The sequence below is a fragment of the Pelodiscus sinensis genome, chromosome 24 (genome assembly GCF_049634645.1).
Source record: "Pelodiscus sinensis isolate JC-2024 chromosome 24, ASM4963464v1, whole genome shotgun sequence".
NCBI classification, from domain to species: domain Eukaryota; kingdom Metazoa; phylum Chordata; order Testudines; family Trionychidae; genus Pelodiscus; species Pelodiscus sinensis.
In genome coordinates, this window is record NC_134734.1 from 12,893,745 (window position 1) to 12,954,692 (window position 60,948).

The 60,948-nt window shown below is 50.4% G+C and overlaps 4 protein-coding genes across 4 annotated transcripts; all 4 read right to left on the minus strand.

The window, feature by feature from the left end:
* Positions 1-13,743: 13,743 nt before the first annotated feature.
* LOC102445629 (serum amyloid P-component-like) lies at positions 13,744-17,456 on the minus strand. The gene is made up of 2 exons (XM_006115187.4): positions 17,299-17,456; positions 13,744-14,597 (listed from the first exon to the last, which is right to left on the minus strand). The coding sequence occupies exons 1-2, from the start codon at positions 17,360-17,362 to the stop codon at positions 13,984-13,986; spliced, it is 678 nt and encodes a 225-aa protein (XP_006115249.1). The 5' UTR covers positions 17,363-17,456; the 3' UTR covers positions 13,744-13,983.
* An 8,171-nt stretch (positions 17,457-25,627) lies between these two features.
* Positions 25,628-31,761, minus strand: LOC102456520 (serum amyloid P-component-like). The gene is made up of 2 exons (XM_025180786.2): positions 30,518-31,761; positions 25,628-27,164 (listed from the first exon to the last, which is right to left on the minus strand). Exons 1-2 carry the CDS (start codon positions 30,777-30,779, stop codon positions 26,551-26,553), a joined length of 876 nt encoding a protein of 291 aa, XP_025036571.2. The 5' UTR covers positions 30,780-31,761; the 3' UTR covers positions 25,628-26,550.
* Positions 31,762-37,590: 5,829 nt separating this feature from the next.
* Positions 37,591-41,842, minus strand: LOC102456767 (C-reactive protein-like). The gene is made up of 2 exons (XM_075907928.1): positions 41,682-41,842; positions 37,591-39,429 (listed from the first exon to the last, which is right to left on the minus strand). The coding sequence occupies exons 1-2, from the start codon at positions 41,743-41,745 to the stop codon at positions 38,804-38,806; spliced, it is 690 nt and encodes a 229-aa protein (XP_075764043.1). The 5' UTR covers positions 41,746-41,842; the 3' UTR covers positions 37,591-38,803.
* Positions 41,843-47,911: 6,069 nt separating this feature from the next.
* LOC102457008 (C-reactive protein-like) lies at positions 47,912-53,444 on the minus strand. Its single transcript, XM_006115237.3, has 2 exons — positions 53,286-53,444; positions 47,912-48,808 (listed from the first exon to the last, which is right to left on the minus strand). Exons 1-2 carry the CDS (start codon positions 53,347-53,349, stop codon positions 48,195-48,197), a joined length of 678 nt encoding a protein of 225 aa, XP_006115299.2. The 5' UTR covers positions 53,350-53,444; the 3' UTR covers positions 47,912-48,194.
* Between the last annotated feature and the right edge of the window lie 7,504 nt (positions 53,445-60,948).

Sequence of the window (60,948 nt, forward strand, 5' to 3'; positions counted from 1 at the left end):
CTTCTCTAACTGATCTCTCTCTTGCCACAGGGCTCAAATTGGTTTTGATTTGAGCTGTGTTTCCAGACCCACCTGGGAGCAATGCCAACAAGTGTTGTATCTTGTCTGGACACTTTGACTCTTGTGTGTCTGAATCAACACACACCCTACCTCATGGTGTGAATTTTCTAGCACGGTTGCCACGGGACTACGTAGGCCAAGGTCCCTGACCTGAGTTTCACTTTTTAGTTTTGTACAGGACCCAGAGCCATCCCACCCGGCTCTCAGGCGCCCAGCAGCTCCCCTCTCCCACAGCTGCAAATATTTGCTTTCAGCAGCGCTTATGTGACTAACCTGCACAGGCCATGCCGTGTTCTTTGCCCTGAAATGGGATTGGTCAGTAAGTTGGTCTGTCTGCTCCCAGACATTCCAGGGTGCTATAAACACAAAGCCAGAGTCAGGTCCGTATCCTAGAACGAGCAGCCCGCTGCAATCCCTGAGCTCAGCCACCCTGCGCCAGCAGCTGCTCCTCACCCTGGGTCCCTTAATGCACTTAAGGGCCTTATGGCTGGAGCCTTGGCTGGTCCATGAACGGATTGAGTTGTGCTGCATGAGCGGGGTCTTGGCGCCCTGGCCCAGTCATGGTGGTGTAGGATCTGGCTCAGAATGAGCCCCCCTGGGCTAGGGTCCCAGAGCCATTGCGCCAAAAGCTCCTGGAACATGTATTGGCCTTGCACATGTGCTCACCCTGGGAGGACGTGTTGGGGACGGGAGGTGGGTGAGAGTTTTCATGGTATGGGGGGCAGGGGCTCATGGGGCCTTCAAACATATAGTTGGGGGAGGTTGGAGGAAGAAACCTGCCCTCCACTCCTCCAATGAGGACACATGCAGAGGGGACTGGGAGAGACAGCTAGGCCTGGAGAAGGGGTTCTTCCAGCAGTGGCATGCAGTGTGGGGAGGCAGGCACTGCCATGTCTGATGGCATGCAGTGTGGGGAGGCAGGTATTGCCATGTCTGATGGCGTGCAGTGTGGGGAGGCAGGTATTGCCATGTCTGATGGCGTGCAGTGTGGGGAGGCAGGTATTGCCATGTCTGATGGCATGCAGTGTGGGGAGGCAGGTATTGCCATGTCTGATGGCGTGCAGTGTGGGGAGGCAGGCACTGCCATGTCTGATGGCGTGCAGTGTGGGGAGGCAGGTATTGCCATGTCTGATGGCGTGCAGTGCGGGGAGGCAGGTATTGCCATGTCTGATGGCGTGCAGTGTGAGGAGGAAAGTACTACCATGTTTAACAGTGTGCAGTGCTGGGAAGTGGTGTGATGGAAAACTCCCTTGTATTCACAGCTTACACACTATTGTACTAATCTTTACACAAACTATGCCTCTTGAGGTGCCATTTGAAATCTCAGAATTTGCTATGCAGCAAATTTGCTGATAAAATGTGTGTGGCAACATTGTGAGTGAAGTTGTAAGAGTCCCCTGTTTAGTGTTACATGTTCCAAACCCCACAGCCCTGCCCCAACAGGCCTGTCCTACACAAAGAAATTAGGGTATGTCTACACTACAAAGTTAGTTCGAACTAACGGACGTTAGTTCGAACTAACTTTAATAGGTGCTACACTAGCGCTCCGCTAGTTCGAATTTGAATCGAACTAGCGGAGCGCTTAGTTCGAACTAGGTAAACCTCATTTTACGAGGACTAACGCCTAGTTCGAACTAGCTAGTTCGAACTAAGGGCTGTGTAGCCCTTTAGTTCGAACTAGTGGGAGGCTAGCCCTCCCCAGGTTTCCCTGGTGGCCACTCTGGCCAACACCAGGGAAACTCTATGCCCCCCTCCCGGCCCCGGACCCCTTAAAGGGGCACGGGCTGGCTACGGTGCCCGTGCCAGGTGCAAGCCTGCCAGCACCCAGCTAGCAGACCCTGCACCTGGCACGGCACAGAGCCACCCACCCGATGCCCCCCAGCCCACCCCCTCTTGCCGGGACCAGGCTGGCGGCTCCCGGGAGCTTCCCCTGGACCGCAAGAGGCGGGCACCTTCCTGGGCTAGTGCGAACATCGTGGACCTCGTCCACGATCTCTGCACTAGGCACAGGAAAGTGGCCGTCTAGGGCAGGAGAGCTGCCAGCCTGGCCACCCAGGAGCAGGTGTGCATGAAAATCAAGGGGGTCCACTGAGACCCCCGACACTGAGCCCTGAGCTTAGAATGGCCGTCCTGGGTCAAACCAAAGGTCCATCTAGCCCAGTAGCCTGTCTGCCGACAGCGGCCAACCCTAGGGACCCTGGAGGGGATGGACCGAAGACAGTGACCAAGCTATTTGTCTCGTGCCATCCCTCTCCAGCCTTCCACAAACTTTGGGCAGGGACACCACTCCTACCCTCTGGCTAATAGGACTCCATGGACCCAACCTCCATCACTTGATCTCACTTCCCTTTAAACTCTGTTCTAGTTGTAGCCTTCCCAGCCTCCTGCAGCAAGGAGTTCCACAGGTTAACTATTTGCTTTGTCAAGAAGAACAACTTTCTCTTACTAGTTTCAAGCCTGCTACCCAGTCCTTTCCTTTGGTGTCCTCTAGTCCTTCTTTATGGGAACTCAGGAAGAACTTTTATGAATGCACCCTCTCCACCCAACCCCTGCTTTTAGAGACCTCTATCCTGTCCCCCCTCCGTCTCCTCTTTTCTAAGCTGAACAGTCCCAGTCTCTGTAGCCTTTCTTCATATGGGACCTGTTCCCAACCCCTGATCATGTTAGTTGCCCTCCCCTCTCCCAGCCTTTCTCTTCCCCTCTCCCACCTCCTTTTCCCAGTCTCCCCCAGTTTTTTTCAATAAAGACAGAGTCAATGTTGGAAGAAACGTTATCTTTATTTTGTACATCAATAAGAAGGGGGGCTAGGGAAGGGTAAGTGGAAGGAGGTGAGGGAGGAATGGGGTACGAGCCCCCGATGGGGAGGACTGGGCTGGCTCTGCGGGCTTCTGGGGGTGGAAGCTCTCCTGCAGCCCCCCAATTACTCCCTCTCCCCAGATGGCAGCCTGCGGCAAGTGCAGCCGGGCTGATGGCCGAGTGGTGTGATGTGCCCAGTGTGGGCACTCAGGGCACTCCAAGCCAGAACTTCTTTGCAAGCGGGGCACCCCTTAGAACTGTGTGTCCGGGGTGGGGGTCGGGACCCTTTAAGCGCAGCCCTCGGCTAGCCTGAGACAGCATCTCCATGCTCTAAGTCCTCCTTTTATGCCCTGCCGGCACTGCTTCCGGCCATCCTTAAGCCCTGTTCAGAGTCCACTCAATGTGGACTTGCTAGTTCGAACTAGCAAAACGCTAGTTCGAACTAGTTTTTAGTTCTAGATGCGTTAGTTCGAACTAGCTTAGTTCGAATTAACTAATTCGAACTAAGTTAGTTCGAACTAGCGCTGTAGTGTAGACGTACCCTTAGTGTTGGCCTTCAAGTGCATTTCAGCAGGAAACAAAGTCATCAAGGAAGAAGGGAAACAAACAGGGGAGGAAAAGTCAGCAGGGAACACCCTGCCACATAGATCCTTCCTCTCCTAGTGCCCAGCTCGAAATGTTTTAAAAGTTTCAGAAAAGGGCAACAAAAATTATTAAGGATTTGTAATGGGTGCCATATGAAGAGAGGTTAAAAAGACTGGGGCTTTTCGGCTTGGAAATGAGAAGACTAAGGAGGTATATGATAGAGGTCTGTAAAATCATGACAGATGTGGAGAAATTGAATAAGAAAAAGTTATTTACTTGTTCCCATAACATAAGAACTAGGAGTCACCACATGAAATTAATAGGTAGCAGGTTTAAAACAAACAAAAATATTTTTTTCTTCACACAGCAAACAGTCAACCTGTGGAACTCCTTGCCAGAGGATGTTGGAAAAACCAGGATGTAAATAGAGTTCAAAAAAGAGCTAGATAAATTCATGGAGGTTAGGTCCATCAGTATTTATTAGCGAGAGTAGGAATCCTCTGTTTGTCAGAGGATGGAAATGGGTGACAGGGGAGGGATCACTTGATGATTAACTGTTCTGTTCACTCCCTCTGGGGCAACTGGCATTGGTCACTGTTGGAAGACAGGATAGAGGAGGCCCCCAACTTGCAACGCGATTGGTTCTGGGGGAAGCGTCGCAAGTCGGGGATGTCATAACTTGAACCTGCTTTTATGATAGGCACCATGCACTGTCGTAAATGTGGGCCGAGGACATAAGTCCAGGGTTTCCGGCCCCTTCTGCTCTTACAAAAATTGTTGTAAGTGCAGGGGGTCAGAACGTGGGTGGTTGCAGTTCGGGGGCCTCCTGTATTGGGCTAGATGGACCTTTGGTCTGATCGAGTATGGCCATTCTTAAGTTCTTATGTTCTAAAAGAGAGGGACTGAAATTATAACAAGGAGGGACAAACACCCTAAGAGACATCCCCTCCCCTGGCAGCTTATCATTTTCACTGTACCTGGAATAACAAAGAAAGCATCAGTTGGACTCTGGGGGTATGTCTAGACTACAGGGTTTTGTCAACAGAAATTTTGTCAACAGATACTGTCGACAAAGCTTCTGTCGACAGAGCGTCTAGACTACATCCAGTTCTGTCGACAAAGCAAGCCACTTTGTCGACATAACAGTGTGGACACAAAGAACAGTGTAGATGCAATAATGCCTTCTATTGACAGAACTCTATCGACAAAAGGCGTTATTCCTCGTAGAATGAGGTTTACATACGTCGACAAAACTGCTGAGTTTTGTCGACGTTATGTTGACATAATTCAAAGGCAGTGTGGACGCAGGTACAGTTTTGTCGACAAAAGTCCACTTTTGTCGACAAAGCCCTGTAGTCTAGACACACCCTGGGGGAAGGGTCCTGAGAGATTCGGTCAGTAATGCTGCTGAAAACATGTGGGCTATGTCTACACTGACGGGTCGTTGCGCCAGAAGTATACAAATGAGGCTAAGCGTGGAATATCACCAAGCCTCATTTGCATACCTAATGAGCCGCCATTTTTGCAGAAGAGGCTCTTGCGCCAGAAGGAGCTGTCTACACTGCCCCTTCTTGCCCAAGAAAAACCCTCTTGCGCAATGCCGCTACACTGATTATTTTCAGGAATAATGGCATTGCGCAAAAGGGTTTTTCTTGCACAAGAAGGGGCAGTGTAGACGCTCATTCTGGCGCAAGAGCCTCTTCCACAAAAATGGCGGCTCATTAGGTATGCAAATGAGGCTCGGTGATATTCCACGCTTAGCCTCATTTGCATACTTCTGGCGCAAGATCGTGCCAGTGTAGACATAGCTGTGGTGAGAAACTTTGCTTGAATCCAAAATAGTTACGTTAGGTATTAGTAGAATCATAGACCTGTAGGGTTAGAAAAGGGACTACAGAGGTCATCCAGTCTAACCCCCTGCCAAGAGTTAGGCTTTGTTGTGTCTAAACCATACAGGAAAGACGGCTACTCAGGCTCCTTTTGAAACCCCCCAGGGAACAATCTTCTACAACCTCCCAATTCAGACCATTCCATTGTCCTACTGTTCTTACAGATAGGGAGATTTTCCTGAGATTTAATCTAAATCTCTATGTTGTGATTTGAGCCCACTGCTTTTTGTCCTGCCCTCTGTGAGAAGACAGAACAACTTTTCTCCATCTTTCTTATGGCAGCCTTTCAAATATTTGAAGACCACTATCATGTCTTGTTCTTATTTTTCTTGTAAGCACCTGACTTTTCTGACTTGTGACTTGTACTCACTTAAAATCTCTCTCTTTGTAGTCAATGATCTTCTAATCTAATAACTTCTGAACAATTTCAGATGTCCATTCATCTGAAGAAGTAGGTTGTACCTACAAAAGCTCATGATACCATCTACATTTTTTGTTAGTCTCTAAGGGTATGTCTACACTACCCCCCTAGTTCGAACTAGTGGGGTAATGTAGGCATACCGCACTTGCAAATGAAGCCCGGGATTTGAATTTCCCGGGCTTCATTTGCATAAGCAGGGAGCCGCCATTTTTAAAACCCCGCTGGTTCGAACCCCGTGCAGCGTGGCTACACGGGGTTCGAACTAGGTAGTTCGGACTAGGCTTCCTATTCCGAACTACCGGTACACCTCGTGGAACAAGGGAAGCCTAGTCCGAACTACCTAGTTCGAGCCCCGTGTAGCCGCGCTGCACGGGGTTCGAACCAGCGTGGTTTTAAAAATGGCGGCTCCCCGCTTATGCAAATGAAGCCCGGGAAATTCAAATCTCGGGCTTCATTTGCAAGTGCGGTATGCCTACATTACCCTCCTAGTTCGAACTAGGAGGGTAGTGTAGACATACCCTAAGGTGCTGTAAGACTGTTTGTTGTTCTCTAAGTTTTTCCAGTTACAGACTAACATGGCTACCCCCTGAAACATCTAACTAAGGGTATGTCTACACTAGCACCCTAGTTCGAACTAGGGTGGTTAATGTAGGCATTCGAAGTTGCAAATGAAGCCTGGGATTTAAATATCCCAGGCGCCATTTTAAAATCCCCCTTAGTCTGAACTGACTGCCCGCGGCTACACGTGGCAGTCAAAAGTTAACTTGAACTAAGCCCTTAGTTCGAGTTAACTGTTACACCTCACGGCAGGGCAGGGCTGGACAGAGGCATGGGTGAGCCGGACAGCTGCCCAGAGCGCCAACCGATGGGGGGCGCCTGATGGCAGCTGTAAGGGGCACGCGGCATCCCTTACAGCTACCATCAGGCGCCACGCGCCCGGCTCCCACTGTGCCGGCCCCGTAGCACCAGCCAGCAGCACCCTTCCCCCCACAGCCGTAGGGCCCTGCATGGCCCAGAGCGTGCACCAGCAGCGGTGACCGGGCCGGGCTGGGCAGCGCATGCACCATGCGGCCCAGGGACAGGCCCTGGGCTGCGTGCCAGTGGCCGTGGCCAGCCCGCGCATGTGCCGTGCGCCCCTAGGCGGTGCCGCACGCCCAGGCCCGGGACGCCAAAAGGGCTCAGGCCGGCCCTGGCTGCGGGCAGTCAGTTCGGACTAAGGGTGATTTAAAAATGTTGCCCTCACAGGAAGATGCAAATAAACATTTAAATCCTGGGCTTCATTTGCAACTTCGAATGCCTACATTAGCCTCCCTAGTTCAAACTAGGGCGTTAGTGTAGACATACCCTAATAGTGTCTAAGTAACTCCGTTTAAGAAAATAAGCTGGGTATATTATGTCCACAAAGGAATAATGGAGTTAATAAACTGGCATTGTCCAAGAGAAGACTAGGCAGAACAAGACATACATTTCTTGGGGGAAATACAGGACTGGGGGTGTGTTGGGGTTACCCTGCAGTATAACCAAGGCTGGTGAGAGCTGGCATGTAATTGGTGTGTGGCAGAGAGGTTGCATATTTCAGAGGTGACACAGTTGCTCATTAGTCTGGGTTGTACCTCTGTACATCACAGTGGTGCAGCAAGCGGGGTTTATGCAGGGCTAGTTATTTTAAAGGAGGTTTTCACCTGAAGTGCTGATATAGTGGTTTGAAGTGAGCCTCAAGTGTGGTGTTTGGGAGCAGTCAAAGAGCAGTTAGTTTGTTGTTTTCTGTTTGCTTATTTCTGGTAAGGGAAGTAGGAACAGTAAAGCATAAATATGGGCACCCGCGAAACAGCCACAAAGCTAGAATCAGCTGGATTAGAGAAGGAAGAAAGCGATAAAGAATGTGAATGCCAAAGAGATGAGACTCAAAGAGCAGAAAGCAGCCCACTGGTGAGCTGTGAAGCTCAAGAAAAAAGAAACAGTCGCTCTCCAATGAGCCCTAGAAGCAGAGAAGCAAAAAGAAGAGAGAAGCTGCTGCCCACAGATGAACCATGGAGCTGACTGAGAAAGAGGCCCTAAAAGAGGAAAAGGAGAGGGAGATGACTGAAAAATATGAACAGATCCCGGGTAAAGCTTTGCATGTCGTTAATGAAATGCTGACAGAGGAAGGGTTGAGATGGTCTGAATTTAAAACAGCTGTTCTGCAAAGATTTCCAATTATTTCTGAGGGAGCTAGGTTAACATCGAGACATCTCAAGAAAGGTGCTGGCATAAGTCAGAGCAAATATCCCACAGAACGTGTGAGAAAATGTCTGAAGGGGCGGAGGGTTATAACCAGTTGTTTGATCTCTTTGCTCAGAAGCGTTCCCTATGCCCTGACGAGTTGTGGAACATTTACGGGATAAAGTGCGAATCTTTGTGCCAGAAGTGGGGGCTTTGGGGTGATGCTTTGGGCCAGCCCAGGTGCCCAATGAGCCCAAGTGCTAGAAGGAGCCATACAAACACACTGTAAAGTGGGATCCAGCCTGGGAAAAAGGGGGTAGCTGGGAGTCCAGGCACACCCCTCCCCCGCTTCCCTCAGAGAATTGTTCCCCCCAGGAAGGAGGAGGGCCCAAGAAGGTGCTTCCAGGGTATCTTTACTGAGCACTTGATAACGATGCAGCTGCTCTTAACATAGGAGCCCCAGAGGTGTTAGGCCTGACCTGGGGGGAGGGGTAGAGATGGAATTGACTACTGTTGCTAAAGTACATAATGAGCGTATAGGGTGGAGAGACACTGAACCTACATCTCTTTACTCCAGGAAACGAGGGCCCCAAAACCTGACCTGTTAACTGATCAAGAAGTGGTGCTTCTGGCAGTGGGGATGGAAGAAGGGGCACTCTGGGTGGCGCTACTGAGAGTATCTCATTCAGGATGAATTGCTCAGAGACAGAGCTGCTGGTCCTCCACTGTAAGACACACGAAACTGGTCACAAAGGGCGCTTCTGTCTCGCCCCGCTGGCTAACAAAAGTCAGATGAGCAATTCCCTCAGACACGCCAGTTCCCCGGCTTCACCATCACTAGTGCACCTTACAGGGTATGGAAACCAGTCTCATCCAGTGAAAGGTTCTTCCGAGGAGCAGCCACATGCCTGGGCCATTTTATAACCCAAATCTGACCCCAAAAGCTAGGCTGTTGTCAATCGTTTAGTATCCAACATCTAAAGGGGTATTGTAAGGAAGAAAGGGTAGGTGGGTGAGTGAAGTTAACACTGGCGAAAGGACTCAGATACATACACCAGTTGCAAAGTTCTTGGTGCAGGCTTGTAGCTGGGCCCCTCTCCCATGAGCTGTGTGGTGGGGCTGGCTGGGAGCAGGGGTCTCATTCACCCTCCTGGTCGGTGGGTTCTGTGAACCCAGCACACACACGACTGAGGCCTTCTCAGGCAGCAAGCAGGGATCTGCAGGGACCCGCCCTCCTCTCTGGAAATGGCTGAAATCGGACCCTGCACTCTGGGAGATGAGCAGCAGGATGCAGCCTCGCCTCAAGCACCCCCACACCCTGCCTGTCCTGCCCAAACTGCTCCCGAAGCACCCACCAACCCCACCGCACCCTGTGCCCAAACCAGCCCCCATCCAAATCCCCCCAGTACCCCTTCATCCCCTGCCCAATTCATCTCCCAGGGTTTGCCCCATGCCCCAATCGCTCCCAGCTCTAAGCTGGGCTTTGGGGGGGAGGGGAGAGAGGGGCTGCTGAAGTGCTGCTCTGGCCTGGCTTGCCCAGCCCTGGGGCACTGATGGGGCAGGTCAGGACATGAGCCAGGCTGTGACGCTGGCACAGAACCCAGGCTCACTGCCCACTTGTGTCTCCCTGGCAGATCGGCATGACCAAGAGTCTGTGTTCCCCACGGTGACAGGAACTGCCCACCTCACCGGGTGTGTAAGATTTGGCTGTGGGCTGACCCGGGCCTACAGCCTCCTTTCCTAATTCTACCAAAACCAAGCCCAACAAAGTTCTTCCTCTTCAGCTCCAAGCCTGGGGAGTTCACGCTGTACCCAGGGGGAGAACACGTCACCTTCAAAGTCCCCCAAAAAGCAGGCACAAGGCCAGGGTGTGTGACGTCTGTGACAGGTGGGGGGAAGGGAAGGCTCCTCGGTCAGCGCCCAGGCTGTGCTTGTCCTGAGAAGGAGCACGACTCCCCTGCATGTGGGTTCGACCGAAATCGGTCGTTTGTTGGGGAAATCATGGCTGTGCACACGCGGGACACCCTGCCTCATCTCCTCCTTGACTGGAGAACCCTGAGCTAAGGGGCTAATGATTATATGGTTGTTAAACACGGCCTGTTCATTTCCAGTGTCCTGAGGACCCAATGATGCTCAGCTTGTGGGGCTGGAGAAGGGGTAGGGGCCCCAAGCAAATCTCCAGCTCCCACTGGGACTTTGGGAAACCCCCAGGCCAGATTTGTGAGGGTTCTCACCGGTGTTTCCCTTTAATTTTTTATGTCCATGTGTGGAATGAATTTTGTTATATGCATCAATGTGGAGAGAGGATGCGTGACACATCCTCTCCATATTAGTGCACAGAACAAAACTCATTCTGCACACGGACAATCTGTGGTGGGGAGGGGGATGAGGAATTTGGAGTGTAGGACGGGGCTCGAGGTTGGGAGGCTCTGGCTGGGAGGGCGGGATCTGGAGTGGAGCTAGGGATGAGGTGTTTGGGTGGCAGGAAGGGGCTCCAGGCTGGGCCAAGGGTTTTGGGGAGCAGAAGTGGGATCAGGGCAGGAGATTGGGGTGGGAGGCTGGAAACTGGGCAGGAGTTAGGGTGCAGCAGGGGGGTCAGGGTGTAGGCTCTTGGAAGCAGCTAGGGGAGTGGAGAGGGCTCAGAGCTGGGGCACGGAATTGGGGTGCAGGGCACTTACCTGGGCAGCTCCTGTTTGATGCGAGGGGGTGCAGAAATAGGTGTCTCTGTAGCTTGATTGGTGGGAGCAGCTTTGTACTGGCAAGAGGAGACCAGGCCGTCCCAGTCAGACATTGTCTCAGACATGTAGCCAATGATTTTGGTTGATTGCAGGGAGCCAACAGCCTCGGCAGTCCCCTGGGCAAGGTGAGAGTGGGCCAGCTCCCAGACAGGGTAAGGCTTGTGCAGCCAGCCTTCCATGCAGCCTGGAGCGCATTGCCCTTCCCCCACCCCTAAGAGCTGCATGGAGCATGCAAGGTGGTGCTCTGTAGGCAATTTAAAGGGCCCCGGACTCCAGCTGTCACCACAGGAGCACCGGCAGCGGCTGGGAGTCCTGGGCCCCTTTGAATCACCAAATCCCAGTGCAACTGCCTCCTTTGCCTCCACTGTTGGCAGGCCTGGTTGATTGTACATTTGTTGTGTGACATTATAATTAACTAGCATGCTATGTCATATACAGTCAGGCTGTGTCTACTTGCCAGCTGTCTACACTGGCCGCTTGAATTTCCGGAAAAGCACCGACGATCTCATGTAAAATCATCAGTGCTTTTCCGGAAAAACTATGCTGCTCCCGTTCGGGCAAAAGTCTTTTTCCGAAAGACTTTTGCCCGAAAGGGCCAGTGTAGACAGCATACTTCTGTTTTCCACAAAAAAGCCCCGATCGCGAAAATGGCAATCGGGGCTTTTTTGCGGAAAAGCGCGTCTAGATTGGCCACAGACGCTTTTCCACAAAAAGTGCTTTTCCGGAAAAGCATCCTGCCAATCTAGACACGCTTTTCCGAAAATGCTTTTAACGGAAAACTTTTCCGTTAAAAGCATTTCCGGAAAATCATGCCAGTGTAGACGTAGCCTCATTGTATGTGGAATAGGGTTATATTGTAGGATGATACCAGGATAAGACAGATCGATATTTAGAGGGAGCCATGTATTAGCTTAGCTCTTTTAGGTCTTGGAGATCAGATATGCTGGCATAAGTAAGTGACTGAAGAAAACCTAGTGCCTAAGATTAAAGGGAAAGAGGGAGCTAGTAGCTATATGGCAAAAAATTACCCAGAAGATTGATCTGAACTCGTAAAAATTCTGTAGAGACACATCTGTCTTCCACATGTGTCTTAACCACAGGATACAAGCAGTGTGTGTCAGTGATAATGAAAATAAAGAAAACCAAAAACTTGTAAAAGTCAGGGCCCCTTATGTGTCTAGGGGACATCAGGCCAATAAGGAAAAGAGGATGGTCACTTTCATGGGAAAGAGGAGAATGTCGGTACAGACAGACTCCCATTATACAAAGCGGGTGCCCAGGGAAACTGAGCTTCCTATGGCAGATTCCAGCAGGAACCATTCTCGTCCTGATGCTCAATCCATGAGAGAAACATCAGACTCGCACACTCCTTAGGCCGTGAGTCTGTGGTTCGACGTGGGGCATGGATCTACCTAGGAGCTGTGGGTGCTGGGACTTTTGTATCTTTGTTGGTAACTTTAATACAATTGATACAAGACAATGGAGCTTGTTCTTGTGATGGTCAATGTGACTTGCCTGTGGCTCCATGTGTCCCTATGGGCTCTGGAGCTAAGGCAAGAAGAGGGAACTTTGTTGAGCTTGAGACTGTAATAGCCAAAGCCAATCCCGTGACGATGTCCTACACTAGTTTGCTTCAAATAAAGGCAAAGGCTACAGAGCAGTGTGTGGAAGGGAAGGCGATGGACCTGTGCCTTGATTGTAGCCAGACTGCAGCAGGGTATCCAGAGCCAACTGTTTCCCTTCCATCAAGATCCCTTCCCTGAACCATAATTACCAATGATGGCTCAAGGATTCTAGGTGTGACTGCCTCCAAAATAGGAATTTGGAGGCCAAGGGACTTTACATGAGGCTTAGGGATTTTATGGAGAAAAAGGGACTTTTCCTGGCACAGGTTCGGCGTGGCACCCTGTTCTTCCACACTGTACCCTGGAGCCCCAATATTCATCCTTGTCACAGAGTTATGGTCTATTTCATACAAATCCTGCCCTGTAAAATAGCATATGAAAGGTGCTAAAACCCATCAGTCAGTCCAAGTATGAGTGTGTGTGTTTGAAGTTATGACTGTGTGCGGTGTGGTTGTTACTGAAAGACCTTCTTAGCTTGAAGCAAAATGCAGGACAATGTAGCACTTTAAAGACTAACAAGATGGTTTATTAGATGATGAGCTTTCGTGGGCCAGACCCACTTCCTCAGATCAAATAGTGATCTGGCCCACGAAAGCTCATCATCTAATAAACCACCTTGTTAGTCTTTAAAGTGCTACATTGTCCTGCATTTTGCTTCAACTACCCCAGACTAACACGGCTACATTTCTATCACTCTTCTTAGCTTGAGAATCTCTACTGCTAAGGGGTGATCCACTCCCAGAAGTGTCAGGTGACCATTAATGAGCAGGGGAAATGGAAACAAGGGTTTGATCATGTTGTAAGAGAGGCACCCACAACGGGGGATCACTTCTACAAATGAGCTTTGATTGAAGTGCCTGGGAAATCTGAGCTCCGGTTCAAATGTGGGTGTGTGCTCTCTCTGCATTGAGGGAAGGACAGAAGGGATAATGAACTTACACTGGTCAGGTTTCTGAGCACGATAAGACAGCACAGACCTCAGGTGCCAGGCTGGGGGCTCGAGAGATTTACTCGAGCCTTTCTCTGTGTGATTTTTGAGAGGCTCAGGGAGCATTCATGTGATCTAGCTGTGTCTGGAGCATCGCCTGCTGTCACACTGATAACAGTGCCTGTAGAGGGTTGCTGCTTGTGCATTGTGAGAGACAACTCGGGGTGAAGAGATAAGGAGGCACAGCAGTACCCTAGTTCCAAGCTGTACCCCCTGGGTCCTGTCTCTGTGGAATGGGGGCCATGTCATTCCAGTGAGTGTGTTTGATATTGAACGGGATCCTCTTGGATGTTTCTCCCAAGGAAGAGCTGACTCCTTTGCAGGTGAGGAGCCTAGAACTCTCAGAGCCCATGGACTGAATAGGACATAAGCCGGGTTCGCTTTCTGAGACTGCACCTACTGGGCTAGGCTGGGCTGGGATTCTCACTATGCCTCAGACTGCAGAGCAGCAAATCAGTTCATTTATTGGGATACAAAATCAGGCCAGTCTTTGGACAGAGGGAAATACCCAAATGACACACGCACCGGGGGAGGAGTCACAACAGTAGAGGTTAATGCCAGTTTTGCTCAGAAGCCACAGGCCAATGTGCATCACTATTCTCTGTCGTGCACCCCTAGAGTTTAGAGCCAGATGGTGAAGCCCTGGTTCCCAAGGCCAGGCTCCATTTCAATAGGGCCCTTATTTCAGCAGGGGTTTCACTACCACATAGCCCTTAATCTCATACTGCAAAGCGCCCCAACTCAGGAGGGAAGGAGGCAAACGCAAATCACCGCTGGCAGCCCGCATGGCTTCTGTCACAGTGGCCAGGTCCCACATATACACATCAGTAAGTTCCCCTACAAATGACTGCTTGGCATCAAACCCACCCCCAACCGAGTCCTGGTCCTGCCCCAGGACAATCAGACCCTGGTTGCTGATGGAGTAGCCTTTCTGCAGCCCCTTCCTAGGTAAGGGATTCCAGTTCACCCAGAGCTCGGCAATACCTGTGGCAGATTCCCAGCCGACACAGACGTGCTCCCAGCCTCTGCTTGTGCCTGTGTTTTCTGGGAATGTGAAGAACACCTTTTCCCCCCCAACAAATAGTGCGATCAATCCCGGTTTCTCTTTGAAGAGGAGGATCTCGTTGCCCTTGTCCCTGGCCTCATAGGAGAAGAGGCTGTAGGGCCGGGTCAGGTCCGTGAAGTATCTGAGACACATGGTGAAGTTCTGAAGGGGACCGTTGTGATTCATCTCCAGGACAACGTGGGCATCAGCAGATTCCTTGGGAAAAACAAACACCTGCCCTTGGAGATCTGTGCGGGGACATGAAAAGCAACGGCTGAGATCTCATCATGCTGACAGCTTCTCATTAATGCAACTTTCTAATGTTCCCCAGCAGCTAGTACTCCAGCCCTGGGCCTCCTCCTGCTTCCCAACCCCAGCACTGTACACAGCTCTGTCAGACAGGATTCCCAAATTCTAATTGCAGAAACTGAAACTCCCTTGCCCTGCCCCTCCCTCAGCTCTTCCCCAGGTACCCTCCCCTTCTCCAAGGCCCATCCCCATGCACTCCATCCTCCCCAACAGACACCATTGCTCACTTACCCCCACCCTCACTCATTTTCACCAGGCCGAAGCAGGGGGTTGGGATGCAGAAGGGCAGGAAGGCTCTTACTGCATGTGCGGGCTCTGGTGCGGGGCTGGGCGTGAGGGCTATGGGGTACAGAAGGGAGCTCCAGGCTGGGACTGAAGGTTCAGAGCATAGAATGTGGCTTTTGGGTGGGGTTTGGGGCATAGGAGGGGGTACAGACTCTGTACCGGGGATGTCGGCTCAGGGATATTAGAAATGAGGGGTTCAGGGTCCAGAAAGGAGCTCGGGGATTGTGGTGAGGGAGAGGATGTGATCTCTAGGAGGCAGTTTGTGTACAGGACGGATGGTCAAGGATGGAGCCGAGGGGTTCCGAATGTGGGAGGGTTGTAGGCTATAAGAGGTGCTAGGTGAGGGAGGGGGCTCAGGGCTGGGGCAGGCAGCTGAGGGGTAGGAGGCGGTTGGGGGTGCAATCTCCAAGAAGTGGTAGCTTCTCCTTCCAGCCTATAGGCAGAGGTGCAGCCCGGTGGCTCCATGTGCTGCCCTGGCCTGCAGGCCCCACCTCTGTCAGACCCACTGGCTGTGGGTCCCGGCCAATGGTAGCACAGGAGCTGGCCTTCGGGGAAGAGGGGAGGATGTGCCTGCAGGTGGGGGGGCACAGGGAACCACCTGGCTGTGCCTCTGCGTATAAGCCGGACATGCTGGCTCCTTCCCTGCTGCAGACACCACACTTAACGGGCCGGTCGGTGGTGTTAGCCACAGCCACCAGGGTCCTTGTTTACCCAGCTGTCCTAGATGAATACTGGACACCTGGCAGTTCGGGGAATCTTTGGGTGCAGCTCTTGCTGTGTCAGGCCTGGGCCTACACTTATCTCTGCCGAAACTGCTCTGTCCTAGGCCGCCGCACCAGCTAGAATTATCAGGGTGTAGCCAGGTCTCCCCTACCTCATCCTCATAGGCCCCTGGGTCAAAGGCCAGGCCTGCCACATCCCAGTGTTGCTTCTCCCCAAAGCCCTGCTCCCCTCAGTCTTTCCCCTGGCCACTGCATCTCACGGGCAGCCTCCGGGGGGAGGGGCGTGTTTATAAGAAACACATTCATGTAGGGAGGAGGGCAACAGAGGGAGATGACGTTAAAGGGTCATGCTGGAGCCTCCATTGCCGGCCCAAGAGTGGAAGTTTTCTCAAGACTCTAGTCTCGATATTAGTGCGAGGCAGGTCTCTGGCTTGTGCAAATCGGGGTGATCCAATTCTGGAATCTACGGACCTGGCCTGCCTCACGTCCTGCACCCCAGTGGCAGAGGGAGAAGTGTGGAAAAGGCGTGGAGAGGCCAGACACGCCAGAGGACACACACAGAGTCTGGGGAACATCATCCAACCCCCCCCCCCCCAGATGTCAACCTCCACATGTCAGCAACCATGAATTGCAGCCCCGAAATCAAGCGCGTATAGTGGAAGTGTTCCCCTGCATTTTTGCTCTGCCTGCCCCACCACCCTTATTTCTCACAGTTAATTTTATCTCCCTCTTCCAATTGTACTTGGCCCCTGCAGCTCCCATCAGGTTTGCCTGTCCCCTGCCCAGCAATTAATGCTGTCTCCAATTCCGCCCTCTGAGTATGGCCCCCAGCCCAACTTTTGCTCCTCCTGGGTCTCTTCAGCTCTCTCGCCAGACATGAATGTGGCTGCAAAAGCATCCGCTCCCCTGGCAGGATCACACCCCTCTAGTCCTTCCCATGAGGGTGCTGCTGTGGCCAAAGCAGAGGTACCATCCCATTCCCCAATAGCTCCCAGGAGGGAAGGGACTAGACTTGCACTGCGCAGCTGGTGTCTGCCCCTTCCTTCCGAGCTCCCCCCGCTCACCCCCCGTGAAGATGGCTCTCGGTTGTTATGTGGGGAGAGCTATTCCTGAAGAATCTGTGATTGGTTCTTCTGCCACAGGAGGTGGGCAAATGGGACAGGCAGCCAATCAGAGGAATCTGATTTCCTAGAGCATCTTGTGTGATGGGCTGACGGGTCTGGGTCTGACCAATCCCGTCTGTGAGAACATGGCGGGAGCTGGCGGCGCTGCGCAGAGGAGCCAGGTTTGGTGACCCAGACGTGCTGCAGACCTGGGGCTCCCCAGCCAGAGGGAGCTCAGACAGAGCTCCCTCAGACCCCCACTGCACAAAGCCCCACCAATGCTTCCCACCAGGCTCTGAACAGGGCGCTGCTGCCACCCCTAGGAACAGCCAGTGCACCGCACCCTGAAGCCTGACACAGGAGACTCAGAACAGGGCTGTAGCCACAGCTGGGTGTTTCTGACAGGTTCCACTGTCCTTGGTAATATGAGGCAGCAGGATTTATTTACCCCCCCCTGGAGGCCACGCTCAGCTGGGTCGTTCTCTGCCCAGCCAGGCCTTGTCCCCTGGTGCAGCCGGCGCTGCCCCTACCTGTCTGGGCGACGGCTCCTGAGAGGCCAGTGAAGACGAGGAGCCACAGTTGCGGCTTCACCATGTTTTTCACTGGCAGAGTGACCAGAAAACAGAGAAGGCAGGTGGGAGGCTTCTCTGCCTGGAACCTGTGTCCAGGCAATGCCAGGATGCAGGCACGGGGACCTGATTTATCCCTGAGGGGAGGTGGGAGGAGAAATGTGCTCAGCCAATCCCATCCCAGGGGTGGAGTCTGGAATTCCCCTTTGGATCCAGAGCTCATCATGTCACCATCCTGCAGACATTGTTTCTTCCTGTGCAGGGTAGATAACTGTGTACCCAGCACTGCCCATTGACAGAAAAACTCCCTGTCACAAGTTGGATCAAAGGGGTCCCCTTAGGGCTGTCACCCCAGTGTGCCGATCATGCCCCTTGCCAGTACCTTCTGGTTGCCCCACAACCCTGTTCTGCTGGGCCAGATGCTTTGGTCTTCCCCAGACAAGGCGCATGGGTGGGATAACAACTCCCCAGCTAAATAACAAACACCAAACCAGCTCAGCTCTGGAAGGGTTCAGCTACAGAGACTTGCCAGAATCCAAGAGTACAACCCTCAAAAGGGACCTAAGTCCTTCTTCTTTAGAATAAATATTTTACACAGAGAAAGCTCATAAGTTCACTCTCTTTATCAATGAAAGAGGGAGATGCACAGTGGTTGTTCCCTCTCAGGTAACAATTATTTACACTGGATTTGATAAAAACAAGTGTTTTCATTAAACATAAAAAGTGGGATTTAAGAGAGGTGCAAACAGATCAAAGTAAGTTACTAAAGCCATGTCTCTACTAATGTGGAAGTTTGTAGTAAGGTACACAACTCCAGGGCTGTGTCTAGACTGCACCCCTTTTGCAGAAAAGGGATTCAGATTAGACAAAGCGCAAATGCAAATGAAGAGGGGATTTAAATCTTCCCCGCTTCATTTGCATGAACATGGCTGCCGCTTTTTTCTGGCTCAGGGCTTTGCCAGCAAAAAGCTCCAGTCTAGACGGGGATCTTTCGGAAAATAAAGCCTTTTCCAAAAGATCCCTTATTCCTCTTAAAATCAGGAATAAGGGATCTTTTGGAAAAGGCTTTATTTTCCGAAAGATCCCCGTCTAGACTGGCGCTTTTTGCAGGCAAAGCCCCGAGCCGGAAAAAAGCGGCAGCCATGTTCATGCAAATGAAGCGGGGAAGATTTAAATCCCCGCTTCATTTGCAATTGCGCTTTGTCTAATCTGCATCCCTTTTCCGCAAAAGGGGTGCAGTCTAGACACAGCCCAGGTGTGTTCATTGTGTAGCAGGAGTCAAAGTGCCTTGATTCGAACTTTGGCGCCATCTCTACAGTGAGAGTCTAATGGGAGTAAATTCTCCCATTCAATTCCTTACTTCTCGCAATGTGAGGAGTACCATTGTCAACAGGCGCACCCACAGTGTTCATTGTCGCTGGCCTTTACTACGCCCACTAAATCACACGCAGAAAGATCGACAGCAGCATCGATCATCCAGGAAGTGAAGATGTGGCCTGAGGCAAAGGAAACAAATCTGAAGATGGTGGTGATGGCTTCCCATTCCTTAAACAGAATTTCCCCAGGGGAAGAACCCTTTGCTTTCTCTCCCCCTCTCTAGGGGAAAATATCAGATTCAAGATGGATTCCAGCAGCAGCAGGTGGTATGATCACATGTCTTTGTAGGACCAACCACAGTTTGGGCTTATAGGACAATAAAAAGCCATTCACAGATCGTTGCCTTGAGCAGGGGCCATTAAACCCTGAAGTCTGGCAAATGGCTCTCGCTCCAAATAAGCAGGTTTGCACTTCATATTTCTAGCTTCAGGTATAAGAAGGACACATGCTCCCAAATAGAATATACACACTGATGGATGCTCGGGTTCTTGACTGATAAGTTACTTGACCTATTTTGCATGTTAATATTCAAAACCATATTTCCATTCAAAGAGGGGTGCATAGTGACCCACTCCCCATTCATACAGGTACTCCTGATCTTCAGCCTGCACCATCCCATCTATCAAGTCACCTCCTGGACACTGACCTATTTTCAGTGTGATTTTTTATTCTTCTGCAAAGCAATCTGGCTGTCTATGGCTTCATCAAACACCGATGGAGACCAGTAGAAACTCCTGTCTTGATTTCCAGAGCTCTAACTGGGCCTCTCAATACAAATATCTAGTTCTTAGCAATGTTATTGTAGCCACGGTAGTGCAAGGATATGAGATAGATAAAGAGGATAATAGGTAATAGGTTGTACCTGACCAGTTTCTGTTGGAGACAAGGTCAGCCTTTGGTACTTCCTGTGAACTCATGAGCTCCGGGAAAGGTAGTTTAAGCGTTATGGCTAAATACATAGTGGGGCAGCTTATTGGGCATGAGGAGTTAATGTTTTGTAGGAAACCATTCAAGATGAACAGGGCAGATACCCCCTCTGCAGATGGTAGGGAAAGGGGGAGGGGCTTTAGTGGAGGCAGGTTACTGGAATTAACCTTAAATCCAGTGTCTTCATTAAGTCCATGATTTTTGGTGTGTTCTCCTCCAAGCACCACCCTCCTGCAGCTCCTATTGGCTGTGATTCCCGGCCAATGGCAGCTCTGGGGACAGAGCTTCCCTGTGCTCATGGTGCCACAGCTCCCGCCAGAAGGGCCAGGGAAGGAATGGCAGTGCTCGGAGCCACTTCCCCATCACCCTACCAGGAAGGGCTGGCTTGGAATAGCCTAAAGCTCCTTTCTTAATCAAGCTCTACTCCTAGGATCAGAGGTGTTTCTCTCTCCTCTGGAAGAGGAAACTCCCTGCTGGGACCAGAAGAACATTGAAGATTTGCCGTAACCATGCCAACAGCCAATAAGTGGAGCCAGGAGTGGGAAAAAGATGGCAGCACCACTCCCAGTCTCTGGGAGGAACTCCGAAGGACAGTGCCTCCCATCACAGTCACTGGGACCCATAACCACACTGCTGTGTAAATGTGCCATAGGAATAAGAAGGAGCAACATCCAAAAGTTTTTGTCCATAGACTTAGGGCTGAAAAAACCCAAAGTTTGAGATTTCCAAGGTCAGGCTTAGCTAAGTGATTGCCAAAGCTGTGGATTAGCAGATCTGTATCAAGGGGGACCAGAACCCATTTCTGATTGGACCCGAGAATGGGATGCTGATGGCTGGCCACACCCCTTTGGTCATTTCTTTGAGGAGCCCTTTTCCAGACCTCACCTCTGCCTTGTGTAAGCCATTTGCCTCTAGACTTTAGGGAGCTTTTTCCCTACACCCAGGCCAGGGGTGAACAATTTAGGAATCAGGGAGACAACAGCAAGGGCCCAGAGAGGACATTAGACCATGGCCACCAGACTGCTGGGGCCTCAGCAACCACTAGGCTGACAGTCCAAGAATGTTCTAATAAGAATATAACAGTAGGGATCTATTATCGACCACCTGGCCAGGATAGTAATAGTGACTATGAAATGCTAAAGGAGATTAGGATATGTCTACACTGGCATTCGAACTTGCAAATGAAGCCTGGGGTTTATATATCCCGGGCTTTATTTGCATGTTCCCGGGCGCCGCCATTTTTAAATGCCCCATAGTTCAAACTACCTGCCCGCGGCTACACATGGCATGGACTAGGTAGTTCAAAATAAAGCTCCTAATTTGAACTACCGTTACTCTTCATTGCACGAGGAGGAATGGTAGTTCGCATTAGGAGCTTTAATGCGAACTACCTAGTCCGTGCTGCATGTAGCCGCGGGTAGGTAGTTTGAACTACGGGGCATTTAAAAATGGCGGCGCCTGGGAACATGCAAATAAAGCCCGGGATATTTAAATCCCGAGCTTCATTTGCAAGTTTGAATGCCTACATTAACCACCCTAGTTCGAACTAGGGTGGTAGTGTAGACATACCCTTAGAGAGGCTATCAAAATAAAGAACTCAATAACAGTGGAGGATTTCAACTATCCCCATATTGAGTGGGTACATGTCACCTCAGGACGAGATGCAGAGACAAAATTTCTTGATACCTTAAACTACTGCTTCTTGGAGCAGCTGGTACAGGAACCCACAAGGGGAGAGGAAATTCTCGATTTAGTCCTGAGTGGCGAGCAGGATCTGGTCCAAGCGGTAACTATAACAGGACTGCTTGCAAATAGTGACCATAATATAATAACATTTAACATTCCTGTGGGGGGAAGAACATCTCAGCAGCCCAACACTGTGGCATTTAATTTCAAAAAGGGGAACTATGCAAAAATGAGGAGGTTAGTTAAACAGAAATTAAAAGGTACAGTGACTAAAGTAAAATCCCTGCAAGCTGCATGGACACTTTTCAAAGACACCGTAATAGAGGCCCAACTTAAATGTATATCCCAAATTAAAAAACATAGCCGAAGAACTAAAAGAGAGCCACCATGGCTTAACAACTGTGTAAAAGAAGCAGTGAGAGAAAAAAAGGCATCTTTTAAAAAGTGGAAGTCAAATCCTAGTGAGGTAAATAGAAAGGAGCATAAACACTGCCAAATTAAGTGTAAAAATGTAATAAGAAAAGCCAAAAAGGAGTTTGAAGAACAGCTAGCCAAAAACTAAAAAGGCAATAAAAAAATGTTTTTTAAGTACATCAAAAGCAGGAAGCCTGCTAAACAACCAGTGGGGCCCCTGAACGGTCGAGATACAAGAGGAGCACTTAAAGATGATAAAGTAATTGCAGAGAAACTAAATGAATTTTTTGCTTCAGTCTTCACAGTTGAGGATATTAGGGAGATTCTCAAACATGACCCCTCCTTTGTAGGTGAAAAATCTGAGGACTTGTCACAGACTGAAGTGTCATTAGAGGAGGTTTTGGAATTAATTGATAAAGTTAACAGTAATAATTCACTGGGACCAGATGGCATTCACCTAAAAGTTCTGAAAGAACTCAGATGTAAAATTGTGGAACTATTAACTATGGTTTGTAACCTATCCTTTAAATCAGCTTCTGTACCCAGCGACTGGAAGATATCTAATGTTACAACATTTTAAAAGGGCTCTAGAGGCAATCCCGGCAATTACAGACCAGTAAGTCTAACATTAGCACTGAGCAAATTAGTTGAAACAATAGTAAAGAATAAAATTGTCAGACACATAGAAGAACATAATTTGCTGGGCAAAAGTCAACATGGTTTCTGTAAAGGGAAATCATGTCTTACTAATCTATGAGGGTATGTCTGCACTACCACCCTAGTTCGAACGAGGAGTAACAGTAGTTCGGAATAGGAAGCCTAATCCGAACTACCTACTCTATGCCGCGTGTAGCCGTGGGCACGGAGTCCGAACTAGCGGGGATTTAAAAATGGCGGCACCCGGCAAGATACAAATGAAGCCCAGGAAATTCAAATCCTGGGCTTCATTTGCAACTTCGGTTGCCTACATTAACCACCCTCGTTCGAACTAGGGTGGTAGTGTAGACATACCCACAGAGTTCTTTAAAGGAGTCAGCAAACATGTGGACAAGGGGGATCCAGTAGATATAGTGTACTTAGATTTCCAGAAAGCCTTTGACAAGGTCCCTCACCAAAGGCTTTTAAGTAAATTAAATTGTCATGGGATAAGAGGGAAGATCCTTTCATGGACTGAGAACTGGTTAAAAGACAGGAAACAAAGGATAGGAATAAATGGTAAATTTTCAGAATGGAGAGGGGTAACTAGTAGTGTTCCCCAAGGGTCAGTCCTAGGACTAATCCTATTCAACTTATTCATAAATGATCTAGAGAAAGGGGTAAACAGTGAGGTGACAAAGTTTGCAGATGATAATAAACTGCTCAAGGTAGTTAAGACCAAAGCAGACTGTGAAGAACTTCAAAAAGATCTCACAAAACTAAGTGAGATCTCAAAAGCAAAATGGCAAATGAAACTGAATGTGGATAAATGTAAAGTAATGCACATTGGAAAAAATAATCCCAACTATACATATAGTATGATGTGGGCTAATTTAGCTACAACTAATCAGGAAAGAAATCTTGGAGTCATCATGGATAGTTCTCTGAAGACGTCCACGCAGTGTGCAGTGGCAGTCAGAAAAGCAAACAGGATGTTAGGATTTATTTAAAAAGGGATAGAGAATAAGATGGAGAATATCTTATTGCCCTTATATAAATCCATGGTACGCCCACATCTTGAATACTGCATACAGATCTGGTCTCCTCATCTCAAAAATGATATACTGGCATTAGAAAAGGTTCAGAGAAGGGCAACTAAAATGATTAAGGGTTTGGAACGGGTCCCATATGAGGAGAGATTAAAGAGACTGGAACTTTTCAGCTTGGAAAAGAGGAGACTAAGGGGGGATATGATAAGAGGTATAGAAAATCATGAGTGGTGTGGAGAAAGTGAATAAGGAAAAGTGATTTACTTGTTCCCATAATATAAGAACTAGGGGCCACCAAATAAAACTAATAGGCAGCAGGTTTAAAACAAATAAAAGGAAGTTCTTCACGTAGCGCATAGTCAATCTGTGGAACTCCTTGCCTGAGGAGGTTGTGAGGCTAGGACTATACCAGGGTTTAAAGGAGAACTAGATAAATTCATGGAGGTTAAGTCCATTAATGGCTATTAGCCAGGATGGGTAAGGAATGGTGTCCCTAGCCTCTGTTTGTCCGAGGCTGGAGATGGAGGGCAGGAGAGAGATCACTTGATCATTACCTGTTCAATTCACTCCCTCTGGGACACTTGGCATTGGCCACTGTTGGCAGACAGGGTACTGGGCTGGATGGACCTTTGGTCTGACCTAGTATGGCCATTCTTATGTTCTTATGTTCTAATGCTGCTGCCCCCTTCCCTGATGTCTCATTTCTGACAATCTCTGGTTGTGTCTGTCGGCCTCTTCTGCTTATCCAATCAGTGCCAACCTCAATCAGCTTTGCAGCTGGTCCCGTCTGTTGCTCACAGGCTGGAGCTAGGAGTGGGGGGAGGGCTCAGGGCTGAGGTAGGATATTGGGTGTGAGCAATCTTACCTGGAGCAGCTCCTGTTTGGTGTGGGGGGAGGGAACAGGAAGCTCTGCAGCTTGACTGGTAGGATGGTCACTTTCATGAGCAAGTGCAGAATGTTGGTACAGACAGACTCCCATTGTACAAAGCGGGTGCCAAGGCTAACTGGGCTTCCTATGGCAGATTCCAGCAGGAACCGTTCCCATCCTGATGCTCAGTCCATGAGCAAGAGATGTAAGACTCGCACACTACTTAGACAGTGAGTCTGTCTGTGGTTCAAAGTGGGGCATGGATCTATCTAGGAGCGGTGGGTGATGGGACTCTCATATAATTGTTGGTAACTTTAATACAATAGATATAAGACAATCCCATGACGATGTCCTACACTAGTCTTCAAATAAAGGCAAAACCACAGAGCGGTGTGTGGAAGAGAAGGTGACTGACTTGTGCCAGGATTGTAGCCAAACTGCAGCAGGGTATCCAGAGCCAACCATGTTTCCCTTCCGTCATGTTCCCTTCCATGAACCGTCATTACCAATAACGGCACTAGAATTCTAGGTATGACTGGCTCCAAAAAGTGAATTTGGAGGCCAAGGGACTTCACATGAGGCTAAGGGATTTTATGGAGAAAAAGGGATCATTCCTGGCACAGGCTCGGTGTGGCACCCTGTACCTCATGCTGTACTCTGGAGCCCTAATATTCACCTTTGTCGTAGAGTTATGGTCTATTTCATACAAAGCCTGCCCTGTAAAACAGCATTTGAAAGGTGGTGAGCAGCTAAAACCCATCGGTCAGTCCAAGTATGAGTATGTATTTAAAGTTATAACTGTGATCTGTGTGATTATTACTGAAAGACTTTGTAAGCTTGAGAGTCTCTACTACTAAGGGTTGATCCACTCCTATGAGTGCTAGGTGACCATTAGTCAGCAGGGGAAATGGAAACAAGGGTTTGACAATGTTGTAAGAGAGGCACCCACAACGGGGGATCACTCCGCCTGTGACTCAACTCTACAACTGAGTTTTGATTGAAGTGCCTGGGAAATCTAAGCTCCGGTTCAAAGGTGGGTGTTTGCCCTCTCCACATTGAGGGAAGGACAGGCGCGGTAATGATCTTACATTGGTTAGGCTTCTGAGCAGGACAACACAGCACAGTTCTGAGCTGCCAGTCTTGCAGCTTGAGAGATTTACTAGAGCCTTTCTCTATGTGATTTGTGAGAGGATCAGAGAGCATTCATATGATCTAGCTGTGTCTGGAGCATCGCCTGCTGTCACACTGAGTGATAACAGTGCCTGTAGAGGGTTGTTGCTTATGCATTGTGAGAGACAACTCGGGCTGAAGAGATAAGGAGGCACAGCAGAACCCTACTTCCAAGTTGTACCCCCTGGGTCCTGTCTCACTGTGGAATGGGGACCATGTCATTCCAGTGAGTGTGTTTGATATGGAACAGGATCCTCTTGGTTGTTTCTCCCAAGAAAGGGCTGACTTTTCTGAACGTTACAAGCCTAGAACTCTGACAGCCACAGACAAAATAGGACACAAGCTGAGTTCCCTTTCTGAGACTGCACTCACTGGGATTGTGCTGGGTTTCTCACTACACCACAGACTGCAGGGCAGCAAATCAGTTCATTTATTGGGATACAAAGTCAGACCAGGCTTTGGACAGAGGGAAATACCCCAAATGACACAAGCACCAGGGGGAGGAGTCACAACAGTAGAGGTTAATGCTAGTTTTGCTCAGAAGCCACAAGTCTATATGCACCCCTAATCTCTGCCATGCACCCCTAGGCTGCGTCTAGACTGGAATAATTTTCTGCAAATGCTTTTAACGGAAAAGTTTTTCAGGGAAAAGCATTTGTGGAAAAGAGCGTCTAGATCAGCAAGAACACTTTTGCGCAAAAGCACTTTTTGTGGAAAAGCGTCCATGCCAATCTAGATGTAGTTTTGCACAAAAAAGCCCCGATCACCATTTTCACCATCGGGGATTTTTGGACAAAACGGTTCTCAGTTGTCTACACTGGCCCTCTTGCGCAAAAGCATTTGCGCAAGAGGGCTTTTTCCCGAACAGGAGAGTCATTGTATTTGTGGAAGAACACTGACAATCTTACATGAGATCATCAGTGTTCTTGCGCAAATTCAAAGCGTCCAGTGTAGACAGCTGGCAAGTTATTCCGCAAAAGTGGCTGCCTTTGCGGAAAAACTTGTCATTCTAGACGCAGCCCTAGAGTTTAGAGCCAGATGGCCAGGTCCCGGTTTTCAAGGCCAGACCTCATTTTAATAGGGCCCTTATCTCAGCAGGGGTTTCAATACCACATAGCCCTTAATCTCATACTGCAAAGCGCTCCAGCTCAAGAGGGAAGGGGGCAAACGCAAATCACCGCTGGCAGCCCGCATGGCTTTTGTTGCGGTGGCCAGTTCCCACATATACACGTCAGTAAGTTCCCCTACAAATGACTGCTTGGCATCAAACCCACCCCCAACAGAGTCCTGCTCTTGCCCCAGGACAATCACACCCTGGTTGCTGACAGAGTAGCCTTTCTGCAGCCCCTTCCTAGGTAAGGGATTCCAGTTCACCCAGAGCTCGGCTATGCCGGTGGCAGATTCCCAGCTGGCACAGACGTGCTCCCAGCCTCTTCTTGTGCCAGTGTTTTCTGGGCATGTAAAGACCACCTGTTCCCCCCCAACAAATAGCGAGATCAATCCTGGTTTCTCTTTGAAGAGGAGGATCTCGTTGTCCTTGGCTCTGGTCGCATAGGAGAAGAGGCTGTAGGGCCGGGTCAGGTCCGTGAAGTATCTGAAACACACGGTGAAGTTCTGCAGAGGACCGTTGTGATTCATCTTCAGGACAACGTGGGCATCAGCAGATTCCTTGGGAAAAACAAACACCTGCCCTTGGAGATCTGTGTGGAGACGTGAAAGGTAACGGCAGAAATCTCATCATACCAACAGGTTCTTATTAATGCAATTCTTTCTAATGTCTTCCAGTAGCTGGTACTCCAACCCTGGGCCTCCCCTTGCTTCCCAACCCTGGGACTGTACTCAGCTCTGTCAGACAGGATTCCCAAATTTCTAAATGCAGAGAACTGAACACCCCTTCCCTACCCCTGCCTCAGCCCTTCTCTAAGTACCACCCACATTCACTTAATTCCTCATACACACCGTTGTCCCTCTTCCCCACCCTCACTCATTTTCACCAGGATGAGGCAGGGGGCTGGGATGCGGGAGGGCAGGCAGGTTCTGGCTTCATGTGCGGGCTCTGGGGTGGGGCTGGGCATGAGGAGTTTGGGCTACAGAAGGGAGCTCCAGGCTGAAACTGAAGGTTCAGAGCATAGGATGGGGCTCCGTGTTGGGACAGGGGGTTGGAGCATAGGAGAGGGTACGGGCTCTGTGTGCTGGGGATGTCAACTCAGGGATGGTATTCCAGGGTTCAGGGTCCAGAAAGGAGCTCTGGGCTGGGACAGAGGATTGTGGTGAGGGAGGGGGTACGGGCTCCAGGATGGGAGGGTTTCAGGCCCTGGTAGGGGATTGGGTGAGGGAGGCGGCTCAGGGCTGGGGCAGGTGACTGAGGAGTAGGAAGGGATTTGGGGATAGGCTCCAGAGGTGCTTACCTCAGACATCTCCCAAGAAGTGGTAACTTCTCCATCCAGCCTCTAGGCAGAGGTGCAGCCAAGTGGCTCTGTGTGCTGCCCCCACCTGCAGGCCCCACCTCTGTCAGACCTACTGGCTGTGGGTCCCAGCCAAAGGAGGCACAGGAGCTGGAATTGGGGCAGGTGAGTGCCTACAGGGGAGGCAGCACAGAGAGCCACGTGCCTGCACCTCTGCCTATGAGCCAGACACACTGGTGGCTTCCCTGCTGCAGACAGAACACTTAACGGGCCAGTTGGCCGTGTTAACCGGAGCCACCAGTGTCCTCAGTTGAAAATTGGATGCCTGGCAGTCCAACTGTCAGGAAATCTTTCAGTGCGCCTCTTGTAGTTTCAGGCCTGGGCCCACGCTTATCTCTGCCTAAGCTGCTCTGTCCTGGGTCACTGCACCTGTCTAGGGGTGTAGCCAGGTCTCTCCTCCCTCACCCTCATAGGCCCCTGGGTCAAAGGTAATGCCTGCCACATCCCAGTGTGCTTTTCCCCAAAGCCCTGCTCCCCCACCCTTTCTCCCAGCCACTTCATGTCGGGTTGCCAGGTGTCCAGTACTAAACAGTCCAGTATTTCCGGTATTTGTACCTTCTGTCCAGTAAAGAAATCGAAAATGTCCGGTATTTTTCCTGGCGGACACATGGCGGGGAAAGTGGCTGTAGTTCTTAAAGGAGCCACAACAGCATTTCTGTGGCCCAGCTTATTTGCTTTTTTTTTTTTCTCTCTCTCAACAAAATTTTCCTGGCACTTTTTTTGGGTGGGGGTCCAGTATTTTTGATGAGTCTATCTGGCAACTCTAACTGCATTTCATGGGCAGCCTCCTCCCAATCGACTGCTGAAGCAAACAATCCGGGGGCAGGGACATGTCTATAAGAAACACACTCAAGAGCAGCAACCCGAGAGCAGACACCCAATGGGCATAGTGGAACCTCCATTGCTGGCCGTGTTTAAATCAAGAGTGGAAGTTTTCTCAAGGCTCTGTTCTCAAAATTTGTGTGGGGCAGGTCTCTGGCCTGTGCAAATTGGAGCAATTGGGTCTTGGAATCCACGCAGCCAGCCTGGCTCACTAGCAGAGGGAGGAGTGTAGAAAGGCTGTGAAGAGGCCAGACACACCAGGGACACACACATAGTCCGGGAGATGTCATCCAAACCCCCCAGCCTTAGGCAGGACTGCCAACTTCCACACACCAGAAACCATGAACTGCAGCCCTGAAATTAGGTGCTTTAGTGGATGGGTTACCCTGCATTTTTGATCTGCCCACCCCTCCATCCCTGTGTATGGGTCACAGTCAATTCTATCCCTTCTGTCTCTTGAACTTGGCCCCTGCAGCTCCCCCCAGACCTGCCCATCCCCTGCCCAGTAAACAACTCTGACCCCCAATCTCTCCTCTCAATGCAGGCCCCGCCACCCTTTTGCTCCTCCTGGGTCTCTTCAGCCCCCTCTCCAGACAGGCGGGGGGGTACCTCAAGGGAATTTTCACTCTCTTCTGGCCCCTCCCCAGAAGGGACACCAGTGAACCAAATCAGTGGTATAATCCCACCCCTCATAGCTCCCAGGAGGGGAGGGGGTATACTCCCACCCCTCCCTGAGCTGCTTTGGCCTGTTCCCTTCCTACCTCCCCCACTGTGAGGATGACTTTGTGTCGTCATGGCGGGGAGCTCTGGCTGCAGAAGCTGTGATTGGTCCATCTGCCGCAGGATGTGGGCAAGTGGGACACACAGCCAATCAGAGAGCTCAGATATTTTTAGAGCATCTTGTGTAATGGGCCAACATCTCCATCGCAAGCAATCCCATCTGTGAGAACATGGCGGGAGCTGGTGGCGCTGCGCAGAGGAGCCAGATTTGGTGACCTAGACGTGCTGCGAGCCTGCAGCTCTCCAGCCAGAGGTGTTTGCACAGGGCTCCCTCACACCCCCACTGCACACAGCCCCACCAATGCTCCCCACCAGGCACTGCCGCCCCTAGGAAAACCCAATGCACCACACCTGAGTGACACAGCAGGCTCAGGAAAGGGCTGCAGCCACAGTCAGGTGTTTCTGACGGGGGGTATGTCTACACTACCCCGCTAGTTCGAACTAGCGGGGTAATGTATGCATACCGCACTTGCTAATGAAGCCCGGGATTTGAATTTCCCGGGCTTCATTAGCATAAGCGGGGAGCCGCCATTTTTAAATCCCCGCTGCTTCGAACCCCGTGTAGCGCGGCTACACGGGGCTCGAACTAGGTAGTTCGGACTAGGGTCCTATTCCGAACTACCGGTACTCCTCGTGAAACGAGGTGTACCGGTAGTTCGGAATAGGCACCCTAGTCCGAACTACCTAGTTCGAGCCCCGTGTAGCCGCGCTACACGGGGTTCGAAGCAGCGGGGATTTAAAAATGGCGGCTCCCCGCTTATGCTAATGAAGCCCGGGAAATTCAAATCCCGGGCTTCATTAGCAAGTGCGGTATGCATACATTACCCTCCTAGTTCGAACTAGGAGGGTAGTGTAGACATACCCTGGGCCCAGTGTCCTTGGCAATGTGAGGCAGCCATTCAGTTACCCCCTGGAGCCCACGCTCAGCTGGGTCATTCTCTGCCCAGCCAGGCCTTGTCTGCCGGTGCAGCCAGCACTGCCCCTACCTGTCTGGGCGATGGCTCCTGAGAGGCCAGCGAGGACGAGGAGCCACAGTTGCAGCTTCACCATGTTTTTCACCTGAAAAGAGACCAGAAAACAGAGAAGGGAGGTGGGAGGCTGCTCTGCCCAAATCCTGCGCCCAGGCAATGCCAGTCTGCAGGCACGGGGACCTGATTTATCCCTAAGGGGAGGTGGGAGGAAAAATGTCTTCAACCAATCCTGTCCCAGAGGTGGAGTCTGGAATTCCCCTTTGGATCTGGTGCTCATGTCACCATCCTGCAGCTGTTGTTTCGTCTTATGCAGGGCAGATGTCTGTGTACCAAGAACAGCACTTTTGCAGATACACTATCTGTGACAGTTTGGATCACAGGGGTCCACTCAGATTTGTCACCCAGTGTGCTGATCATGCCACTGAGCTAGCCTGCCTACCCTCTGGGGTGCCCTTCCACCTTGTTGTGCTGAGACAGATGTTCTGGTCTTCCCCAGACAAGGCACACAGGTGGGATAACAACTCCCCAGCTAAATAACAAACACCAAACCAGCTCAACTCTGGTAGAGTTCAGCTACAGAGACTTGCCAGAATCCAATAGTACAGTCCACAAAAGGGACCTAAATCCTTCTTATTTTGTGTAAATATTTTATACAGAGAAAGCTCATAAGTTCACTCTCTTTATCAATGAAAGAGAGAGATGCACAGTGGTTGTTCCCTCTCAGGTAACAAATATTTACACTGGATTTGATAATAAACAAGTGTTTTCATTAAGCACAAAAAGTGGGAGGTAAGTGAAGCAAAAACAGATCAAAATAAGTTACTAAGGCCATGTCTCTATGAAAGCAGAAGTTGAAGTAAGGTACACAACTCCAGCTGTGTTAATTGTGTAGCAGGAGTCAAAATACCTTAATTTGAACTTTAACGCCAACTCCACAGCAGGAGTCTGATGAGAGTAAATGCTCCCGTTGAATTCCATTGCTGCTCGGGATGTGAGGAGTACCATTGTCAACAGAGGCACCCACAGTGTTCGATGTAGCTGGTCTTTAGTGAACCCACTAAATCACACTTTGGAAGATCAACTGCAGTGTTGATCATCCGGAAGTGAACATGTGGTCTAAGGCAAAAGAAACAAATCTGAAGATGGTGGTGATGGCTTCCCATTCTTTAAACAGAATTTCCCCAGGGGAAGAACCCTTTGCTTTCTCTCCCCCTCTCCAGGGGAAAATATGAGTTTCAAGAAGGATTTCAGCAGCAGGTGGCATGATCACATGTCTTTGTAGGACCAACCACAATTTGGTCAAAAAAAAAGCCATTCACAGATCGTTGCCTTGAGTATGGGGCCATTAAGACCTGAAGTATGGCTAATGGCTCTCACTCCAAATAAGCAGGTTTGCACTTCATATTTCTAGATTCAAGTACAAGAAACACGCACACTCCCAAATAGAATATACACACTGAGGGATGCTTATGCTACTTGACCTGTTTTGCAGAAAGCATGTTTGAGTTTTACATATTAATATTCAAAATGATATTTCCATTCAAAGAGGACAATGTCCCAAAGGACAATGTCCCCCATCACAGTCACTGGGACCCAAAATCACACTGCTGTGTAAATGTACAATGGGAATAAGCAGGAGCAAAATATTCAACATAATGGATGGTCCGAATAGGAGAGGTGAACCCCACTGAGAATGGTTAGGTGATATAGTAGATTGGTGCAGAGCTAGTCTACAGAAATTTAGCCATTCCACACTGGACAGGGAAAGATGGAAGGAAATAGTGAGGGAGGCTTTAGACACCAATAAACATTGAGCCCATGGTTGTTGAGGATGATGATGATGATGAAAATCCAAATTTTTTGTCTATGGAGTTTGAGCTGTAAAAAGCCAAAGTTTGAGATTCCCAAGGCCAGGCTTAGCTGAGTGATTGCCAAAGCAGTAGATTAGCAGATCTGTATCAAGAGGAATCATAATCCATCTCTGATTGGACCCGAGGATGGGATGCTGATGGCTGGTCACACCCCTTTAGTTATTCCTTTGGGGAGCCCTTTGCCAGAACTCACCTCTGCCTTGTGCAAGCCATTTGCCTCTGGTCTTTAGGGAGCTTTTTCCCTACACACAGGCCAGGGCTGAACAATTTAGGAATCATGGAAAGCACACCAAGGGTCCTGAGAAAACATCAGATCATGGCCACCAGGACTGCTGGGACCTCAGCAACCTCTAGGCTCCAATCTGAGAATGCTGCTGCTCCCTTCCCGGATGTCTCATTTCTGACAATCTCTGGTTGCCTCTCTCGGCCTCTTCTGCTTAGTCAATCAGTGCCAACCTCAATCAGCTTTGCAACTGGCCCCGTCTGTTGCTCACAGGAGGGAGGTAGGGTGGTGGGGAGGGCTCAGGGCTGAGGCAGGAGATTAGGTGTGGAACGCTTACCTGGGCTGCTCCTGTTTGGTGTGGGTGGGAACAGGTGGTTCTGCAGCTTGATTGGCGGGATGGTCACTTTCATGGGCAAGCACAGAATGTCGGTACAGACAGACTCTCATTGTACAAAGTGTGTGCCCAGGCTGTAGGGGAGCCTGGGCAACCCCGTCTTGACCAGAATAATAGCATCTGCAGTTTCCAGCCCTGCATGAACCGCACTAGCGATGGCTGCCTTCACCAAAGACAGGCTTCTAACAAAGCAAACTTGGCCTGATTCAAGCTCTGTGTATGTGGGTCAGGCTGAAGGTTGACCTGTGAAAGTCAGGAGTGCGTTAAACAATAGTGCGCTGGGAGTATTGGGATAGAGAAACCCTGCCAAGAACATTGGGAGTAACCTGGTACTAGTACATAACAATGCTAATGAGCAAAAATCACTGATGCGGACATAAAACTATCAATTAACTATAGTCTAGTTTGATTAGCAGGATGTGTACAAAAGAGGGGCAGATACAATACATAATTAATTGGTAGATTTTACTAGAACAACCAAGTCAAGTCTCGCTTTGCTATAAAAGTAGGTGTAGAAAAGGTAATTGGTGGGAGGGATTCAGTAAGGGGTCCCTACTACCTTACTTGTTGCAACTAAAAGCTGTGCCAGTTTCTACCAACTGATGCATTATGGACACCTCTACATGTGGGGAAACAGCGAGGCCACAACCTCCCGTCTGACAATCATCTGACAATCGTAAGGGGTCCCTATTACCTTACTCGCAAGTAGAATCTGAGCCTGTTCCTACCAACTGATGTATTGTGGACGCCTCTGTGTGGGGGGAAACAAGGCCACAACTTCCCGTCTGACAATCATCTGATAATAGTAAGGGTCTTAGGGTATGTCTACACTACAAAGTTAGTTCGAACTAACGGACGTTAGTTCGAACTAACTTTCATAGGCGCTACACTAGCGCTCCGCTAGTTCGAATTTAATTCGAACTAACAGAGCGCTTAGTTCGAACTAGGTAATCCTCATTCCACAAGGATTAAGCCTAGTTCGAACTTACTAGTTCGAATTAAGGGCTGTGTAGCCCCTTAATTCGAACTAGTGGGAGGCTAGCCCTCCCCAGCTTTCCCTGGTGGCCACTCTGGCCAACACCAGGGAAACTCTTCTGCCCCCCTCCCGGCCCCGGAGCCCTTAAAGGGCCACGGGCTGGCTACGGTGCCCATGCCAGGTGCAAGCCTGCCAGCACCCAGCCAGTAGACCCTGCACCTGGCACAGATCGAGCCACCCACCCGATGCCCCCCAGCCCTCCCCCTCTTCCCAGGACCAGGCTGGTGGCTCCCGGGAGCTTGCCCGGGACCGCAAGAGGCAGGCACCCACCTGGGCTAGTGCGGACATCGTGGACCTCGTCCACGATCTCCGCACTAGGCACAGGAAAGTGGCCGGCTAGGGCAGGAGAGCTGCCAACTTGGCCACCCAGGAGCAGGTGTGCAAGAGAATCAAGGGGGTCCACTGAGACCCCCGACCCTGAGCCCTGAGCTTACAATGGCCATCCTGGGTCAGACCAAAGGTCCATCTAGCCCAGTAGCCTGTCTGCCGACAGCGGCCAACCCTAGGGACCCTGGAGGGGATGGACTGAAGACAGTGACCAAGCCATTTGTCTCGTGCCATCCCTCTCCAGCCTTCCACAAACCTTGGGCAGGGACACCACTCCTACCCCCTGGCTAATACCACTCCATGGACCCAGCCTCCATGACTTGATCTCACTTCCCTTTAAACTCTGTTCTAGTTGTAGCCTTCACAGCCTCCTGCAGCAAGGAGTTCCACAGGTTGACTCTTTGCTTTGTGAAGAACAACTTTCTGTTACTAGTTTGAAGCCTGCTACCCATTCCTTTCCTTTGGTGTCCTCTAGTCCTTCTTTATGGGAACTAATGAAGAACTTTTCTGTATGCACCCTCTCCACCCCACTCATGCTTTTAGAGACCTCTATCCTGTCCCCCCTCCGTCTCCTCTTTTCTAAGCTGAAAAGTCCCAGTCTCTTTAGCCTCTCTTCATATGGGACCTGTTCCCAACCCCTGATCATTGTAGTTGCCCTCCCCCTCCCAGCCTGTCTCTTCCCCTCTCCCACCTCCTTTTCCCAGTTTCCCCCAGTTTTGTTCAATAAAGACAGATTCCATTTTGGAAGACACGTTATCTTTATTTTGTACATCAAGAAAAGGGGCTAGGGAAGGGTAAGTGGAAGGAGGTGAGGGAGGAATGGGGCACGAGCCCCCGATGGGGAGGACTGGGCTGGCTCTGCGGGCTTCTGGGTGTGGAAGCTCTCCTGGAGCCCTCCAATTGCCCCCTCTCCCCAGATGGCTTCCTGCAGCAAGTGCAGCTGGGCTGATGGCTGAGTGGTGTGATGTGCCCAGTGTGGGTAGTCCGGTCAATCCAAGCCAGGACTGCTTTGCAAGCGGGGCACCCCTGAGAACTGTCTGTCCGTGGTGGGGGTCAGGTCCCTCTAAGCACAGCCCTCGGCTAGCCTGAGACAGCAGCTCCACGCTCTAAGTCCTCCTCTGATGCCCTGCCGGCACTGCTTTCGGACATCCTTAAGCCTGGTTCAGGGTCCACTTAATGTGGACATGCTAGTTCGAATTAGCAAAACACTAATTCGAACTAGTTTTTTAGTCTGGATCCATTCGAATTAACTAATTCAAACTAAGTTAGTTCGTTTAACGTTGTAGTGTAGACGTACCCTTAGTGATGGAACTGTCTAGAAATAAGTACTTGTATATCTCTAGCCTTAAAATACAGTACCTTTGGGTACGTCTACACTACAGCGCTAGTTCGAACTAACTTAGTTCGAATTAGTTAATTCGAACTAAGCTAGTTCGAACTAACGCATCTAGAACTAAAAACTAGTTCGAACTAGCGTTTTGCTAGTTCGAACTAGTAAGTCCACATTGAGTGGACTCTGAACAGGGCTTAAGGATGGCCGGAAGCAGTGCCGGCAGGGCATAAAAGGAGGACTTAGAGCATGGAGATACTGTCTCAGGCTAGCCGAGGGCTGCGCTTAAAGGGTCCCGACCCCCACCCCGGACACACAGTTCTAAGGGGTGCCCCGCTTGCAAAGAAGTTCTGGCTTGGAGTGCCCTGAGTGCCCACACTGGGCACATCACACCACTCGGCCATCAGCCCGGCTGCACTTGCCGCAGGCTGCCATCTGGGGAGAGGGAGTAATTGGGGGGCTGCAGGAGAGCTTCCACCCCCAGAAGCCCGCAGAGCCAGCCCAGTCCTCCCCATCGGGGGCTCGTACCCCATTCCTCCCTCACCTCCTTCCACTTGCCCTTCCCTAGCCCCCCTTCTTCTTGATGTACAAAATAAAGATAACGTTTCTTCCAACATTGACTCTGTCTTTATTGAAAAAAACTGGGGGAGACTGGGAAAAGGAGGTGGGAGAGGGGAAGAGAAAGGCTGGGAGAGGGGAGGGCAACTAACATGATCAGGGGTTGGGAACAGGTCCCAGATGAAGAGAGGCTACAGAGACTGGGACTGTTCAGCTTAGAAAAGAGGAAACGGAGGGGGGACAGGATAGAAGTCTGTAAAAGCAGGGGTTGGGTGGAGAGGGTGCATTCAGAAAAGTTCTTCCTGAGATCCCATAAAGAAGGACTAGAGGACACCAAAGGAAAGGAATGGGTAGCAGGCTTGAAACTAGTAAGAGAAAGTTGTTCTTGACAAAGCAAATAGTTAACCTGTGGAACTCCTTGCTGCAGGAGGCTGTGAAGGCTACAACTAGAACAGAGTTTAAAGGGAAGTGAGATCAAGTCATGGAGGTTGGGTCCATGGAGTCCTATTAGCCAGAGGGTAGGAGTGGTGTCCCTGCCCAAAGTTTGTGGAAGGCTGGAGAGGGATGGCACGAGACAAATGGCTTGGTCATTGTCTTCGGTCCATCCCCTCCAGGGTCCCTAGGGTTGGCCGCTGTGGGCAGACAGGCTACTGGGCTAGATGGACCTTTGGTCTGACCCAGGACGGCCATTGTAAGCTCAGGGCTCAGTGTCGGGGGTCTCAGTGGACCCCCTTGATTTTCATGCACACCTGGTCCTGGGTGGCCAGGCTGGCAGCTCTCCTGCCCTAGACGGCCACTTTCCTGTGCCTAGTGCGGAGATCGTGGACAAGGTCCACGATGTCCGCACTAGCCCAGGAAGGTGCCCGCCTCTTGCGGTCCAGGGCAAGCTCCCGGGAGCCGCCAGCCTGGTCCCGGCAAGAGGGGGTGGGCTGGGGGGCATCGGGTGGGTGGCTCTGTGCCGTGCCAGGTGCAGGGTCTGCTAGCTGGGTGCTGGCAGGCTTGCACCTGGCACGGGCACCGTAGCCAGCCCGTGCCCCTTTAAGAGGTCCGGGGCCGGGAGGGGGGCATAGAGTTTCCCTGGTGTTGGCCAGAGTGGCCACCAGGGAAACCTGGGGAGGGCTAGCCTCCCACTAGTTCGAACTAAAGGGCTACACAGCCCTTAGTTCGAACTAGCTAGTTCGAACTAGGCGTTAGTCCTCGTAAAATGAGGTTTACCTAGTTCGAACTAAGCGCTCCGCTAGTTCGATTCAAATTCGAACTAGCGGAGCGCTAGTGTAGCGCATAGGAAAGTTAGTTCGAACTAACGTCCGTTAGTTCGAACTAACTTTCTAGTGTAGACATACCCTTTGGTATTGTCCAAGGTGTAGGTGTCACATTATTGTCTGTGCAAACTATCCTGTGTATTGAAACAAACCTGTGTAACCTTGCACTGCTTTCCTTTATTATTCTGTGCATAATAAAGTTAACAAGAGTTGATCTGAGGTGTTTTTACTGGCTCCTCTCATATCCAAAAGCCGAACCACATGACATAGGCAAACTGGGCTTCTTATGGCAAATTCCAGCGGAATCCATTCCCGTCCTGATGCTCAATCCATGAGAGAGACATCAGACTCGCACACTACCTAGGCTGTGAATCTGTCTGTGCTGAGACATGGGGCGTGGATCTATCTAGGAGCTTTGGGACTATGAGACTTTCGTATCTTTGCAGGTAACTTTAATACAATTGATACAAGACAATGGAGCTTGTTCTTGTGATGGTTGATGTGACTTGCCTGTGGCTCCTTGTGTCCCTATGGGCTCTAGAGTTAAGGCAAACAGAAAGAACTTTGTTGAACTTGAGAGTGTAATGGCCAACGCCAAATGAAGCCACCAGTTCTGAAATGCCAGGCGAGGAGCCTGGGAGATTTACTGGGGTCTTTCTCTGTGTGATTTCTTGTGAGAGGCTCAGGCAGCATTCATGTGCTCTAGCTGTGTCTGGAGTGTCACCTGCCATCATACTGAGTGATAAGAATTTCTGTAGGGGGTTGCTGCTCGTGCATTGTGAGAGACAGCTTGGGCTGAAGAGTTAAGGGGGCATAGTCGTATCCCAGCTCCAAGTTGTACCCCAGGGGTCCCATCTCGCTGTGGAACAAGGACTGTTTGTGTCGTTAGACACCAGTGAGGGTGTATAATATCGATCAGGATCTTCGGGGTTGGTTCTCCCAAGGAAGAGCTGACTCCTTTGCATGTGAAGAGAATAGAAGTCTCAGAGCCCACAGACAGATCGGGACAAAAGCTGGGTTCACTTTCTGAGACTGCACCACTGTGCTGGGATTCTCACGACACCATAGGCTGCATGGAAGCAAATCAGTTCATTTATTGGGATACAAAGCCAGACCAGGTTTTGGACAGAGGGAAATACCCAAATGACACAAGCACCAGAGGGGAGGAGTCACAAGAGTAGAGGTTAATGCTAGTTTTGCTCGGAAGCCACAAATCTCTATACAGCGCTAATCTCTGCCGTGCATCCCTGGAGTCTGGACTTAGATGGTCAGACCTTGGTTCCTAAGGCCAGGCTCCATTTCAATAGGGTCCTTGTCTCAGCAGGGGTTTCAATACCACATAGCCCTTAATCTGATACTGCAAAGCGCCCCAGCTCAGGACAGATGGAGACAACTGCGAACCAGCGCTGGCAGCCCGCACAGCGTCCGTCGCGGTGGCCAGGTCCCACATATACACGTCAGTAAGTTCCCCTACAAATGACTGTGAGGCATCAAACCCACCCCCAAAGGAGTCCTGCTCCTGCCCCAGGACAATCACACCCTGGTTGCTGATGGAGTAGCCTTTCTGCAGCCCCTTCCTAGGTAAGGGATTCCAGTTCACCCAGAGCTCGGCTATGCCGGTGGCAGATTCCCAGCTGGCACAGACGTGCTCCCAGCCTTTTCTTGTGCCTGAGCTTTCTGGGAATGTGAAGACCACCCATTTCCCCCCAACAGTCAGCGAGAGCACCCCAGGTTTCTCTTTGAAGAGGAGGATCTCATTGTCCTTGGTCCTGGTCGCATAGGAGAAGAGGCTGTAGGGCCGGGTCAGGTCTGTAAAGTATCTGAGACACACAGTGAAGTTCTGAAGGGGACCGTTGTGATTCATGTTCAGGATCACGTGGGCATCAGCAGATTCCTTGGGAAAAACAAAGACTTGTCCTTCGAGATCTGTGTGGGGACGTGAAAGGCAACGGCTGAGATCTCATCATGCCAACAGGTTCTTATTAATGCAACTTTCTAATGTTCCCCAGCAGCTAGATACTCCAGCCCTGGGCCTCCGCCTGCTTCCCAGCCCTGGGACTGTACTCAGCTCTGTAAGACAGGATTCCCACATTTCTAATTGCAGAAAACTGAAACTCCCTTTTCCTGCCCCACCTCAGCCCTTCCCCAGGGCCCACCCACATTCACTCTATCCCTGTCCCCACACACTGTTGCTCCCTCTCCCCAGCCTCACCCATTTTCACCAGGCCAAGGCAGGAGGTTGGGATGCGGGAGGTGAGAGGGCTCTGGCAGCATGTGCAGGCTCTAGGGCAGGGCTGGGCATGAAGGATTTGGGGTACAGAAGGGAGCTCCAGGCTGGGACTGAAAGTTCAGAGTGTGGGAGGCGGCTCCTTACAAGAGCAGAGGGTTGGAGCATAGGAGAGTGTACGGACTCTGTGCCAGGGATGTCAGCTCAGGGATGGTATTTGAAATGAGGGGTTCATGGTCCAGAAAGGAGCTCTGAGCTGGGGCAGGGGATTCTGGTGAGAGAGGGGGCGTGAGCTCCACGGGGAAATTTTTTATGTACAGGATGAGGTTCAGGGCTGGAGCTGAGGGTTTAAGAATGTGGGAGGGTTGTAGGGTTTAGGAGGAGGTTGAGGGAGCTCAGGGAGCTCAGGGCTGGGGCAGGAAGCTGAAGAGTAGGAATTGGTTGGGGGTGCATTTCCAGAGGTGCTTCAGACATCTCTCAAGAAGTGGTACCTGCATTTTTTTTCCCCAGAAAATTTTCCTGGCACTTTTTTTGGGGGGAGTGGGTCCTGTATTTTTGGTGAAACTAACTGGAAAACTGCATCTAACGGGCAGCCTCCTCCCACTCGGCTACGGGAGCAGATGCCCGGGGACAGGATGTGTTTATAAGAAACACACTCATGGGGAGCAGAGACCCGAGGGTCATAGTGGAGCCTCCGTTGCCAGCCATGTTCAAATCAAGAGTGGAAGTTTTCTCAAAGCTCTGCTCTCAAACTTAGTCTGGGGCAGGTCTCTCCTGTGCTAATCAGGGCGATTGAGTCTTGGAATCTACGCAGCCAGCCGGGCTCACTTCCTGCCCCTCACTAGCAGAGGGAGGAGTGTGGAAAGGGCGTGCAGAGGCCAGACACATCAAGGGACACACACATCGTCCAAAGCCCCCCAGGCATAGGCAGGACTGCCAACAGCTACACACCAAAATCTATGAGCTGCAGCCCCGAAATCAGGCGCTTTAGCGGAAGGGTTACCCTGCGTTTTGGTCTGTCCGCCCTGCCATCCCTGTGTGTGGGTCACAGTCAATTCTATCCCCTCTCCTAAATCTACATGGCCCCAGCAGCTCCCCCCAGGCCTGCCCATCCCCTGCCCAGTAATTAACACTGTCCCCCAATCTCTCCTCTCAGTGTAGGCCCCGCCCCACTTTTGCTCCTCCTGGGTCTCTGCAGCCCCCTCTCCAGACCTGGATGCCCCTTCCCTGGCAGGCTGGGGGAGCCTCGTGGGGATTTTACACCCTTCTGCCCTTCCCTGGAAGGGACAATCATGGCCCAAGTCAGTGGTATAATCCCATCCCCCAATGGCTCTCAGCAGGGGAGGCGGCAGAGGAGTCCTGAGCTGCTGGGGCCTGTTCTCTTCTCTCTCCCCCACTGTGAGGATGGCTTTGGGTCGTCATGCCAGGGAGCTCTGGCTGTAGAATCTGTGATTGGTTCGTCTGCCATGGGAGGTGGCAAGTAAGACACGCAGCCAATCAGAGGGCTCCAGTTTTTTAGAGCATCTCATGTAATGGTCTGATGGCTCCAGCCCGACCAATCCCGTCTGTGAGAACATGGCGGGAGCTGGCGGTGCTTTGCAGGGGAGCCAGATTTGGTGACCCAGACGTGCTGCAAACCTGGGGCTCCCCAGCTGGAGGTGTTTGCACAGGGCTCCCTCACACCCCCACTGCACACAGCCCCACCAATGCTTCCCACCAGGACCTGGACAGGGCGCGGCTGCCATCCCTAAGAATGGCCAGTGCACCGCACCCTGAAGCCTGGCACCAGACTCGGAGCAGGGCTGTAGCCACAGCTGGGGTGTTTCTGACTGGGCCCAGTGTCCTTGGCAATGTGAGGCAGCCATTCAGTTACCCCTGGAGTCCACGCTCAGCTGGGTCATTCTCTGCCCAGCCAGGCCTTGTCCCCCAGCACAGCCAGCGCTGCCCCTACCTGTCTCGGCGATGGCTCCTGAGAGGCCAGCGAGGACGAGGAGCCACAGTTGCAGCTTCACCATGTTTTTCACCTGCAGAGAGAGCGGAATGACAAGAAGGGAGGTGGGAGGCTGCTCTGCCCGAAACCTTCGCTCATGCAATGCCAGTCTGCAGGCGCGGGGGCCTGATTTATCCCTGAGGGAAGGTGGGAGGAGAAATGTGCTCAGGCAATCCCGTTCCATGGGAGGTGTCTGGAATTCCCCTTCGGATCTTGTGCTCATGTCACCATCCTGCAGCTGTTGTTTCTTCCTGTGCAGGGCAGATGTCTGTGCACCCAGAATTTCCCATTTTCAGAGACACTTCCTGTGACAGGTTGGAACACAGGGGTCATCTCAGGGTTGTCACCCAGTGTGCTGTTCATGCCACTGAGCTTACCTGCCTATCATGTGGTGTGCCCCTCTACCCTGTTCTGCTGGACCAGATGCTCTGGCCTTCCCCAGAGAAGGCACAGAGAGGATAACAACTCCCCAGCTAAATAACAAACACCAAACAAGCTCAGCTTTGGGAGAGTTCACGTACAGAGACTTGCCAGAATCCAAAAGTTCAAACTTCAAAAGGGACCTAAATCATTCTTATTTTGTATACATGTTTTACACAGAGAAAGCTCATAAGTTCACTCTCTTTATCAATGAAAGAGAGAGATGCACAGTGGTTGTTTCCTCTCAGGTACCAATTATTTACACTGGATTTGATAATAAACAAGTGTTTTCATTAAGCATAAAAAGTGGGATTAAAGTGAAGTGAAAACAGATCAAAGTAAATTACTACGGCCATGTCTCTACTAACGTGGAAGTTTGAAGTAAGATACAGAACTCCAGGTGTATTAATTGTGTAGCAGGAGTCACAGTACCTTAATCCGAACTTTGGCGCCATTTCCACAGCGGGAGTCTGATCGGAGAAACATTCCTGTTCAATTCCATTACTTCTTGCGTTATGAGGAGTACCATTGTCAAGAAGGGCACCCGCAATGTTCCATATAGCTGGTCTTTACTAGACCCGCTAAATTGCACTCTGGAAGATCAACTGGAAAAGCTATTGCCAGTATTACAGGAGTCCCACAACTAAATCAATTGGAGGGACTATATCAGGGAAAGGAGAACGTGTATGGGCAGGTAAAAAGAAGCCCTCTCTTTGTTCCTCCTCCCAAGAAAAATGTACAAATGAAACGGTATAAAATGGCCCCTGATGCTAAAGGAGGAATCCAAGGTATTCTCGATGAGCTAGAAAGTGAAGGAATTGTTGCAAAGCAGCAGGCAGAATGTGACAGCCCTATCTGGCTGGTGCAAAAGCCAGATGATACCTGGAGATTGACAGTGGACTTTAGAAGCCTTAATGAGCAAACCCAGCACACTGACTCATGGGCTGTAGCAAACGGGTTGGTAGTCTGGGCTCCGGAGCGGCAGGCTGCTGGATGGAGCAGGCACAATCGCCTGATTTGGGGGGCAGAGATATAGGAACACCTAGCACAACATGCTGGAAACCTATCCATTGAAATTGGACATATGGATGCCCACAGCATAGGCACTGAGCCTTGGAAGTTTAATAATCAAGCTGACAAGGCTGCTCAGATCCATGCCATTACAATTGGCACTCAAACCCAGGACATATTAATTAAGTGGGGGCATGAGAAGATAGGGCACTTGGGAGCGCAGTCCACCTGGCAGTGGCTAAAAGACAAGGGGATTAAGGTATCGGAGCTACATGTACATAACGTACTATGTGTATGTCAGGTGTATGTGGCTGTAATAGAACAGCAGCAGCAAGCTCAGATTCCTATGCGGAAAATATCTTAAAGTAAAATTAATTTTGCCTGGCAAATTGATTACATTGGATGTGTATTCAGGGTGGGTGGAGGTGTGGCCTACCAGCAAAGCTAACACCCACAGTACCTTACTGGGTCTGCAACGAAAGATTTTCTACCAGCACGGGACTCCTAGGGAAACTCAGAGTGATAATGGTTCACATTTTACTGCTGGAGCTGTGCAAGAATGGGCTGCACAGACAGGAATCAAGTGGGTTTTCCGCATACCTTACTACCCCCAGGCTGCTGGAAAGGTGGAACGCAGCAATGGAATTTTAAAGGCTAAGCTGCGCCTGGCCTGTAAGGACCAAAGGAAGGAGTGGGACGACTGCTCGAAGTGGTGTGGCAAATGGATCATAGGTGGATCAAAGGAGGGTCCCCATTTCTAAAGCGCACCCAAGGACAGCAATGAGAAACAACATATGCTCTCCCAGCTGTAAAGCCTGGTTGGGCTGGTAAGCAGGTTATGTACTTAGATATCAAAGCTGCTACATGGAAGCCTGGAGTTGTTATCGCAATAGGTTCAGGATGCACCTATTGGGTTCTAACCCCTGAAAATAACGTAATCTCTGTGCCGGGGATAAGACTGAAACCCCGAGAATAGTTTTGTGTTCTTTTATCAGATGCTGCTAATTCTCTATCTCTGATTGGTGGACATGATTGTCAGTCAGCATATGCCCTTTTGGGCACAGGATATTGAAAGAACGCTTCCTGCTCCATACCTGATATCTGTCAGTCTAACCTGTCCTCCCATGGCCCAGCGACTTTATGGGGCAAGAACCTTGGTAATTTACTATGAGCAGTCAACTGATCAGGTAACCTGGACTACTGACTTTACCACTAATTCCCCTTTGGAGTTACAGGATGCATTTGGGTTCACCCAGATCAAATATCACCAGCTTCAATTTGGGGAACACAACATGAGGGTGTTCATATCCCAAATAGAACTGGCAACCTTGTTTTTGAATTTAATATCTCAGTCTTAAATAACCTAAACTGGACATTATGGGCAGAAGATGCCAAATATGTTACTGAAGTAGTAAACAATCAGACTGGGACTGTATCTGGGACTTGCAATCATTCTATCATAAATGGATTACAGCTTACATTCATGGTTATAATTGCAGGTGTGAATGGTTCAGTTGACTGTGCCCAGAAACCCAATAGTGTAAATCAGTGTTTCCCAAATGGTGTTCCGCGAAGTGAAAATAAGGGTTCCGCGAGAAAATTCCATTACAATAACATGTTGTTATTAAAATAATAATAAATATTAAGCATTTATGAATTTTATTGAAACCAGTTTTCATTTGTGTCGATCTCATGACCTTGTTTAGCATTTGTTTATTATTATCCTTACTTATTTGTGGTCTATTTTTTTAGCTCCATATATAAGACTGCTATTAGGGGTTCCACAAAATTCTTTTGAGTTTAAAAGGGTTCCGTGGCCAAATAAAATTGGGAAGCACTGGTGTAAATATTTGGGAACAAGCATGTGGGAGATCCATGAACAGTGATTGGGCACAATGAATTGGGTGGACATAGGGACACAAATGGGGTTTGGCATGGGGAGGAGACAGCACGGTATTATCTTTCTACTGAACCCACTAACCCAGGAGAAGTACCCACTCTCCTGGGGCATGCTATGCCTGAGGATTGTGTAGTATTTTAACTGGAGGTTATTGAGTATTTTGTCACCCTAAAATGGAATATTAATATTTCCCAAATGCATTCCAATTAGCAAATGAGCTAATCTCATACTTAATGCCTGGATAACAAATAAGGAAGGCATTCAACAGGCCAAAGGAGACTTGGGGGTGGTTTTGGGAGGTGCTAGACTGGGTACTGGAATAGTAAATTTGGTAGCCCTGGAAACAGTGAAAAACAAATTGGCTAAATTGGGGCAGCTAAATCATCAAGTTATGGAAGGTGTGGTACAGGACAGTGCTGGATTTCATTCCACACATTGACACCCTCCAAGTCACCCTCCAGCCTCTGCATAAAGTTGCAGGAGTATTTCAGATGCTCCAGCAAGCTTTAAAGGGCATGCCTACAAAGGAAGAGATGGCTATTGCCTGTGTTAGTACACAGACCTTTGCAATTTACCAATAGGAGAGACAAGCTGAGTGGGTGCAGAACGGGCACAATGTGATCCTGTCACAGTCACTATCCACATGGTGTAGACAATGCAAGCTGCTGTTTATTTCCTCAAGTGCCCGCAGGTTATCAGGCTATATTTACGCTCAATCAGTGCCCATGAAAACTAAAGTGGTTCCTGCTTATCAGTATGCCCCTGTCCACATGATTGTAATGGGTTGTATCTGGGCACCTAGAGTGACAACCAAGTGGCTTCTACCATCAAATGACTTACGTGATCACCGTGGTTGTCAAAGTGGGAAAAGCATGAGTGGTATTGTAAAACTAAGCACTTATTCTCAGACCCCTGTAGTTTAGACAATACTGAAGTTAGTGCTTGTGTCTTATCAGGAAAATACCATAGTTATGTTTAATTCCTGGGAGGGTTTGTGTGTAGAGTCTACCACAATAGTTGTTTGGAACGATGGAAGTAATTCTTCTTCCCCTGTGTGTGAGTGTTGTTGCAATGCCATTGCCCTTACTGCCCAAGAAGTGGTGTTGCTAAGCTGCAAATTCAAGCAGTATCCAAGATTATTGAGGTTTACCCTGTAAACTGGACAACCAACTGGTACCTAAGTGGGATACTATTGAAATATGTTCTAATAGCCTGCTGCAATTCACCTATGGTGCAGTCTTGCTTTAAAAAAGGCAGGCAATTCTAACCGTCATACACCATAAAAAGCTTAAGCTGGCAGCAGATAGAGCAGGTAGCAGGGCGACATTGATCTATGAGGATAGGCTGAGGGAGTTGGGTCTGTTTAGTCTTCAGAAGTGAAGAGTGAGGGGGGATTTGATAGCAGCCTTCAACTTCCTGAAGGGAGGTTCCAAAGAGGATGGAGAAAGGCTGTTCTCAGTGGTAACAGATGGTAGAACAAGGAACAATGGTCTCAAGTTGTGGTGGGAGAGGTCAAGGTTGGATATTAAGAAAAACTATTTCACTAGGATGGTGGTGAAGCACTGGAATGGGTTACCTAGGGAAGTAGTGGAGTCTCCATCCCTAGAGGTGTTTAAGACTCGGCTTGACAAAGCCCTGGCCGGGTTGATTTAGTTGGGATTGGTCCTGCCTAGAGCAGGGGGCTGGACTTGATGACCTTGCTGCAATTAGAAGCTGTGCCTGTTCCCACCAACTGATGCATTGAGAAGGTAGGTCATGTCCTCGTTTGTTTCCTCAGACGAGGGCATGACCTACCTTCTCACAATCGTCTGACAATCATAAGGGTCTTAACGGTGGAACTGTGTGTGATTTATAAAAATAAGCACGTGTCTCTCTACCCTTAAAATCAAGTATCTTGGGTATTGTCCTAGGTGTAGGTGTTATATTATTGTCTGGTAACTATCTTGTTTATTGAAACAAACCTGTGTAACCTTGCACTGCTTTCCTTACTATTCTGTGCATAATAAAGATAACAAGAGTTTATCTGAGGTGTTTTTACTGGCTCCTCTCATATCCAAAAGCCGAACTACACGACACAGGCAAACTGGGCTTCCTCTGCAAATTCCACCAGGATCCATTCCCATCCTGATGCTCAATCCATGAAAGACACATCAGACTCGTACGCTACCTAGGCAGTGAGTCTGTCTGTGGCTAGACGTAGGATGTGAATCTATCTAGGAGCTTTGGGACTATGAGACTTTCGTATCTTTGCTGGTAACTTTAATACAATTGATACAAAACAATGGCACTTGTTCTTGTGATGGTTGATGTGACTTGCCTATGACTCCATGTGGCCCTATGGGATCTAGAACTAAGGAAAGAAGAGAGAACTCTAAGCCAGAGTCAGAGAATTCTGAACTTGAGACTGTAATGGCCAACGCCAAATGAAGCCACCAGTTCTGAGGTGCTAGGTTAGTGGGTTGGGAGATTTACTCGGGTCTTTCTCTGTCTGATTTGTGAGAGTCTCAGGCAGCATTCGTGTGCTCTAGCTGTGTCTGGAGTGTCACCTGCTGCCATACTGAGTGCTAAGAGTTCCCATAGCGGGTTGCTGCTGGTGCATTGTGAGAGACAGCTTGGGCTGAAGAGTAGAGGGGGCATAATCATACCTCAGTTCCAAGTTGTACCCCATGGGTCCCATCTCAATGTGGAACAAGGACTATTTTTGTGATAAAACACCAGTGAACGTGTTTAATATCGATCAGATCGTCTGGGCTGGTTCTCCCAAGGAAGAGCTGACATCTTTGAACATTAGGAGCTGAAAACTCTCAGAGCCCATGGACAGAACGGGATACAAGCCGGGCTCCCTTTCTGAGACTGCACCCACTGGGCTGGGTTGGGCTAGGCTTCTCACTACGCCACACGCTGCAGGGAAGCAAATCAGTTCATTTATTGGGATACAAAGTCAGACCAGGCTTTGGACACAGGAAAATACCCAAATGACACAAGCACCAGGGGGAGGAGTCACAAGAGGAGAAGTTAATGCTAGTTTTGCTCAGAAGCTACAGGCCTATGTGCATCGCTATTCTCTGCCATGCTCCCATGGGGTCTAGAGTTAGATGGCCAGACCCCAGTTTCCAAGGCCAGGCTCCATTTCAATAGGGCCCTTATCTCAGCAGGGGTTTCAATACCACATAGCCCTTTATCTGATACTGCAAAGTGCCCCAGTTCAGGACAGAGGGAGGCAACTGCGAATCAGCGCTGGTAGTCCACACAGCGTCCGTCGCGGTGGCCAGGTCCCACATAAATACATCAGTAAGTTCCCCTACAAATGACTGTTTGGCAGAAAACCCACCTCCGACGCAGTCCTGCTCCTGCCCCAGGACAATCACACCCTGGTTGCTGACAGAGTAGCCTTTCTGCAGCCCCTTCCTAGGTAAGGGATTGCCATTCACCCAGAGCTCGGCTATGCCAGTAGCAGATTCCCAGCTGGCACAAATGTGCTCCCAGGAACCTCTTGAGCCTGTGTTTTCTGGGAAAGTGAAGACCACCTCTTCGCCCCCAACAGTCAGCGAGAGCACCCCAGGTTTGTCTTTGAAGAGGAGGATCTCGTTGTCTGTGGCCCAGGTCGCATAGGAGAAGAGGCTGTAGGGCCGGGTCAGGTCTGTAAAGTATCTGAGGCACACGGTGAACATCTGCAGAGGACGGTTGTGATTCATATTCAGGATCACGTGGGCATCAGCAGATCCCTTGGGGAAAATAAACACCTGCCCATGGAGATCTGTGTGCAGATGTGAAAGGCAACAGCTGAGATCTCATCATTCTGACAGGTTCTTATTAATGCAACTTTCTAATGTTCCCCAGTGGCTAGCTACTCCAGCCCTGGGCCTCGCCCTGCTTCCTAGCCCCAGACTGTACACAGCACTGTCAGACAGGATTCCCAAATTTCTAAGTGCAGAAAATCAAAACACCCTTGCCTTACCCCTGCCTCCGCCCTTCTCCAATGCCCACTCCCATGCACTCCATTCCCCAACATGCACACCGTTGCTCATTCTCCCCTACCCTCACTCATTTTCACCAGACCAAGGCAGGGGGATGGGATGCGGGAGGGCGGGAAGGCTTTGGGGTGGGGCTGGGCATGAGGGATTTATGGTACCAAAGTGAACTCCAGGCTGGGACTGAAAGTTCAGAGCATGGAAGGAGGCTCCAGGCTGGGGTAAAGGTTTGGTGCATAGGAGGGGGTATGGACTCTGTCCCAGGGATCTCGGCTCGGGGACGGTATTAGAAATGAGGGAATCACGGTCCAGAATGGAGCTCTGAACTGGGGCAGGGATTGTGGTGAGGGAGGGGGCGTGGCCTCCAGGGCACAATTTTTTATGTACATGACGGGGCTCAGGATTGGAGCAGAGGGGTTCAGAATGTGGGAGTGTCGCAGGCGCTGAAAGAAGGATGCGTGACGGTGTGGGGCTCAGAGCAGGGGCAAGAGACTGAGGGGTATCAGCGGGTTGGGGGGTGCTGGTTCCAGAGGCTCTTCCCTCAGACATCTCCCAAGAAGTGGAAGCTTTTCCCTCCAGCCTCTAGGCAGAAGTGCAGCCAGGTGGCTCCGTGTGCTGCCCCGGCCTGCAGGCCCCACCTCTGTCAGACCCAGTGGCTGTGGGTCCAGGCCTCTGGAAGTTCCGGTGCTGGCATTCAGGGTGGTGCTTGCAGGTGGGGGCAGCACACGGAGCCACATGGCAGCCGTTCTGCCTATGAACCAGACGTGCTGACTGCTTCCCTGCTGCAGACAGATCACTTAACCAGCTGGTTGGCAGTGTTAGCCAGAGTCACCAGGGTCACCCGGGTGTCCTGATCGAAAACTGGATGCCTAGCAGCCTGACTGGGTGTGGCTCTTGCTGGGTTAGGCTTGGGCCCACATTTAACTCAGCAGAAGCTGCTCTGTCCCGGCCCACAGCACCAGTTTAAGTCAGGAGGTGTGGCCCGGTCTCCCCTTCCTCACCCTCATAGGCCCCTGGGTCAAAGGCCAGGCCTGCCACATCCCAGTGTTACTTCTCCCCAAAGTCCTGCTCCCTTCAGCCTTTCCCCTGGCCACTGAATCTCACTGACAGCGTCCTCCCACTCAGCAGCTAGAGCAGATGCCCCAGGGGGAAGGGCGTGTTTATCAGAAACACATTCATGGAGAACAGACACCCAAGGCTCATAGTGGAGCCTCCATTGCCGGCCTTCTTTAAATCAAGAATGGGAAGCTTTTCTCAACCCTCTGCTGTCAAAATTAGCATTGGGCCGGTCTCTCCAGTACAAATCGGGAAGATGGAGTCTTGGACTCACCCAGTGTGGCTCACGTCCTGCCCCTCGCTAGCAAAAGGAGGAGTGTGGAAAGGGTGTGGAGAGGCCAGACACACCAGAGGGTATGTCTACACTACAACGTTAATTCGAACTAACTTAGTTCGAATTAGTTAATTCGAACTAACGCATCCAGCTAATTCGAACTAACGCATTTTGCTAATTCGAACTAGCATGTCCACATTAAGTGGACCCTGAACCGGGGTTAAGGATGGCCGGAAGCAGTGCCGGCAGGGCATTAGAGGAGGACTTAGAGCGTGGAGCTGCTGTCTCAAGCTAGCCGAGGGCTGTGCTTAAAGGGTCCCGTCCCCCACCCCAGACAGACAGTTCTCAGGGGTGCCCCGCTTGCAAAGCAGTCCTGGCTTGGATTGCCCAGACTACCCACACTGGGCACATCACACCTCTCAGCCATCAGCCCGACTGCACTTGCCGCAGGCTGCCATCTGGGGAGAGGAGGCAATAGGGGGGCTGCAGGAGAGCTTCCACCCCCAGAAGCCCGCAGAGCCAGCCCAGTCCTCCCCATCGGGGGCGCGTACCCCATTCCTCCCTCACCTCCTTCCACTTACCCTTCCCTAGCCCCTCTTATTGATGTACAAAATAAAGATAATGTGTCTTCCAAAATGGAATCTGTCTTTATTGAACAAAACTGGGGTAGACTGGGAAAAGGAGGTGGGAGAGGGGAAGAGAGGGGCTGGGAGAGGGGAGGGCAACTAAAATGATCAGGGGTTGGGAACAGGTCCCATATGAAGAGAGGCTAAAGAGACTGGGACTTTTCAGCTTAGAAAAGAGGAGATGGAGGGGGGACAGGATAGAGGTCTCTAAAAGCAGGAGATGGGTGGAGAGGGTGCATACAGAAAGTTCTTCATTAGTTTCCATAAAGAAGGACTAGAGGACACCAAAGGAAAGGAATGGGTAGCAGGCTTCAAACTAGTAACAGAATGTTCTTCTTCACAAAGCAAATAGTCAACCTGTGGAACTCCTTGCTGCAGGAGGTTGTGAAGGCTACAACTAGAACAGAGTTTAAAGGGATGTGAGATCAAGTCATGGAGGCTGGGTCCATGGAGTGGTATTAGCCAGGGGGTGGGAGTGGTGTCCCTGCCCAAGGTTTGTGGAAGGCTGGAGAGGGATGGCACGAGACAAATGGCTTGGTCACTGTCTTTGGTCCATCCCCTCCAAGGTCCCTAGGGTTGGCCGCTGTAGGAAGACAGGCTACTGGGCTAGATGGACCTTTGGTCTGACCCAGGACGGCCATTGTAAGCTCAGGGCTCAGGGTCGGGGGTCTCAGTGGACCCCCTTGATTCTCTTGCACACCTGCTCCTGGGTGGCCAGGCTGGCAGCTCTCCTGCCCTAGCCGGCCACTTTCCTGTGCCTAGTGCGGAGATCGTGGATGAGGTCCACGATGTCTGCACTAGCCCAGGCGGGTGCCCGCCTCTTGCGGTCCCAGGCAAGCTCCCGGGAGCCGCCAGCCTGGTCCTGGGAAGAGGGGGAGGGCTGGGGGGCATCGGGTGGGTGTCTCGATCCGTGCCAGGTGCAGGGTCTGCTGGCTGGGTGCTGGCAGGCTTGCACCTGGCACGGGCACCGTAGCCAGCCTGTGCTCCTTTAAGGGCTCCAGGGCTGGGAGGGGGGCAGAAGAGTTTCCCTGGTGGTGCCCAGAGTGGCCACCAGGGAAACCTGGGGAGGGCTAGCCTCCCACTAGTTCGAATTAAGGGCTACACATCCCTTAATTCGAACTAGTTAGTTCGAACTAGGCTTAATCCTCGTAAAATGAGGTTTTCCTAGTTCGAACTAAGTACTCCGCTAGTTCGATTTAAATTCGAACTAACGGAGCGCTAGTGTAGCGCCTATTAAAGTTAATTCGAACTAACGTCCATTAGTTCGAATTAACTTTGTAGTGTAGACATACCCAGAGGGACATACACAGAGTCTGCCAACTTCCACACACCAGGGACCATGAACTGCAGCCCCAAAATCAGGCACCTTTAGAGGAAGGGTTACCTGTGCTTTCGGTCTGCCCCACCTGACACACTGCGAGTGGGTCACAGTCAATTTCATCTCCTCTCCCAATTCTACTTGGCCCCTGCAGCTCCCCCAGGCCTGCCCATTGCCTACCCAGTAATTAACGCTGTCCCCGCCACCACCGTTGCTCCTCCTGGGTCTCTTCATCCCCCTCTCCAGACCTGGATGCCCTCCCCTGGCAGGCTGGGTGTGCCTCAAAGGGATTTTCACACCCTTCTGGCCCCTCTCTGGAAGGGACAGCAGTGGACCAGGATTGTAGTATAATCTCACCCCTCGTAGCTCTCAGGAGGGGAGGGGACAGAGGAGACCTGAGCTGCTGGGGCCTGTTCCCTTTCTCTCTCCCCCACTGTGAGGGTGGCTTTCAGTCGTCATGGCGGGGAGCTCTGGCTGCAGAAGTTGTGATTGATTTGTCTACCTCAGGAGTTGGACAAGTGGGACATGCAGCCAATCAGAGGGCTCCAATTTTTAGAACACCTCACGTAATGGGCCGACGGCTCCAGCCCGACCAATCCCGTCTGTGAGAACGTGGCGGGAGCTGGTGGCACTTCGCAGGGGAGCCAGATTTGGTGACCCAGACGTGCTGCGAGCCTGGGGCTCCCCAGCCAGAGGTGTTGGCACAGGGCTCCCTCACACCCCCACTGCACACAGCCCCACCAATGCTTCCCACCAGGCCCTGGACAGGGCGCTGCTGCCACCCCTAGGAACAGCCAGTGCACTGCACCCTGAAGTCTAGCACAGCAGGCTTGGGACAGGACTGTAGCCATGGCCGCGTGTTTCTGACGGGACCCAGTGTCCTTGGTAGTGTGAGGCAGCCATTCTGTTAATCCTGGAGCCCACGCTCAGCTGGGTCACTCCCTGCCCAGCCAGGGCTTGACACCTGGCGCAGCCAGCACTGCCCCTACCTGTCTGGGCGATGGCTCCTGAGAGGCCAAGGAGGACGAGGAGGCACAGTTGCAGCTTCGCCATGTTTTTCACGTGCAGAGTGACCAGAACGCTGAGAAAGGAGGTGGGAGGCTGCTCTGCCCAAAGCCTGTGCCCAGGCAATGCCAGTCTGCAGGCGCGGGGACCTGATTTATCCCTGAGGGGAGGTGGGAGGAGAAATATGTTCAACCAATTCCATCCAAAGAGAGGTGTCTGGAAATCCCCGTTGGGTCTTGTGCTCATGTCACCATCTTGCAGCTGTTGTTTCTTCCTCTGCGGGGCAGATGTCTGTGCACCCAGCACTTCCCAATTACTGAGACACTTCCTATGACACGGGGGTCACATCCCTATCACAGGGGTCACCCAGTTTGCTTCATGCCACTGAGCTTACCTGCCTACCCTCTGGGTGCTCTTCCACCCTGTTCTGTTGGACCAGATGCTCTGGTCATCCCCAGACAAGGCACAAATGTGGAGTAAAAGCCCACTAGCAGAGCAACTAAATAACAAACACCAAACCAGCTCAGCTAAAACAAGAGTTTAGCCCTCAAAAGGGACCTGAATCCTTCTTATTTTGTATAAATATTTTACACAGAGAAAGCTCATAAGTTCACTCTATTTATCAGTGAAAGAGAGAGATGCGCAGTGGTGCATCCCGCTCAGGTAACAATTATTTACACTGGATGTGAATATAAACAAGTGTTTTCATTGGACATAAAAGGTGGGATGTAAGTGAAACGAAAACATACAGATCAAAAGAAGTTACTAAGCCATGTCTCTACTAACGTGGAAGTTTGAAGTAAGGTACACAACTCTAGGTGTGTTCATTGTGTAGCAGAAGTCAACGTACCTTAATTCAAACTTTGGCACCCTTCCACGGTGGGAGGCTGATGGAAGCAAATGCTCCCATTGAATTCCCCCTCTGCAAATGTTAGGGAAAGGAGGCGGGAGGTTAGTGGGGGCAGGTTGCTGGAATTAACTTTAAATTCAGTGTCATCATTAAGTCCATGATTTTTGATGTGCTCCAGGCACCACCACAACAGGTGCCAGGAGTGGGGAAAAGATGGCAGCACCACTTCCAGTCTCTGGGAGGAACTCTGAAGGACAGTGCCCCCATCCCAGTCACTGGGACCCATAACCACACTGCTGTGTAAACGTTCCATGGGAATAAGCAGGAGCAAAATCCTAACGTTTTTGTCAATGGATTTTGAGATTTCCAAGGCCAGGCTCAGCTCAGCAATTGCCAAGGCAGTGAATTAGTAGATCCGTATCGGGAGAACTAGAACTCATTTCTGATTGGACCCGAGGTTGAGATTCTGATGGCTGGCCACACCCCTTTGGTCATTTCTTTAGGGAGCCCTTTGCCATAACTCACCTCTGCCTTGTGGAAGCCATTTGCCTCTAGACTGTAGGGAGCTTTTTCCCTACACACAGGCCAGGGGTGAACAATTTAGGACTCAGGGAGAGCACAGCAAGGGTCCAGAGAGGACATCAGACCATGGCCACCAGGACTGCTGGGGCCTCAGCAGCCTCTAGGCTTCCAATCTGAGAATGCTGCTGCTCCCTTCCCGGATGTCTCATTTCTGACCATCTCTGGTTGAGTCAGTCGCCCTCTTCTGCTTATCCAATCAGTGCCAACCTCAATCAGCTTTGCAACTGGTCCTGTCTGTTGCATACAGGAGGGAGCTACAGAGATGGAGAGGGCTCAGGGTGGGGCAGGTGATTGCAGTGCGGGATGCTTACCTTGGGCAGCTCCTGTTTGGTGTGGGGGGAGGCTCTCTAGCTTGACTGGTGGGATGGTCACTTTCATGGACAAGCGCAGAATGTCAGTACAGACAGGCTCCTGTTATACAAAGGGGGTGTCCAGGCAAACTGAGCTTCCTAAGGCAGATTCCAGCAGGAACCATTCCCATCCAGATGCTCAATCCATGAGAGAGACATCAGACTCGCACACTACCTAGGCTGTGAGTCTGTCTGTGGTTCGACGTGGGGCATGGATCTATCTAGGAGCTGTGGATGCTGGGACTTTCGTATCTTTGCTGATAGCTTTAATACAATTGATACAAGACAATGGAGCTTGATCTTGTGATGGTCGATGTAACTTGCCTGTGGCTTCATGTGTCCCTATGGGCTCTACAGCTAAGGCAATCAGAGAGAACTTTGTTGAACTCAAGTTGTAACGGCCAAAGCCAATCCCGCGATGATGTCCTGCACTACTTGGCTTCAAATAAAGGCAAAGGCTACAGAGCAGTGTGTGAAGGGAAAGGGACTGAGTTGGGCCTAGATTGTAGCCAAACTGTAGTAGGGTATCCAGAGCCAACCACGTTTCCCTTCTGTCATGATCTCTTCCTTGAGCCGTAACTACCAATAGTCTAGCAATAGCCAGCAAACTAGGTATGACAGGCCCCAGAATGGGAATTTGGAGACCAAGGGAGTTGAAATTACACAGGGCTCAGGGATTTTATGGAGAGAAAGGGAGAATTCCTGGCACAGACTTGGTGTGGCACCCTTTACCTCCACGCACCCTTAAGCCCCAACATTCACCCTTGTCGTAGAGTTATGCTCTATTTCATACAACGCCTGCCCTGTAAAATAGCACATGAAAGGTCATGAGCTGCTAAAACCCATCGGTCAGTCTAAGTATGAGTGTGTGTTTTAAGTAGTGACTGTGTGCAGTGTGGATGTTACTAAAAGACCTTGTAAGCTTGAGGGTCTCTACTGCTCAGTGGTGATCCACTCGCAGCAGTGTTAGTCAGTGGGTTTTTTTGTGACGGTACACACCGGTAGGGTGCACCAGCATCACTTTTTCAGAGCATCCGCGCCATGCCAGGAGGGGCAATGAACTTACACTGGTCAGGCTTCTGAGCAGGACAAGACAGTACAATTGAGGTGCCAGGCTAGGAGGTTGGGAGATTTACTGCGATCTTTCTCTGTGTGATCTGTGAAGGTCTCAGGTAGCATTCATGCGATCTAACTGTGTCACCTGCTGTCATACTGAGTGATAAGAGTTCCCGCAGGGGGTTGCTGCTCATGCATTGTGAGAGACAGCTTAGTCTGAGGAGTTAAGGAGGTATAGTCGTACCCCAGTTCCGAGATGGACCCCATGAGTCCCATCTCACTGTTGTAACCCGATCTAATATTATGTTTAAATTCTAATTACCCACCTTAGAGTTGACAGGGTCTTTGTCCCAGGATCAGGCCCAGTATTCAATGATACTATGATTGGGAACCCTGATGTGCACAGTGGCAACTCTCACAATATGGAAACGCTTGTATATTTACAATATTTACAGTTTATTAATATGGTTAGCAGAGTCACAAACACCTCAGTTCCATAAAACAGGAAATGTCCATCCATATTTCCTTACCATGTACTTACATCACTTCTTCTAGAACAATCTAAGGTGTTAGCCCATCATCTTTCTCATTATTTTCACCTTTCCCATCACCAGGGGCCATCCTTCTGGCCCTTCCAAGGACGACATCTGCTCCTCTCTCTCTCGCCCCTTGGCTGGGATCCCACTTTTTTACTAAGTGCTAAGTGACGCTGACGATAACATGTTTTATGCATATTCAGTAGGGGAGTGTTCTTTTCGTATTGGTCAATGTATAATTGTTCTTAACTTATTATCATATACGTCAATTTGTTTCCATGGGCTTTTGTGGTTGTCTATTGTAACCTGTGTCCTGATTACTCAACTCAGCCTGAACCAATTATTTGGGACTTATGTTTAATAATACATCTGCTGAGTCTGAGGGTATTTTCCTTACCATGCTGTGTGGGTGAAAAGTCCAGATCTAAGATCCCCTTTTTCAGTCCCAGGAAACCATCTGGGTGAGACCATATCTCAACCATGGAAGGCTGTTAACCTCCGCCTCTGCTGATCTTGCAGATGGCCTGCTCCTGCCCCAAGATAATCATATCCTGGTTGCAGACAGAGTAGCCTTTCTGCAGCCCCTTGTAGATAAGGGATTGCCAGTCAACCAGAGCTCCGCTATGCCTGTGGCAGATTCCCAGCTGGCAGAGACATGCACCCAGCCTTTGCCTGAGCCTGTGTTTTCTGGGAATATGAAGACCACCTCTTGCCCTCCAACAGGCAGTGCAGTGAGAACACCCCAGGTTTGTCTTTGAAGAAGAGGATCTCGTTGTCTGTGGCTCTGGTTGCATAGGAGAAGCGACTGTAGGGCCGGGTCAAGTCTGTGAAGTATCTGAGACACACGGTGAAGCTCTACTGAGCTTCTGCAGCTCCTGTTGAATTCCAGTACTGCTCGTGATGTGAGGAGTACCACTGTCAACAGGGGCACCCAGAGTGTTTGATGTAGCTTGTCTTTACTAGACCCACTAAATCACACTCTGGAAGATCGAGTGCAGCGAATAAATAAAAGGCAAAATAAAGAAATCTAAAGATGGCGTTTCCCATTCTTTAACCAAATTTCCCCATGGGAAGAACTCTTTGCTTTCTCTCCCCCTCTCCAGGGGAAAATATCAGATTCAAGATGGATTCCAGCAGCAGTAGGGTTGCCAGGAGTCTGGTATTCACCCGGACAGTCCAGTATTTTTGTCTCCTGTCCAGTAAAAAAATTCAGAGAATACTGGACACCTAAAATATCCAGTATTTTCTGATTTTTTCAACGGCCAGGAGGCGAAAATGCCAGGCACCTGGCAACCCTACAAACACTTAGGACCTGGCCTCCCCCCACCCCCAAACCTCCCGCTGGCTCCCAAAACCCCCAGCCCCCTTACCCCAGACCCAATGCTTACCTGGTTCCGCAAGGCTGCAAGGGGAAGCAATGCTTCCCCTGGGTCTTAGTGCTCAACATCTCCCCTATTCCTATCCCTGCATTCACTCTTAAAGGGGACGTGCTGTTTTAATGCTGTTTTATTTTAATTTGTGTATTTATTTTTTTGCTCAAAAACTTTGGTCTCTCCACCCCACACACACACTTTTTTTCTCTTCAACAGAATTTTTTCCTTTTTTTTTTTTTTTTTGGTGTGGGGGGGAGGGGAGGGTATTCAGTATTTTTGTTTCAACCATCTGGAGACTCAAAGCAGCAGGTGGCATGATCACATGTCTTTGCAGAACCAATCATAGTTTGAGTTTTTAGGACTGTACCAGATGGCCTTACCCCGGATCTCTCCCTGACCCAGCACCCCAGGGCTCCGGGTTCTGCTCTGCAGGCCCCAAGGCCAAATCACTGTCCCGCAGACCCAGAGGCCCAGTCGCAGTTCCGCAGGCTCTGAGGCCAAATCACTGTTGCTCAGCTCCAAGTCTGGGAGCTACGCAGCCAGGGGTTGAGTAGGGGGGCCCAGGCCCTCCCTCTCCTCCGGGCCCCAGCCCAAAGCCCTATCAGTGGTGGGTGGTTCCCACCACTAGCTCGGCAGGGAGCTCTCCCCAAACCATGCCAAGCCCTCCAGGTCTCTTCCTGTGCCCTGCCCTAGGCTGCTTCCTACCCCGTCCCGCTGGCTACCGCGGACCCTACCGTCATGTGCAGGACCTGCATCGGTGGCTGAGTTGGTTGGTCCTATGGCAATTGTGTGTGCGGTGACGGCAGCGAGATCAGCTGCAAGTCATGTCCAGCAAGGCAGTAGAGATTGTCTTCCGGACGGTGTCAGCAGATCCGGCGGCAGTAGCTGCTCTGGTGCTCTCGCTGGATCTCCTTCCCCTCCCAAAGTCAGCCCCAACTGAACTGCACTGAAAGCTTTTATACCCGGGCTGCACTGGGAACATGCCCAGCAAGGTCGTGGAGGAGGGGCATATTCCACCCCATAGGCGTGCTCTACTTCCCCTTGTTCAGTGCGGGGCTGACATGCCCCTTCACAAGGACAAACAAAGGCATTCACAGATCATTGCCTTGAGCATGGGGCCATTAAGCCCTGAAGTTCCACTAATGGTTCTCACTCCAAATAAACAGGTTTGCACTTCATGTTTCTAGCTTCAGGTACAAGAAGGACACACGCTCCCAAATAGAATATACACACTGAGAGAGGCTCAGGCTCTTGATTGATAGTTACTTGACCTGTTTTGCAGAAAGCGTTTTGAGTTTTACATATTAATATTTGAAACCATATTTTCATTCAAAGAGGGGCACATAGTGACCCACTCCCCATTCACACAGGCACTCCTGATCTTCAGCCTGCATCATCCCATCTATTAATTCACCTTCTCATCACTGACCTATTTCAAGTGTGACTTTTGATTCCTCTGCAAAGCTGTCTGGAGGTTAGTATATGGCTACTATACTAACACCAGTGGAGACCAGTAGAAATCCCTGACTCCATTTCCAAAGCTCTAATTGAGCTTATCATGCCGACTGTCTAGCTCTTAGCAATGTTGTTGTAACCATGTTAGTGCATGGATATGAGACAGATAAAGAGGGTGTGGTAATAGCTTGTACCTGACCAGTTTCTGTTGGGGACAAGGACAACCTTTGGTGCTACCACAGAATTCTTTAGCACTGGGGAAGGCATTCTGAGTGTTACAGGTAAATACAAGGTGGGGCGGCTTGTTGGGCATAAGGAATTAACATGTCATAGGAAACCATTCACGATGAAGAGGGCAGTTATCCCCTCTGCAGATTGGAGGAAGAGGGATGGCTACTGGATTTCAGGTAGCTGGAATTAATCTTAAATCCAGTGTCTTCATTAAGTCCATGATTTTTTATGTGCTTTCCTCCAGGCACCACCCCCCTGCCGCTCCTATTGGCCATAATTCCAGGCCAATGGCAGCTGTAGGGACAGAGCTTCCCTGTGCTCATTGTGACACAGCTCCAGCCGGAAGGGGCAGTGAAGGAACGGCAGTGGAAGGAGCCACTTTCCTCTCACCTTGCCAGGAAAGGCCGGCTAGGAACAACTTAAAGCTCCTTTCTTAATCTAGCCCTGCTCCTAGGGTCGGAGGTGTGCGACTCTCCCCTTGAGAGGCAACTCCCTGCTGTGGTCAAAGGAGCACTGAAGATTTCCCTTAACCAAGTCAGCAGCCAACAAGTGATACCAAGGTTGGGAAAAAGATGGCAGCACCACTCCCAGTCTCTGGGAGGAACTCCAAACGACAGTGCCCCCCATCCCAGTCACTGAGACCCATAACCACACTGCTGTGTAAATGTGCCATGGGAATAAGCAGGAGCAAAATCCAAAAGCTTTTTGTCAATGGACTTTGGGCTGCAAAAAGGCAAAGTCTGAGATTCCCAAGGTCAGGCTCAGCTGAGTGATTGCCAAGGCAGCGAATTAGCAGATCTCTATCAAGGGGGACCAGAACCCATCTCTGACGGGACCTAAGAATAAGATGCTGATGGCTGGCCACACCCCTTTGGTTATTTCTTGCGGGAGCCCTTTGCCAAAACTCACCTCTGCCTTGTGCAAGACATTTGCCTCCAAACTTTAGGAAACGTTTTCCATACACCCAGGCCAGGGATGGACAATTTAGGAATCAGGAAGAGCAAAGCAAGGGTCCAGAGAGGACATCAGACCATGGCCACCAGGACTGCTGGGGCCTCAAAAACCTCTAGGCTCCAATCTGAGAATGCTGCTGCTCCTTTCCCAGATGTCTCATTTCTGACAATCTCTGGTTGTGTCTGTCGGCCTCTTCTGCTTATACAATCAGTGCCAACCTCAATCAGGTTTGCAACTGGTCCTGTCTGCTTCACACAGGT

Excerpts from the sequence above, each read along its gene's own strand:
- LOC102445629 (XM_006115187.4), bottom strand. The coding sequence starts at position 17,362 with ATGGTGAAGCCGCAACTGTGGCTCCTCGTCTTCACTGGCCTCTCAGGA. Across the intron at positions 14,598-17,298 it reads AGGAGCCGTCGCCCAGACAG|ATCTCCAAGGGCAGGTGTTT; the intron begins GTAGGGGCAGCG and ends GTCCCCGCACAG.
- LOC102456520 (XM_025180786.2), bottom strand. The coding sequence starts at position 30,779 with ATGAGCACCAGATCCAAAGGGGAATTCCAGACTCCACCTCTGGGACAG. Across the intron at positions 27,165-30,517 it reads AGGAGCCATCGCCCAGACAG|ATCTCCAAGGGCAGGTGTTT; the intron begins GTAGGGGCAGTG and ends GTCTCCACACAG.
- LOC102456767 (XM_075907928.1), bottom strand. The coding sequence starts at position 41,745 with ATGGTGAAGCTGCAACTGTGGCTCCTCGTCCTCGCTGGCCTCTCAGGA. Across the intron at positions 39,430-41,681 it reads AGGAGCCATCGCCGAGACAG|ATCTCGAAGGACAAGTCTTT; the intron begins GTAGGGGCAGCG and ends GTCCCCACACAG.
- LOC102457008 (XM_006115237.3), bottom strand. The coding sequence starts at position 53,349 with ATGGCGAAGCTGCAACTGTGCCTCCTCGTCCTCCTTGGCCTCTCAGGA. Across the intron at positions 48,809-53,285 it reads AGGAGCCATCGCCCAGACAG|ATCTCCATGGGCAGGTGTTT; the intron begins GTAGGGGCAGTG and ends ATCTGCACACAG.